The sequence below is a fragment of the Perissodus microlepis genome, chromosome 13, assembly GCF_051167445.1.
Source record: "Perissodus microlepis isolate ML-2025 ecotype Zambia chromosome 13, ASM5116744v1, whole genome shotgun sequence".
Lineage (NCBI taxonomy): Eukaryota > Metazoa > Chordata > Actinopteri > Cichliformes > Cichlidae > Perissodus > Perissodus microlepis.
The window spans coordinates 27,337,227-27,408,293 of record NC_140473.1 but is presented as its reverse complement, the minus strand read 5'-3'; the positions used below and the strand labels follow the sequence as shown (position 1 = coordinate 27,408,293).

At 40.5% G+C, this 71,067-nt stretch overlaps 4 protein-coding genes across 6 annotated transcripts; 2 read left to right on the top strand and 2 right to left on the bottom strand.

Moving 5' to 3' along the window:
* Positions 1-20,427: 20,427 nt before the first annotated feature.
* On the top strand, positions 20,428-28,007 carry zc3h15 (zinc finger CCCH-type containing 15). Its single transcript, XM_084948124.1, has 11 exons — positions 20,428-20,639; positions 22,340-22,441; positions 22,614-22,725; positions 22,825-22,977; positions 23,566-23,657; positions 24,009-24,191; positions 25,421-25,501; positions 25,672-25,737; positions 25,835-25,939; positions 26,781-26,916; positions 27,047-28,007. The coding sequence occupies exons 1-11, from the start codon at positions 20,565-20,567 to the stop codon at positions 27,232-27,234; spliced, it is 1,293 nt and encodes a 430-aa protein (XP_084804250.1). The 5' UTR covers positions 20,428-20,564; the 3' UTR covers positions 27,235-28,007.
* Positions 28,008-28,763: 756 nt separating this feature from the next.
* rbm45 (RNA binding motif protein 45) lies at positions 28,764-35,333 on the bottom strand. 2 transcript variants are annotated; one of them, XM_084948122.1, is made up of 11 exons: positions 34,853-35,332; positions 34,365-34,487; positions 33,822-33,948; positions 33,517-33,648; positions 33,236-33,406; positions 32,588-32,717; positions 31,566-31,656; positions 31,109-31,266; positions 30,727-30,802; positions 30,485-30,624; positions 28,764-29,288 (listed from the first exon to the last, which is right to left on the bottom strand). In XM_084948122.1, exons 1-10 carry the CDS (start codon positions 35,261-35,263, stop codon positions 30,508-30,510), a joined length of 1,536 nt encoding a protein of 511 aa, XP_084804248.1. In that variant the 5' UTR covers positions 35,264-35,332; the 3' UTR covers positions 28,764-29,288; positions 30,485-30,507. The 2 variants fall into 2 exon arrangements, with proteins under 2 accessions (XP_084804248.1, XP_084804249.1); XM_084948123.1 differs by having other exon boundaries at positions 28,764-30,624; positions 34,853-35,333.
* A 3,038-nt stretch (positions 35,334-38,371) lies between these two features.
* Positions 38,372-42,637, top strand: LOC146375271 (cytochrome c). Of its 2 annotated transcripts, none has more exons than XM_084948125.1 (3): positions 38,372-38,507; positions 39,831-40,005; positions 41,489-42,637. In XM_084948125.1, exons 2-3 carry the CDS (start codon positions 39,837-39,839, stop codon positions 41,632-41,634), a joined length of 315 nt encoding a protein of 104 aa, XP_084804251.1. In that variant the 5' UTR covers positions 38,372-38,507; positions 39,831-39,836; the 3' UTR covers positions 41,635-42,637. The 2 variants fall into 2 exon arrangements, with proteins under 2 accessions (XP_084804251.1, XP_084804252.1); XM_084948126.1 differs by lacking the exon at positions 38,372-38,507 and adding an exon at positions 38,594-38,671.
* Positions 42,638-59,169: 16,532 nt separating this feature from the next.
* LOC146375270 (uncharacterized) lies at positions 59,170-67,455 on the bottom strand. The gene is made up of 5 exons (XM_084949485.1): positions 67,394-67,455; positions 65,493-65,968; positions 65,242-65,335; positions 64,540-64,614; positions 59,170-62,541 (listed from the first exon to the last, which is right to left on the bottom strand). Exons 1-4 carry the CDS (start codon positions 67,401-67,403, stop codon positions 64,550-64,552), a joined length of 645 nt encoding a protein of 214 aa, XP_084805611.1. The 5' UTR covers positions 67,404-67,455; the 3' UTR covers positions 59,170-62,541; positions 64,540-64,549.
* Between the last annotated feature and the right edge of the window lie 3,612 nt (positions 67,456-71,067).

Sequence of the window (71,067 nt, the reverse complement as noted above, 5' to 3'; positions counted from 1 at the left end):
GAACCTTCACAGACAGATGTGACAGGACCATGACAGGTGTTTGGAGCTGTCTTAATAATCCAACCAAAATGAGGACCAAAAAAAATGTGTTTTTGTTCTTTTTAGCTAAAAAGTTTCAAGGACTTCCTCATTCATTTCAGTCTCTTTAAAGAGTGTTCTGAGTAACTACCACATACCTTTATAAACCATGAGAACTGTGTGACAATTCAAAATAGGGTTTCTGTCTGGCACAGAATTGGCTTCCAGGGTGGCAAATATTCAAGACAATAAGCATCACTGCATTATACTCTGAAGGGAAAACAAAAGAAAAGAAAAAAGATCAGGAATAGTATAGATTATTTGACAGGATATATCATTGTTTCTGTGAAAAATCAATAATGAAAAATGTATATTATGCTTGAATAGATGAATTCTTATATGATAAAACTGGTTACATTATTATAACTTTAGAAAGAGAAGGTCATTTTTCCTTTGGGCTCAGTAACAAAAAGTTAATAGCTTTCTGTAATAATACCAATTTTGAGCTACTGTGTTCTTCACACATTTTGATAGTGATTATTTTGTATGAATTTGCACACTTGTGTCATATAGAAAGCATACACTGCATCTATAAAGCTTTCTGGCTGTATGAGAGTAGCTGAACAAGCTACAGCCTGCACTCTAGGAGGTCTCTTCACTGTGCCGAGTGAGTGGTGAAAAAACATTTAGCCCCCATGGCCACTGAATGTGCGTACATAATAATGCACCGGCAGTACCGCAGCTACAGGAGGCACATGAAACATTCAATTTAACATGTCAGTATCAACTACATGTAAGATCAGAGCTCACAATTCATCTCCTGTTTTTGCTGAAATTAATGCTATGTGGTATCCAAATGAAAACATATCACAAATGAATATTTATTTATATCTGTTATATTGTATATATTTTTTCAATTGCCTTAAATAAAGCAAACAAACATTCCCTGTTCTGCCAATAAGTCATCGTTCTCATTGTAGTCAAGCTAATTTTTTAGCAGAAATAGTTTGAGGTGATTTTTTTAAAACAAACACAAGAAAAAGAAAGAACCCAAAACAAGAAACCAAAATAAATACTGAATAAAACTGTGTCCACAACTTAGCTAAAGACTCATTAAAGCGCATAAAAGTTAAAAACGTTTTCCCACCCAAACAATTAAAGGCCACACAGAAGTTTGCAGTGAAAAAGTTGCAACTGTTCAACTGTGAGAAAAGTGCATCAGGTCAAGATGCACACTTTCTATTTTCTTCAGCATTCATGCCTTTAGTGCACCTTTAATTTTTTACACAGCACATTAAAAATACCTTTTTTTTGTCCACACCAACACAATTGCCACCCACTACCTGCCTTACTCAACAGAGTTGGCTCCTTGCAAGTTAAATAGTTACTTGGTTTTATGACAGATTACTTTTCAATCCCTGCAAAAAACTGTTTCATGTTGCTCAAAAGGTCTGTGCACACACACTTACATCCAGATTGCTTTTTGTAGGTGGAGCACCAGAACTTGGTGGAGCTGCAGATTCACATAATGCAACAAAAATCTGCCGTGTCAGGAACACAAGGTGAGAACTTTTGCATTTTACTGAAGGAAAGCATGTCCAGTGTCTTCAAATATTAGAATCATATCTGATATCGCTTTTGAAACGGTGCATCTGATGTGGCAATGGAAATACAGAGGTACCCATTGACTGTGATCACTCAGCAGCTGCAGCTACAAAGACGTGGGCACAGCCGCTTCTCGCTCTGAGACTGTTCAATTAGCAGAATTTGCATTTTGTACCTACGTCTAAAAGGTTTAACATCAAAACATGCTCACCATGCATTAGAAAATTTCTCAATGCTTCGGTTTTTTGTGCCAATATGCCTTCTTCTTGTCACCAAAGTAATTATGCCACTTCTTACCGTGCTGAGAAACACATTATCAGGTTACATAAGCACCTTAGCTATCACAGCGAGTGTAAATCCTGCGCTTTAAGAGGGGGCTTTAATTATAAAGTGGCTCTTGCTAGTATTTCTATAATAACCATGTATCAAATGACAACGTGAAAACAAACGTGACGAGGTAAAAAGGTTCGCTCATACTGATAAACATACAGAAAATGATCAGCAGAGATACTGCTCCAACATCTTTATAGGGATCACATGACCTTATATGTTTCAGCAACATCTGCTGCTTGTGATCACATTGCAAGTATCACACTATTTTCTATAATAGGATTTGAAGACTTACAGAGCTTGTAGATTTTTTACAGCATCCTCACAAACACGGATCATTTTTTAGCAGCACTGATTGGATCAGCTCTCCTGCACAGTGCTTATTATCATAAAGCTGACTGGTCAAAATGTCTTGGTATTTGTCTGTTTGTACAATTATTATATTACATCAGATGCTGTTTGAATGTAGTCCTTTAAAAGGCACACCAGCACAATATTTCTCTCCAAACACAACAAACACAAGTCTCATGACAGGATTACTGTGCAAAAAAATTATATCACCATTTATGTTAGCTATAACCCATTCATTTTCTACCACTGATCTTGGTCTCTTTAGACTCCTGGGACGGTGGTCTAAGCAGCAAAGCCCAGACCTCCCTCTTCTCAGACAGCTGTTTCAGCTAAGAAACATTATCTCTCCAGCATGATCTGGGTCTGCCCTAGGGTCTCCTTGTGGTAGGGCATACATGAAACACAGCACCATGCTTTACTTTACCAATAGTATTAAAGGGTTTCATTATTAAATCTGTATCAGACCAACAAAGCAACTGCAAAGATCATTTGTGTCAATAAACCACCTTATGGGCAAGTTGCGATATTGGAGACATAATCACATCCACCTTTTGATCAGGAGACTGAAATGCTAAAATGGCTTTGTTACATGAGGATCAAATATAAACTTGAAGCACTTTTATAATGTTAAACACGTCAGTTTACTAACTTATCAGAGTGCTGAGCTCAGCTCCTGCTTAAAACTGATGACACCGGCACATATTTTACATATGCTTATACACCCTCAACACAATTTCACAATAAGTGATCAATGGGGTGGAGAAATCTCCTTTTTTTAAAGTTGTTAAAAAAATATCCAGCTGATAAGTTTACATCAGCGTGCAGCATGAAGTAATTAAACTATTTGCAATGAGCTGATGAGGTTATTTGTCTTTTTTAATATCTGTTAATTTTGGACTTACTTGCACCAGGTGTCTGGAAACATGACTCTAAATTAATAACTTGATGTTTTAATAAGCAACAGATATCAAAGAAGTTTGGTATAAAGGTGAAGAAAGGCTTATCTTGTGTTTTTATGGCCTCAAGTGGCAAAAGTATCTGTTGTGCAGCTTTAATTAATCTACTTTTCATAGTCACAGGAGATGTAAAAAAAAAAAAAGCCTTCTTAACTTGTAAACATAATCCAAGAAGCTCCACTGGCTCCCTGTAAAATCCCTCCCGGAATTTTTTTAAAGATGTTTCTTTTCACAAGTCCTGAATGATGCCATCTGAGCACTCAGAGTGGAGGTAACCTGTGGTTCTTAGTTTCCAGCTTCCAATTTTAAAATTAAATTTGGGAAACAAAGATTATCTCTTTACCTTTAAGATTAGACTTCAAACTTGCCTTTTTAATTTAGAGCTGGATCAAGTATTGCATGTCATTAACTCTTGTCTTCTCTCCACTTTGTGTTCGTCCTGTCTTTGATCCTTCTTGCAGTCTTCTATTCACCTCAAGTTTTTATAGTCAAGCAGAGTTAGTGCATCCGCTGTTCGCTCCACTAAAGGGATGGCCCGTCTGCCTGCAGTGAGCTCTGTCGTCAGATGGAGGCAGTGTACAAAGTATGTGGTACAACCCGTCTGTGAGCCACTCTTGCTTGTGCTGTTGTTGGTCCACACAATTTGTTAACTAATCAACATTCAGTCAGTCAAAGATGCGCAGTCAGGATTTTGGATGCACTGCACGGGGGGGTGTCTGGGGTGTGTGAAAACCCCTCTTTCCCCTCTGTCCAAATGAAATCGTTTGTGGGACCCATAAAATGCTTAAACCCTCACCTGTGTAGAGCAGTCTGTTACTGCCAGAGGTTTCTTCCTGTCAAAAGGCAGTTCTTCCTTCTCACCCTCGACATGTGCTTCCTCATAGGGGACTATATATGTATATATTATATTGTGGTTCTTTCACAAATATTGTTGGGACAAGATAATGAACTTTGAGCTTGGCGGTTATTCATCATTGAAATCTATTGACTAGAAGACCTACAAACATCCCCCTCATTGTGTTTGAGGGGATTCCATAAAAGACAGCCAAAACAGCCAGTATTCAATTTCCTTTTTAAAGAAAAATCTGGATAATACATTATACATGTCCACAGTGCCTAGAGGGATTCTCAAGTTTTACAGTTCAACAGGTGACTGAACAAAAACACTGATTGCATAATTAGGGAAATCTTGAATTGACTTAGGGCCTCAACAGCAGGCTCAACTGCTGTTTGCTTTGCAAGCACAAACATTCAAGCGTTTCAGAGAACACAGAAGAGAATTTAACCTCTATAAAACAAGCACTCAGCATGTAGTTAAATACACACATCCAGCTGAGGATGTTTAAATACCAATTAAGAAAGCTGCAAACACAGATAGGTAGACATTAGGTGTTTACTGACTTACGTTAACTGATGCTGAAGCCCATTCTCTTTTCTCTTCATAGGAGCAAAGTGGTGATCTACTGCCTTTGCAGATGAAATGGTGTGGTTGCTGTCAGAACCTGTTGTGTCCATTTAATCATACTGGCTAACTAAATTAGCTAACTGAAGTCCATTAACAACACCCCCCCCCCCCTTTTTTTTTTTTTTTAATTTAAATTTCTTGCTGTCTGCTTCGTTTGTTCACCCCACAGTGTTTTGTTCTGACTGTCCTGGTACAGTTTTAATTCATAGATCGTCAGCATCCTGGTTTCCCTTGAATAGACACAAAATTATCGACTACAACAGGTCAATACTTGATTTATTTTTGGAAATTCCCGTAAATTAAATCTAACAGTGGCCAAAAATGAAGAAACAAGTCTTTGGAGAGGCACTTGGATGCTTAACACAGACATGAGGTTTACTACAAACTGGAATGCCATATAGTGTCCTGTTACTAGAGACCTATCTGTTTATCGTTTTATTAATTTTGCTCTCCAGCTGAAGAAACCCTTGATTTCCTTAACTTTTTCTCTCCTTTTGGATTATAGTCATTTGCTCTTCATGAATGCACCTGGCACAGCAGGTAAAGACAGTAATACTGTTTACCATTGTGTTTTATGCTTTAATAGTCCATAGAAATGATCGAAATTGCCGTTTCCTGTATGCTGCTGATAAGTGTCGTCTCTCTGTGTCCACAGATTTTCTTATTGGTTATTTCTATATAAAAATATCTGCTTGGGCTTGCACACACTTATCTGTGTACGCATGTCTAAAACCCATAATCAATACGGCCTTTGCTTTCTCAATATTATACAAATGTTTGCCCTTGGAGCCAGAAGAGAACGGGTCAAAATAAGCTTTTAAATATGCTGCCCATTTTTCCTGGAAAAATCGAAAGAAGGTGCTAAATTCATGAGAACTGGTTATTATGGGGGAGTTTAAGTCAATTCCAAAGGATTAAGAAAAAAGTTGCTGTTGAAGCTGTGCTTCTTCTCAAAATGTTGTTGCATATCATCTGGATGTGATGTTCACTCCCTTGCATCGTGTGTCAGTTGTGTTTATTAATGCTGTTAAAGCCTCTACTGACTCCTTGTGCAGGTCTCTCTTGAACAACAGATTTTTAATGCTTGTGGTCTTAATATATACAAATGTATCCATCTATGGCCTTCATGGCAGTGAGCCACAGTCCCACTTTCCAGTATTTTATATTGCTGGTTTAGTATGAGGTCTCAAACTCAGTTACTCAGAGGCCAACTTTGAAAATGACAGTCACATCACGGTAGGCATGTATCTTTTTTTGGCATGTTTTCATTTAATATAAATGGATATCTCACATAGTCTGCTCATGTACAATTTTGCCCACATAAAACCCTCAACCAGTCAACAAAAACATGCTTGCATTATTATTGGATAAGCTGTCAATCTGTATTATACCTAATGAGATTTTGCTCTACTCTGACCTACCCAGAATCTTAAAAAGCTGCTTGTGATTTAATGCATTAGTGGTCCACTTTAGATCAATAAAATAAAAGTAAAACAACACAGACCACTTTTTTATAACACACAAGCACGTTTATGTATGAAAAACTGGAATGCATGACTGATGTGGGCATTTCTACATGTGAAATATCTGAGTAAACACTGACAGCATTGATCATCAGAATCAGAATCAGAATCGTGTTTATTGGCCAAGTATATGTGCAGACACATACAGGGAATTTGGTTCCGGTAGATGGTGGCTCTCAAGCATAGCAATGTAAAACACACACACACACGCGCACACACACACACACACGTGTCTATATATACACATTACACATACATACACAAAGCTGTGTAACCAACTATAAATAACGAATCTAAACTTATATACATAAAATACAGAAATGAATGAGGTGGAATGAATACTACAAAATGTACATAAGGTGCAGCTGCAGTCTGGCAGTGGGAGCAGTGTGACAGGTCAACTGTTAAGAAGGGAGATGGCGAGGGGAAAGAAACTGTTCCTGTGTCGGGTGGTCCTGGTCTGCAGGCTTCTGTACCGTCAGCCAGAGGGCAGCAGATCAAAAAGTCTGTGTCCAGGGTGTGAGGGGTCTGTGATGATTTTCCCTGCCCGATTCCTGGTTCTTGAGAGGTACAGATCCTGGATAGAGGGCAGGGGGGTGCCGATGATCCTTTCTGCTGCCCGTACAGTCCGCTGCAGTCTGCTCCTGTCCTGTTTAGTGGCTGCTCCATACCAGACTGTGATGGAGGAGCACAGAACAGACTCAATGACCGCAGTGTAGAACTGGATCAGCAGCTCCTGTGGAAGACTGTACTTCCCCAGTTGTCTCAGGAAGTACATCCTCTGCTGGGTCTTTTTGAGAATGGAGTTGATGTTGGTCTCCCACTTCAGGTCCTGGGAGATGGTGGTACCCAGGAACTTGAAGGTCTTCACAGTTGACACAGGGCTGTCTGATATGGTGAGGGGGAGCAGAGTTGAGGGATGTCTCATGAAGTCCACTGTCATCTCTACAGTCTTAAGAGTGTTCAGCTCCAGATTGTGCTGACTGCACCAGAGTACCAGCCGCTCAACTTCCTGCCGGTATGCAGACTCATCACCATCTTGAATGAGGCCAATGACAGTGGTGTCATCTGCAAACTTTAGGAGTTTGACAGCCGAGTTCTTGGAGGTGCAGTCGTTAGTGTAGAGGGAGAACAGTAGTGGTGAGAGGACACATCCTTGAGGGGCACCAATACTGAGGGACCGGGTTTCAGAGGTGATCTCCCCCAGCCTCACTTGTTGCTTTCTGTCTGTCAGGAAGCTGGTGATCCACTGACAGGTAGCTGGTGACACGCTGAGCTGGGAGAGTTTGGAGGAAAGAAGTTCAGGCACAATGGTGTTAAAAGCCGAACTAAAGTCCACAAACAGGACCCTGGCATAAGTTCCCGGGCGGTCAAGGTGTTGCAGGATGTAATGCAGCCCCATGTTCACTGCATCATCCACCGACCTGTTTGCCCGGTAGGCAAACTGCAGAGGGTCCAGCTGGTGGCCTGTAATGTCTTTCAGATGGGCTAACACCAGTCGTTCGAAGGATTTCATGACCACAGACGTCAAGGCGACAGGTCTGTAGTCATTCAGTCCTGTGATGGTGGGTTTCTTGGGAACAGGGATGATGGTGGAGCGTTTGAAGCAGGAGGGAACTTCACACAGCTCCAGGGATCTGTTGAAGATGGGAGCCAGCTGTTCAGCACAGGTTTTGAGGTAGGAGGGTGAGACGCCGTCTGGTCCGGGGGCTTTCCTGGGCTTCTGTTTCTGGAATAGTCGGCTCACATCCTGAGTGTGTATTCTGAGTTTCAGGGAGGAGGAAAGGGGGGTGAGAGGTGTGGTGGAGGTCGTTGAGTCTGGATTGGAGAGGGTGGTGGTGGTCGTTGAGTCTGGATTGGGGAGGGTGGTGGTGGTCGTTGAGTCTGGATTGGGGAGGGTGGTGGTGGTCGTTAGGTCTGGATTGGGGAGGGTGGGGGTGGTCGTTGAGAATGGATTGGGGAGGGGGAGGGTGAAGGGGGGAGAGGTGGAAGGTGTGTTGGGGGTCAATGTCTGAAGCAATGTCCCTGGGGAGGGGAGGGTGGGGCGTGAGAGTCTGTCCGTCTCAAACCTGCAATAGAAAGTGTTTAACTCGTTGGCCAGGTCTTTGTTTGCTTCAATAGTGGGTGGGGGGCGTCTGTAGCTGGTGATTTCCTGCAGGCCCCTCCACACTGACGCAGGGTCGTTGGCTGAGAGCCGTTCTTCCAGCTTCTGGGAGTAGATCCTTTTAGCTGCTTTGATCTCCTTGGTCAGTGTGTTCCTAGCTTGCTTGTACAGGGCCCTGTCACCACTTCTGTAGGCGTCCTCCTTGGCCTTACGAAGATGTTGGAGTTTAGGAGTGAACCATGGTTTATTGTTGTTGTATGTGCAAAAGGTCTTTGTTGGCACACACACGTCTTCACAGAAACTGATGTATGATGTCACAGTGTCCGTGAGCTCATCTAGGTTCTCAGATGCAGCTTCAAAAACAGTCCAATCAGTGGAGTCAAAACAGTCCTGCAGTTCCTGCTTTGCTGCGTTAGTCCACTTCTTCACAGTTTTGACTACAGGCTTGGCACGTTTGAGTTTTTGCCTATAAACTGGAATAAGATGGACCATGCAGTGATCAGAATGTCCCAAAGCTGCCCGGGGCACAGAGCGATAGGCATCTTTTAGAGTGGTGTAGCAGTGATCCAGTATGATGTTGTCCCTGGTGGGGCAGTCTATATGCTGTCTGTATTTAGGGAGTTCGTAGTTTAGGTTTGCTCTGTTAAAATCCCCAAGAATAATTGTAAAGGAATCCGGGAATTTCCTCTCTAGGGTAGTAATCTGGTCAGCCAGCTCGCACAGTGCGTTGTTCGCGTTGGCCTGTGGAGGGATGTAAACTCCGACCAGCATGAAGGAAGAAAACTCCCGCGGTGAATAAAAAGGTTTACAGTTGATGAAAAAACTTTCCAAGTGTGGGCTGCAGTGTTTCTGTAACACTGTGACATCAGTACACCAACCTTTATTAATGTAGAAGCAGACTCCACCACCCTTTGTTTTCCCTGAGAGCTCAGTTTCGCGGTCCGCCCGGTGAAGTTGGAAGCCCGGCAGATTTAAGACGGCGTCTGGGACTCGCTCACTGAGCCAGGTTTCAGTGAAGCAGAGGGCAGCAGAGCGTGCAAAGTCCTTGTTAGTCCGGTTTAAGAGCAGTAATTCGTCGACTTTGTTTGGAAGAGAGCGGAGATTCGCGAGGTGAATGGAGGGGATTGCCGTGCGGAATCCTCGCCAACGTAGTTTCACCAGCGCGACTCCCCCGTCTACGTCTTCTCCAGGAGCCACAGAGAGCTGCTGCGCCTCCAACTAAAATCTCCAAAAAACTTTCCGGGTTTGTGAAAAATGGATAAGAACTATAGTGAGACGACTGCCTGATGTTTAGCAGTTGATCTCTGGAGAAAGTGATGTGGTCTGAGTGACCAAAAGCGCAGAAAATAAACAGAGACAAGAAAAGTGCGAGAGAGCGCAGTACCGAGGCTGCCATTTATTTATTGCAAGTGAAGTTGTGGTGGGTTTTGTGTGTGTATGTGTGTGCATGTGTGTGTGTTCAAACATGGTGTGCACTTAAATTATGTGGAATTATGTGGATTGGTGCCCTTTTCACTTAATTACTGTATATCATGCTGCTTCTAGTGGAGGTGGTCTTGGTCATGAAGTCAAATCCCAAGATATTCTAAACCTTGTGTTTCAAATTATCATCAGGTACTTTTTAGAGATGATTTAAACTCCTGTTCATAACTCTTTTAGTTGTTTTTTGGGGGAGTAGCATAATAACAAGGCCTTCCAGGTTTAAAGGATATGGTTCTAATTGAAAATGAAATTGAATGAGATTATTAAAATTCAATTCAGTTCAATTTTGTTGATATCGTAACAATTTACAAGCATCTCGAGGTGCTTTATATTGTAAAGTAGAGACCCTATAATATTAGAATTTTTAAAAAATTCTGATTTTTATTCTTTTTTTCCAGGATAATCAATGCTTTTAATTCATAAAAATGTGAATTATATGGACGAGGTGGACTACGTACATTTTGTATGGCTGATTTGATCTTGATCCAATTCTAAATGTTTAATTTTTTTTTAATTTGCACTAAATGTTTTCTAAATAAGTCAGTGTATATACAAAACTAATCCCTGTGATCTAAAAGTTCAGGCTTCATACTGCTCAAAATGCTTTGTTTCAGGGAGGTTTTCCTCCTATTCCAGGGTCTGTATGATGTTAGTCAGAGGGAATATCCCTACTACGCTTCTCAGGCACACAACCTTGCCTGTGAGCAAAGAAGCCCCATGCAATCTATTGTCCAGCCAATCAGAAGAGCTGCCCTGAGGACCAGTAAAATATTAATAAGGATTATTTTGATGCAAAGACACTCTAAAAACTTCAAGAATAAAAATATTAAGGCTAATAATAAAACAGGACTACGCAGCGTGTCCACATTTAAAGAGGCAACATCTCAAATCACCTTCACTTTCACTGTGTGTGTTTGAATTCGCAAGTATTCAGACTAGATTAATTGTTTTTAATAAAACAGGAAGTGAGAACAGAAACACGTGAATAAACTTGAGGATAGACCAGTAAACAAATAAGTAAATAACATACTCAAATACTAAGGCTAAATTATAATAAAACTAAAGCTTCCAAACATGCTGAAGACAACACGAAGGTCAAAAAGCAAAACTATAACACCAAACAAAGAATTCACCATCAGAGGTTCAAAAGCCCACAGTTGAACCTGGGATCATAACACAAAGATTTTAAACTAATAAACAAGAGAAATAAAGAACAAAGATTGGACATATGAGGGACATTATGGTGCTTTGTAGCTGTAGCTGGTTACTAATGGACATTCCAGGCTATGATTTTGTTGGTACATGTACCTAAATATGTGAGTCAATTATGTTTTCTTTTCCAGTGGTACCCTATTAAATTGCTTGCTCTATTTATCATTCTTATTTCACCAGTCATCGCTACAGGTCTTTGAAGTTCACTGACATGTCACTGTGGTGTCCGGTCCCATGTAGCTGTTGGTGTCTTCCTGTTTGAATGCACCTTGATGCTGTGTTCAAACTGACTGCATTAAAAGGGCCCATCCTTTCAGAAAAAGAACACACACACAGGTCAAAGGGAACAAAAGTCAAACTTTATTATTACTGAAAACCCACAGTGTAAGAAAGCAACAGCAAACTAATCTTCCAGTTAAAACAGGAAATGACCAAAAGATAAATAACTGAAACTGTGGCAGAAAGACTAATATTAAAGATGATTAACAAAGGTCTGTGCCTGGAATAACACTAGAGGGAAGTAAGGAAAGCCATGATAATCGAGAAACCAACATCATGCAGCAATAGCCCTTCAACCACATATTACCAGAAAGTTGATTTTTTATCATTTAAATCATTATTTTAACATTTAAAGATAAAATAACTGCACAACTGATAACTGTCTAGAGCTGCTGTATTTTAGCGTCTGATAAGCCTTCGAATTCACTGATCCGTTAGTCATACTGGACTTTGGTTTTCATATCTCACCTATCTCTGAAATAACACGCTTCCTCAATCAATTTTGGGGTGTCTAACTTTCAAATTTCATTTGAAATCAAAAAATAGTTTGTGGTACTGCTTAGATAAGAGTGGTTTGGACATGTGAGGACCTCTAATCTATCCAACCTTACACTGTGGAAAATTCAGAGCTAGCTTTGATATATGTCCTGTGTGCTGCGGTTAGATGGCTGTTCAGCAGGTTTTTCCCTTTAATTTTCACCTCATCGGGGAGCTTGGACAGAAAACGTCTCTTATCGCCTGTTTTAATGCAACATGTGAAGTTAGACTAAAAGAGAAACTTGCCATCCAGCAGCATGAAAGTGGCACAGACGCACACACCTGAATGCTCACACAGGTACTAACATAACCTCACAAAGAAACAGATACATGCATTCCCACATCCATTACACAGAGAGTCAATAAAGAAGCACACACAGGCCAGGGGGGATGGCTGGGGAGACACAGAACTGAAACACATGCACTCATGCAGTGCACCACTGGGGGTTCGATTGCCTCTCTATGTCAAATCAGTGCATTCCTTATTAAAGGTCCTTTTCTTCTCTCCCCTCTTCTTTTCTCCATCCCCTTTTTTCCTCTCCTTTTCCCTCCTGTCTTTGCATCCTCTTCCTCCCCCCTTCCCTCTCCCTCTTTCCCTTTCCATTCCTCTCTTCCCTCCCTCCCACTCCTCTGTCAGAGAGCAGATCTGCCTGAATAATTTCTTCCCCCTGGACCAGCTCTGCTCTTTAATTCATGAGCCAGAGCGCAAGAGTGTGTGTGTGTATATGTGTGTGTGTGTGTGAGAGAGAGAGAGACCGAGAGCGAGTGAGAGCGACAGTGTTTCAGTGTATGTGCGATTGTGTCAGAGAATGTGTGTGTTTGTGTGTCAGCAAGTGAGAGAACAAAAAAGAGAGCTAGTGACAGAAAGTGTGACACCGGCTGTGTGTGTGAGCAAGTTTCTTTTTCTTTTTTTATTTGAAATTTCACAAAATGTAATTGTGGTGTTTTGTGGTTCCCATATCTTCATTTGTGTGCATTTGCATGGCGACAGCATGTGCACCAATAGCCATGCATATGTGCATGTGGGTGTGCGTTCGTATGTGTGCAGTGATCTTCTTCAACCGCTGAAAGTCTATTTTTAACTTCAGGATGAAGCTGGCTCAGAGTCATTTAGGACCGACTCCTTTGAATGAATCGCTTGCTTCCATTCAGCATTAAGCTCCTTCCACTTCTTCCCAGATAAATCATTTACTTCTTTGCCACTCTCAGAAATTAATCTTTTAGCTCTTTCCGAACACTTCCAAATTAATTATTTGGTTTATTTCAGTTGTTCTAAATTGAGCCATTTAGCTGATTGCAAATCTTAACTGAAACGCTCAGATCATTAACACGGAGTTCATTTCAACTCTAATCAAAATAGTTGGAGTTGAGCTGCATGCTTCTCACACAAGACGTGACTGGACTCCAGAAGAGCATCGCTCCCTTTATTTATTCCAAGTTTAAACAGTTTATGCTTGTAAATTATCCTCCATGTTGTTTTAATAAAAACAAAAGAATATTAAAACGCAGGCATGCCTGCAAGGCATGGACAAGCTGTGACTGGCAGCAGGTGAAATGTTCATCTGTATTCTTTTATTGGCAATAGCAAGAACTGAAAGTGATTTACAGGTTTCATTTCAAGCTGCAATAAATTTGTCCTTACTGTCTGAATTTCATCTGTTAATATTTCAGAAACACAGTTTATTAAGTCCTTAACTTGTAACAATTCGCCGAGCGAACGTGACACGACTCCTAACTATAATAGTGCTGAGCTTTACTGCCAGCAATCATCTGCTGGTAGGTGGAAAATATATATATATATATATATCTTTTTTTTGCCAAGTGGCAGATATCTAATTTTGGAATGAAAGTCTTCATTTTTTATTTGAAGTCTAATTATCTCTGGGAGTTTGTAATCTCTGAACATTCTGCTATAATAATCTGAGTTTTTATTGTGTGACTTCTTCTCTTGATTTTTCATATTCTTTACTAAACAGTTGCTGAGTTTTAAGCATTAACTTTATAGAAAGACATTTAGTTATCTGTTAAATAGGTTTAATCTTTGAGATGATGTACAGTATTGAGTGGTGACTGATTAAAATTAATTCCACATTATCCATTCACATGTGTGAAACATTTTGTAGTATCTTTACACCCCGTTCATTTTCAGTGCATATCAGTGTTTTTTTTATTATTTAATCCCCATAAGGTGAATTGCGTCCAACAGAGTTTGCCCTGTTGTGGGTGTTAAATTTCCATCTCTTCCAAGTCATATCTCACCCCCGTTTTGGCTAAACATTTGGTGGGAGATGAGAAAAAGGGCTAATATCTGCGCTTGTATTATTTTTAAAAATGACGACAAAATGAAATTATTTAAATTTCACATGAAACTGTCTTTTTTTAAGGGATTAACAAATTGCTTAACATAGATCTTTCCTGCAGTGATGGAACCAAATGCAGTCTTGAAAGCGAGTGCAAATAATTCTTGCAGGTGCCCTAAGTTTTGATGGTTATTTATGAACTTCCTGCACAGAGGCAGTGCTGAAACAAACCTTGTTACTACACCCTCTGAAGCATTATTATTATGTCATCATTCTAATAATGTGTGTAATGTGTGACCAGTAAGTGGTAATGTTATCCAGAAGGATTTAAACCTCAAATGCAGAACACTGAAAAAGGTCAGTAGTTTTAATGAGCAATTCTCTGAGCAACAACAGCGGGGAATACTTGCAGGTAAACAGTGAAACAGATTAGGTAAGTAATCTTTCTGGTAAGCTGATCATTCACAAGCTGCAGGGGACTTGGACAAGTTTCTAAATAAGCAGGTAAGTATACTTTAGGCAGCGGGCAAACACTGTTACTGCAGTTTTCCTCTCTTTCCTCAGGCTAAGGTTTCCAATATTTGAGTCCTCAGAGTAGAGATGTTACAGCAGCAAGGGCAGTGAGAGCGGGTGAGGCACACTCTCCAGGTGGGCAGGCAAGTACAAGGTCCATGAGGATACAAACAAGCAGGTAAGCGCCATGCTAATGTATGCATAGGTTAAAAATCTGGCAACAGGTGGTGGTGGAAGCCAGCTTTAAACACTGGTGCGCCTGCCCTGGGTTTCCTGACACCATGCTCAGCACTGAAACAGACTGGTTAACTCACAACATTGCCTCCAGTCACATGGATAGGAGAGAGAAAGAGAAACAGACAGGCGCCACACCTGGAAGACTGTGACAGCAAGACTGTATGTGTCCCTATTTTTTTATCATGTGTAATTGAAGCTAATGTAGCATTTACTTAAAGACTTACAAAGACATCAAATTAAGTTTGAGGATAAAGTTTAAACTTCTAAAGTTAAACGTTTTCTTGAGATATTTCTCAGGTGGTGGAGTTCAAGCTCAGCTCCAAAACCTAAACACTATCATTTTCATTTTGTGAGCACTTTAAAAGACTTCTTATCTGATTTTTTTCTGTGTTTTCCTGATAATGTGCTACGGTTTAAAGCCGTGAACACTACTCTGTCTAATCCTTTGACTTTCCCCAACAATGTTCTCACTCATTCATTCATGTTTCCAGTTATCAGGCAGTAAACCCCCACCTTCCAATCTTCCCTGAAACGACTCAGTGCGGTTCAATTCAATATTTATTGTCCCCTGAGATGAATATGGTTTGCAGATGGAGTTAACAATAAAATAATGAAATAGGAATACACAATAAAAAGGCACAGAAGGAATGCAATAAAATGTAGGAATGAGTAAAATCACAAAAACAACCAACAGTTTTATGCCACACAGGCAAGCATGAGATGATAAAACCCTGCAGGGAGTCAATAGCCGAAATGCTGAAAACCTAAAATCGGTTATCAGTGCTGCTGGTGCTTCTGCTAAAATGAATTGGTGGTAGCACTTATGACTGACAGTAATAGGTTTACAAACAACTTTATCCAATTGTGAGAAGAAGCCTGAGTATTTTTCCTGCAGTGAGTGAATAATGGGACAGCTAGTTAGAGAAAGATCCTGCTGAAAGTAGTTTAACATGTTTTAAAAATAGCTACTGGTAAATATCTCAAATGTTTCGAGCCCATCTTCTTGTTTGGTGTTCTGTTTTTCCATAAATCACTCCAGATATTTCCAGTGTAGCTACACTGATATTGAAACTCAAAAGCACTACAATTGCAGTCCCACATTCTTCAGTTATCTGAAACATCAACAGTAAGCTAAACATCCTGTTTTGGTGTCAGTCCCTTGGGATTAGCGAGCAAAGCGCTCCTTTCTAGACTCTTCATTTTGCACCGACTTTCAACTCTCACACGGCGAGACAGAAATCCACCACGAGAGCAGGAATACAGCAATCTCTCCACCGACAGTAGCCTCAAGGGACCTGAGTACAATGCATGCAGCAGACGAGTTGTGTTATCAGTAAAAGGATACGATTCTCCCCTTTTCCCAGATAAAAAAAAAGCACCGTCTCTCGCTATCACTCTTGCTACTGCTATTGGTTATTACCTGAACACAGAGCATAAAGCTAAATACAACAAGTTCACATCTGTTCTCTTGGGACTGTCAGAAGTGTAAGAAACCATCTTCTGAAGTAAATGTAGACAAGGCAGGTTGAGGGGAATGTGCATTACACCAAAAAGAAAAAAAAGAGAGGAACTTTAGCACTGAATAAGTCCTGGGTTGCGGGGAGCACCGCGGGATGATGGGATCTCAGCAGTGTGCAGAGAAAAAAAGCCCTGAGGTGATGGGTGGTCAAGGTCTTTATGCAGCAGAACACTTTTCCCCAATCTACAATGGAGTTACATGTTTTTGCTTTTGGAGCAGGAGGTTGCCTGGGTGGGCCTGGCTGGAGATTATCGTTCCTGCCCTTTTCTTCGCCCCTGGTGTCGTGCAGCACCTTGATGGGGAGCAGCTGACAGCCGATGACCTGCTCAGCAAGTTAGCGGTACAGACAAGGTGCTGCAGTTTGTCCTTGGAAGCAGGAGGAGGCCGAGGCAGACTGAATACCAGGATGCTTTTGATTATTGCCTCAGAAAAATGAGACGGTTACAGGTTGCGCAGTGTCAAGTTTTCTCGGCTACCATGGGAAGAAGATCGACTGTTGTGCTTTCTTAATTAGGCCGGAGATGTTTTCTTTCCATCTGCAGGCATCTCTGGATTCAAGTGCATTCGAGTGTGTGCTTCAGCGTGTGTGTGTGTGTGTGTGTGTGTGTGTGTGTGTGTGTGTGTGTGTGTGTGTGTGTGTGTGTGTGTGTGTGCGCGTGACATGATGCCCTCTGCAGAAAGGATCGATGTTTGTATGAATATGAAGAGGGAGGTTATAGGGAAAATGCTCTTCTAGCAGATATAGTGATTTATTATACTCCACTCAGAGAGACAAAGACGTTCAGAGAAAAAGAAAAAGGAGGAGCAAGAGAAAGAAACACACAGGGAAAGTTTGCTTGAGGCAATATTACCAGCCTCTGTTGTCTTAAAATCTAGCCTTCAGCCATGCAGTCAGCGGTAGTGTCAATATAGGTTATTGTATGCACACACTCGCGCACACATAGACGCACACATAGACGCACACATAGACGCACACATAGACGCACACATATTTGCAAGGTGGAAAAGCGTCATGCATGATAAGTGTGTTAGAAATAAAAAGTCTCTGCATTGGATAAAATAAAATAAAGTTGCAGCAGAGCATGCGAGCAGAGAGAAATGTCTGGTAACACATGGCTTGATAACACATTTTCAGCCAAGGATGCTGTTACTAGAGTTAATTCATTGTCTCACTCTGGGACTCATTAAAGTGCACAACTAGTACTGCCATTGTAAGAGCACCCAAACTGAGTAAATGTTGTCCCTTACCCTTGAAAACCAGGACTCATTAAAAGACATGAGCGCAAATGAGAGCCCAAAAGGAGCAGGCGTGTGTGACCCATTTTGGCTCTTGTCTGTGCCTCGGTTTCTTGTGCGACACATACACACATTTGCACACACACACGTTCTGAACAGTGAAGTGGCCGATGAACCGAGGCACGATGTGGATGAAGGCCACACATTTCAAATGTGCCAAACCAAATCACATTAGTAACTTAAGTGAAATCTAATTAAATCAAGTTAAATCAGCAGCTGAAGCGGTAAAACCCCTGCTGGTTAGTTCTCCACCTCGCAGCGATGACAAAGGGGTGCTTTTCTTACTTTTCTTCTTCAAACGCACCCAACTGTAGCTTTGTTCCTGCTCTTTCTCTTCTTTTTGTGCTTCCTATAATTTTCCTCACAGCAAACCACAGAGGGTTTGCAGATAGGGGCTGATCCATTACTCAGCCAGTAAAAGTCATACCAAAGTTGAAATTAATTGACTAGTGGTCTAATCAAACGGTGAAAAAAAAAAGAGTAAAATGCTAATAAAACAGTCTTATTTTCAGTGGCCAGATGGTGGCTCTCTAATAACCTTTTTTATCTACCGCCTATGATAGAAATACACATCTCCTTTCTGCTGATTTCTCAGTACCTGTGTAATCAAATACTCCAAAGTCATTCAACCAAACTCCAATTTAGGCATGTGGTCCTTCTCAAGTCTCATGAGTTGAGCCACTTCTTGATCTTTTGGTTGCTGTTTGAGGCTGCAACATTAATCTGTCAAAAGAAACTGTAAAGTAAGTATTCTCTCATAGTGGCCTCATTATATCACCTCACCTTGCAGGCAGCATTTCAAATAATTTTGAAGATGTTTTTGTAATAACTAAATACTTGTAACACTGCAGATCTGTTTTCCTCATTATTCAGTTAGTTTTCCAAAACACAGAAAGTCCATGCCCTCAAATAATTCTGGGCTCTCTAACAATATATGTCTGAATTTTGTTTACACTTGACCGTTAAATGAGTGAGGTCCTCTTTTCTTAATGTACAACTTCTTGAAGCGTCTTGCTTCAGCTGACATATATTGCAATACTGACACCAGATGGTTAAATCTTATAACTGCAATCAAATGACTTCAAACCCGGTATCACAGTCTGCAGTATATGCACACTGAAACTTGTGAGTAGGAGCCAGATGCAGACACTCAGGTCTTGAGCCTGTTCTTGTTTCTGATGGTGAGACACGGCTGAAATGAACTGCATAAGACGAGACACAGGAAGTGAAACCAAAGGTAAAGCATGAGTAACAGTAAACTCACAAAATAAAGCAGGAGGTGAAAAGAAAACATACTGGGAAAATAAAGACTTAATACAAATTGATACAAAAGAAATGACACAATAGCACTGAGGACCAGTGTTGGTCAAGTTACTTGAAAAAAGTAATCAGTAACTAATTACCGATTACTTCCCCAAAAAAGTAATCCCGTTACTTTACTGATTACATATTTTCAAAAGTAATTAATTACTTAGTTACTTAGTTACTTTTTAAAAACACGATTTACAACCTGAATAGGTGATAAAGCGATAGATCTTTCAGCCCAATTCTACTTTTTCTGCATAATCCATCATACAAAATGTAATCAAAAGGAAACGTCTCTTTTTAAAACTTGTTTTATTAGTTTTAATCTTTTAACTTTATGCATCAAGCAAAAATTTAATTATATGCAACATTCTCTGACTGGAAGAAATTTGTTTAATATTTAAACCTATTTTCTGCACATTCCAGCACATAAAATATTTTTTTTTGTGTGTTTACACTCACTCTTTCAAATAGATGCAAGTCAAACACAGCAGAAAATAAATAAAATCAAAGACTAGCGGTCCTGTTGCTCTATTTTCACCTGTAAAGCAGGAGTGCGGTAGGCGGAGGTTTGCCCTGGTGCAGGTGTGCCGCAGCGGTCAGTTGAAGAATCCGCGAGTTTCTCTGTGAGTTTCCCATTACGTCATAGCGCACTCGGTGCTTGCTTGGAAGTTTAGGGGGTTTTTTTTCGCTGTAAAAAGAAGTTTTCTTCCCACACACAACGGACGCTAATGTTTTTGTCACTTTTTATGGAATCAAACTCAAAATAAGGTCAGTACTTCCAAGCTTTAAACGCTGCACGCTCATACTCTCTCCCGCACTCGATATATGATCCACTGTTGATCTGCACACAGCTGTTGTCACGAACGTCGCACTCGCTTACGTCACTGTCATGAGACTTTCTCGCAAAAAAAATCACGGTTTTAGTAACGCAGTAACGCAGCGTTCCTACGGGAAAGTAACGGTAATCTAATTACCGTTTTTGCAATAGTAATTGTGTTGTCTGCAAACATTGCAGTCCATGGACACTCGTGCCTGACCGCAACTGTAAACCTGTCCATCATCACTGCAAACAAGAATGGGCTCAGAGCTGATCCCTAAATTAATCCTACCCGCACCTTAAATACATCTTACCATCTCACCATGTCTTCATACATGTCCTGCACCACCACCGTAATGATCTTAAGAAGAAGAAGAAGAGGAAGAAGAGCCTTATGTTTGACACCCCTGAACTAGACGTGTTTTGCAATTTCCTTAGGGATTACATAATTTCCTTAGGGATTACATAATTTCTTTAGGGATTAATAAAGTATTCTGAGTCTGATTTTTCTACAAACTACAGTACCCATCCTGCCTCTCGGGGTGCGTGTTGACGTCACAGAACATCAACAACTCACATGTGGCCTAGAAGGCGCTGTTGCGGTGCTAGCAACAACCGGGTAATGTGGAGCTGACTTCCCTGCAAAATCACCATATTAATAAAGATATTGAACAGCTTCACGCATTTTGTTCAGAGCTATACCTGAGCCGGCATGCCTCCGAAGAAACCCGCCCAGCCCGGGGGAAATAAAAAAACTCAGGAGAAGAAAAAGGAAAAGATTATTGAGGTAAAAGTTACACGAGTTAGCGTGTCGTTGATTAACCCCAGCTGATAAGCTAGCATACGGCTAACCGAGGCTATCGCAAGTGCTGACAGGTGAATCGTAAAGTTGTTCTGGCCTCTGGGCAGTTGTCAGTGCTTTCTAATTGTTCGGTCCATATTTCCAAGTAGTTAGTAGTATTCTACTAAAGGCCCCTTCGGGTATAGTTAAACCTAAAGCTAGCTGACTCTCGACGAAGGCATGCAGCTAACCGATAAAGCTAAGCTGCTATCAGGGCCGTCCCGCCGCATGAGCAAGTGTCCACAGTTATTGCTTTAGGGTTAATATCCCCTGTTGAAGACGCATGTAAGAACTACAAACATTATGTTAAAGCTTATGTAGTGTTTTATGAGGTTTTATTCATGGTTTTAAACACAAACGGGCACGAAGGCGCAGAGTGAAAGGCCTGTTTTGTGACCGGCCTCAGGACTGCTCAGGAAACACATTTCAGTCTGTTTCAGTGATGTAAACGGGCTAGAAATGAGTAATTTCAAGCTCAATTTGTGTGTATTTAGTTTTTCCTGAAACAACACTTAATGTTATCAGCGTCTTCCGGTCGCTTACATGTTTTCTGTTGTGGTTAAGTTTAGCAGCGGGGATTTCAAGTAAATTTTGAAAGGGGCGCAGATTGTGCTCGAAGTTTTTAACATGCAACTTCATAATTCAGTTTCCTTAACACCAGACAAGCAACTCTTGCTTTCAGTTGCAAAGTTTTTAATTTTACAACAGAAAATGGTGTTGAGCCAGGCTGTAGGTGTGACTTTTGTTGTTGGTAAAATAACTATTTAAACACATAGATGAGCCACATATTGCACTCTTGGTTCAATACCACCTGTTAAAATCAAAGCCTACTGTTATGGTGGATGGTAAATTGGGCCTGTGGGTTTTTAATAAAGAATGAACGTGAACTAAATAAAGATGAAACTTGGGATGAGTGCTGCAGGCAAGGTAGTGCCTAAATAAAACATTTAGACACAGAGCGATACAGTGCCGCAGAAGGCCAGTCATAGCCTTCAGTTCTAATCGCTGTGAAAATTACCCTGAATAATGATGTTTAGTGAGCTAATTTTTATCATAGCTGTATGTCAGATTTTGAACAAGTGTGTCAGTATTTGTTGAGTTAGACATGCATTTATGATCTGTTCCTTGTCGATAGTCTAACTTTTCACAGACTTGGTCTGCCTAGACAAATTTTGGTTTCTCTGAAATCACTAATCACTGGTCTCATGTTGCTGTTAGTCGAGCCAAAGAGAACAGATGCCTCACCATTATTTTAAAGGATCTATGCAATAAAAGCAAACTTGGAGGTTATGCTTTGCATAATGAGCCTAACAAGACTGAACCAAGACTACAATCTCGGTTTTGGTTGTGTAATAATTTTTGCTGTGATATGTACAAAAAAAAATCAATTCACTCATTCTTTAAACGATCTTAAAACTTTAGAGTTTTCACCTGACTAGCACACTTCAACTAGGTATGGTAGTTCTGCAGTGGATGGAAAAGGGAACCATGGCCTGATATTGCAGATGTGTCAAGTGGTTTTCACTGTACTCCTTGTTGTTGTGATGTAACACTCACTCAGGCTTTGTGTTTGGAATTGAATTATAATAGTGACAATTAATAAAGATGTGTTTGGGCTCTTGTGTTTGTTTGTTTGGTTTTTATAGGATAAGACGTTTGGTTTAAAGAACAAAAAAGGGGCCAAGCAGCAGAAGTACATCAAGAATGTTACTCAGCAAGTCAAATATGGACAACAAAGTGCCAGACAGGTTGGCGAACTGTTCTTGCCTTCTGTATTTCTTTCTGCCTTCATCCTTGTGTATCTTCTTAATCCTTAAGCCAAACATTCTTCTCTTACTTTTGCTCACTCTACTTGCTGTCTTCCTTAAATCTTTTGTAAGTAAGATAATCTTTAAATGTGGCTGAATTTGTCGTGTTTAGATTGCCCAGGCTGAGGCAGAAAAGACCACCAAGAAGAATGATAAGAAGAAAGAGCTGGATGAACTCAATGAGCTTTTTAAACCTGTAGTTGCTGCTCAGAAAGTCAGCAAAGGTAACACACAGCATGTGACACACAGGACATGAATCATTTGATGTGTTAAATTTGATAAGAAAAGATGATTGATCTTTTTTCTCTCTTTATTTCCTGCAGGTGTTGATCCAAAGTCAGTGCTGTGTGCGTTCTTTAAGCAGGGTCAGTGTACTAAAGGAGACAAGTGCAAGTTCAGCCATGATCTATCCATGGAGAGGAAATGTGAAAAGAGAAGCGTCTATGTGGACGAAAGAGATGAAGACCTGGAGAAAGGTTGGTAGACATCACAGTTAACTTGTACATATTGAAAGGGTGTTTATTGCTGTGTGATATCAACATCTGCATCATGATTTCTCTTAGGAAATCTTTGTTATCATTTTATATTATTCAGATAAATTAAGAAGACAACCATCTGCTAAAAATGTAAACAGCTTGATTTGATATTTAGTTATGATTACATGGGTCTTAAGCCTACTTTATGGCAGCTTTGTTTATTTTTCCTGAATAAAATAGTCAATATTTTCCCCTGTAATGCAAATAAACCTCATTCTGAGTTTATTTCAACTACTGATATCTGGACTTAAAATTCAGTGTGAACACTTAATTAAATTAACCAGGCCTTTGCCTTATCTCCTTTATTGACTTTACCTGGACGGGTGGTCCATCATGCCTACCATGTTTGTTTGTTTTTCCTTTGAAAATTAACTGAAAGTTCTGCTACGTCTTACTATCTTAGAGCCCCATCCTCGTACAAAAAAGGCCAATGTGAGCTATTTTTATGAGCTACAGGAGAGGGTGTTGGGCATTTTAGTGATTTGAATTCATACCCCATGCTGAAAGACTGTGATGTGCTGCTTTCAGACACTATGGAGAACTGGGATGAGAAGAAACTAGAGGAAGTCGTCAACAAAAAACACGGAGAAGCTGAGAAGAAGAAAGCCAAAACACAAATCGTAAGTCTGTTGTTATGAAAAACAATTAGTGAATGAAGACAAGGAGCTAGATATTTGCTGGTCGTCTGTGTTTTCATCAGGTGGTTTAATGAGAGTGTGGGAAACAGACTTGTTTATGTGGTAAGGTGAAATGCAGGGAGTTCAGGATGTTTGATGGATAAAGAAGAAGCAGAGAAAACCAAATCTAGGAAAAAAAAAGTGCTTTTTTCCTTTGTTTGTTTCCAAGAGTCTTTTGGCTCTAAACAAAATTCCTCAAAGACAGTCCAGCTAACAGTTCAGTCAACTAATACCAATAATAATACAAGATTTTGTCTGCTTTACTGTTGCTAACTCACACTTGTTTGTCTGCAGGTGTGTAAGTACTTCTTGGAGGCCATAGAAAACAATAAGTACGGCTGGTTCTGGGTGTGTCCCGCAGGGGGCGACAGTTGTATGTACCGGCATGCTCTGCCTCCCGGTTTTGTACTGAAAAAAGACAAGAAGAAGGAGGAGACAGAGGAAGAGATCTCGTTGGAGGAACTTATAGAGAGTGAGGTAAGGATAACTACAACAGCGTGCTTTAGGGAACCTTTGAGGTGAGTAACAGCAGCACAGAGTTCAACTATTGAAAGAGATGGACTGGAAGGTGTAAAAGTGAGGCTGCTGTCTTTGGTATTGCTGATATGCAAACCATTTTTACCATAGACAACTTTGCACTTTTCTCCTTTATCTTCAAAAGGCTGGCTCAGCCTGGTGTGGAGGTTCACGTACCAAACAGAAGCTGTGAAACCTTTACGTGGGTGCTGAATGATTAAATGCCTCAACTAATGCTCCAAGTAGGCAAGTCAATAGGAGAGCGGTAGTCCCAGGGTCCACTGGTCAGTTGTTGCTCGATATGGTCCCATTAGACCAAATTGTCATTGGTTATACAATTACTAGTGTTACTTACAATATAAGAAACAAATCATCTGGGATTGAGCCGTTGTATTTTTTGCAGCTAGAGGAACAGACTTGGTATGACCCCACCACTTTGATCCAGACTGACTGACACCATGTTGAAGAAGTCACTGCATTTTGTTAAAACTTTATAGCAGTTTCTGTTGAAATCATGTTGGACAGTTTAACTATTAAAAAAATGCCATCTGAAACAGAAAGCTAAGTTGTCTGTGTTTAGAGCTTCTGCCAACATTCACGTCTCCAGCTTAAAGCTTTAAGTGTGGATGTTATCACTACTGGTGTTTCTGTAATGGCACACACATCACAACCAATAGCAGCAGCCTCACCTAGTCCAAGCTGAGTGCAAACATGTATCTGAATCAGTTATGATTTCTTAAGAAAAGTACGTTTCAAATAGTTTAGTCCAGAGAGACGAGACTACGTATCATTGCAGACATCTAGACATCTTTAGTGACAGCAGTGCTAATAAATGTGAGCAAACTATGTGACCTCTGCAGGGTAGTGGAACGATGTTTAAACATGAATACAAAACCGCTTAATGTAAATTGGTGTCGCGGTCAGTGCTGCTGTTTTGGATTATTTTTGAATGTGTTACTTAGGATGTTTGCTAACAACTCAACATATGTAATTATGAAAGTAAACTATTTCTACTCAGTATTGAAAAACAGCAAAACTTGCTGTTAAGAGAAAACACAAGCTAAGACTGAGATATTATAATTGACTGCTAAGAAATGTCTCTGTCTTCAGATGTTGTGGCCTCATGCTGTTACCTCAAATTAATTAATTTAAGTGCGGAAACTGAGATTTCTTTCTTTGTCTCTCTCCAGCGTGCAGCTCTGGGTCCAAATGTCACTCGGATAACTCTGGAGACTTTCCTGGCTTGGAAGAAAAGGAAAAGGCAGGAGAAGGTTGGACACATTCAAACATTGTAGTAGCATCAGGTTGTCAGAGCCAAGTCTCCACTTTTTCCCTGATATTATTAAAGACTTGATGACTCGGGGGGTTTTCAATGACTGAAATCATTAAAGCTTTGTCAAATATTTTTGTCATGATATACTTGATGCTTTTGTTTTATCAGGTGGACAAAGCAAGGGAGGAAATGGAGAAGAAGAAGGCTGATTTTAAGGCTGGCAAATCTCTGGTGGTGAGTGCAGCTGTTGTGAAATTTCACCTTGGCAGCGGTGCCAAAGCAAAAATGTCTAAACGCAATTTGTATTATTATTTGTATTAATTATCTGCAGGTGAGCGGCCGTGAGGTGTTCGAATTCCGCCCAGAGCTGGTTGATGATGACGATGATGAAGCTGACGACACTAGATATGCCGACGAAGAAGAGGAGGAGGAAGAGGTAATTATGAAATTTCCAGCAATTGCATAATGCAATAAACTCACAGATTTGGTTGGAGGCAGTTTGAAAGAAGCTCTGTGTTTTAGAATAGACAAAAACCTCCCACAGTCTTGTTTCTCTGTAGTCTGTGTGTGAGTTTATATTGATTTCAGCTCTGTGGCTCTCACACTTGAAATGAGATGTCCCCGCACAATAACCTGTGTTTGGTGTCTAATATAGTTTGCGTTGTTGGTATGAAATATAAATGTTTTGATGTTGGCATGCAGTGTGTTGGTGTTCCCACTTCAAGCGATTTATTTTAGTTCCTCTGTGAGGTCGGTGTAGTCAGGCAGATATGTTAAGGTACTGATTTATACTGGAAAACAAGCATTCAAATATGAAGCCAGTATTTCAGTATTTTATAGCTGGTGAAAAAAGACTTATAGGGGAATAAATATTAATATTACTGATAGTATTAATGATAGTTGAACCTTCTTACCAGTGATTGGTTGAGCCATGCACATCTGTGCCACATATCAAGACAATGTCAGTGTTTTCTTTAATTAAATCAGCACATGCAATTCCCTTTTTGACAGTTGTCTTATTGTTGCCTTTCCAATGTAGTCACAATGGTTTATGCTTCCTAGCTAGACTAGTATTCAGATATTTTCTAATTTTATGGAAAAGGAAAAATGTATACATCAAAGATAAGAATTTTAATATAACTTTTTTTTCTTGCAATTTTATTTGGACACTAGAGTTTTTCAAAATTCACATTTCCAGCCCTTCCACGTTTTTTCTTTCTTTTCTAACTTAATGTTTCTCTTGTTTTCTTTTCTTTCTTTCTTCTTTTAAATTTCAGATTGATACTACAGGCGTCCAGGACATAGACTTATCTCGCTTTGTTCCACAAGAGGTCGACAACACAGGTATTACTGTAGCATCCACGGACCGGTTCACCTCTAGGAATAAGACAGAGACGACGGAATCAGACGACGGTGAGAAAAAAAACACACTGGTCAAAGTTTATCCCTTTTTTGTAAGAGAACAAACACAGTACTTCTGAGTACTTCTGATGAACAAACGTCAGCTGTGTGATTAGCATTTTTTTTCCCCTCCTGCTTGCAGAGGAACAGCTGAACGGAGCTTGTGGTGGCGCAGAGGCCAACGGGCTTTCAGAGGAAGAGGGCGGAGGGGAGGACGGAGGAGGGGAGGATGAAGAGGAAGAGGAAGTACCGGTAGATGAAAACCTGTTCACGGGAGAAGATCTGGAGGAGCTCGATGAAGAACTCAACACACTGGCGCTGGAAGACTGATGAGGAGGGAGCAGGAGGTAGAAGTCAGATGGACTAAGTGGCAAAGGGATGGACTGATGGATGCATGGAGCTAAACATCAAAGAGACCAGACGTTTGAATGATTTTAAGTTTCAGAGACTCCAGTAATAAAGCCTGATTATATCTTGACATCACTGCCTGTCTCTGCCCTCTCTGTTTTCACCGTACATCATTCTGTCCTCTGGGTGTCCAAATTTCCACAGCAGGGCCAACTCCACGCATCTCTGCTGAGGAGAACTTGGCTGTGGTTACGCACTTTTTGTTGCTTGACAAACTTGATGGCTTACACTGACATTTGGCAAATTAGGCTTCAAGTGTTTCTCTACTCTATCAGTAAAATATTGAATATATTGATTTAAGGGAAGTGTATCAGATTTAAAATTAAAGAGCTATACCTGTTAGACTGTATTATTAAACCAGACTTCAGTGGCGAAGAAGTTATACAAGTGGAAGGTGAACACAACTCACCTGCTCTCATGCCAAAAAGCTTTAGTTAGGAGATGCACTTTCGTCATTCAAGTAGACATCGTTTTCCCTTCAACAGATCCATTATTTCATTTAGCTGAGGTCACAGCTCTGCTGAAAAAATCAATCTTATTTTTAGTATTTTTTATTTTTTTTTTGAAGGAAAGGTCCAAACTGAGCTTCTTAAATGTCAGCTCCCTGATCTGAGACCAGATTTGTTCCCAGTGCCAGCCTGGTATTGTAAATAATGTTCTCATGAGTTGCCTAAAAATAAAATAAAATTACTATACATCCAGTGTCCGTCTCTTTTTGGATGCCATTGCTAAATAGCTTGATGCTGTTCCTTTTCTCTGTTTAACACCCACATTTCACTGATTATTGTCTGCTCGCCTCCTGTTGTGTACCATAAAATAAAAGCCGTGTATTTTCAGGGTCAGCTTTACCTTTTTAGACCCTCTCTCTGGGCTAGGACCGGGATAACACACAACCAGAGCCAATGCTGAGAAGAAAAAAAAAAGATTTGGAGGTCTGTAAACCAACTACCTCCACTCCCAAAGTCTGTGGCCCCAACCGGTGGTTTTAAAGTTGATTAGAAGAGTTATACTTTATGCCAAACCCACTCAGTTATTTATAATATCTATATGTTGAAATCCAAGATTATCTTGTCTCCTGTTATGGCTTAAGAGCAAAGTGCTAATTAAGAAAACATGTATTTCTGAAAATGCAACCTAAGTAAAAATCCACACAGGTTATTAGTGTCAGATATATGCACATGGGTGAATAGCCAAGTCAAACAGGGCTTCCCCCTTTAGAGCATCAGAGGGACACTGCAGGACAAAGACTAGTACAACAGAAGGAAATAAAGACCCAGTATCCAGATGGTCTCCGGGTCATCATCACATATTTTTTTTAAAAAGTACAAACTGAATGCATGACCTTTTAATTTAGCAAGCTTCTTAGCATAACAGGAGAAATGATGCTTTTATAATTTATTTTTTATTAGCTGTTCAGTTAATATGTTGTAAAAGAAGAGATGAGACAGACAATGTGTTCAACTATATTTTTATTGACAAAAAAAAAAAAGTTCACAGTCATTCAAATAACCACCTTTTAACCGAGCCCTGCACAGGCTACAGAGCATACCATCAGACAAATAAGGAGGACCAGATGTGAGCTACAAACTGTCCACATCCAGCTTTATAAAGCCTGTTTTTCACAGCTTATCAGTAAACTTGCAGTAAAATGCTGCACAGTGCCCGAACCATGAGACTTCTCACGTCAGCGTTTCTTAAATCTGTTTCTTAAATAATCTGTTAAATCAAAGAGCAGTGTCGAGGCTGACATTTTGCACTTAGAAAGCACGAAAGTATGACACTGACCACAAACTACACAATTGCTATTCACAGACTGTTTACGATTAAGACTTCAGTTTATTAGTGTTATAACACTGGAGCGTCCTATCAGTGAGTCGCTGCAAGGTCACTGACCGGGAGTAAGGTCAGACAGGTGTCAAAGGTCGTGTCAGAGGTCGGGAGAAGGTCAGGTGTCATTGTGTCATGGCAACAGTCGCCTGGGGAACAAGAAGCTGCAGTGTTATTCACAGGAAGAGAAACGACTGTCATCAGAAACTTCTTGACATCTTGTTAGAGTGTCGCTTTCGTGACTCATGAGGAGAGAGCTTCACAGGAGTGCACAGGTGGGTGACGTGAAGGAGCTCTCACACAGTTTATTTAAGTTGCAAATAAATCATAAAGGGCCTTCGCTGTGGGTAACATTGAGGTTAAATATTCTAAACTCTAATAACCTGCAATGGAAGCAGAGTAGGGTGCAAAGCTTTATGTATAATGATATAACTTTCTAATGATATGATTAATAAATACTCTTTTACTACTCTGAATTCTTTTAGCTTATAATCAGGCTTTGAAAGCCTTCAACACAATTTGAAGACTCTGATCTGTGTTTTTTTGCTTTACTGACCAGACTTAGTATTGCAAGGACACTTGTGTACAACACATGCTGTGACATTGCTAATATATCAGGAAAAATCCAGAAAGTTGGTGTTTCCTAGTGTTTTATTTCATAAATACTTTGTTGTCTGTGTAGTGCTTCCTAACGTTTTCTTTTTGCACGTCTACCTGCCTCCATGATACCACCTGTTGGATCAGACATCACAGCACTGCAGCACTTTCTTCCTTGTGAACTGATGAAGTAGCACTGGTCCTTTGTAGTTGGTTAGCCTGCCTATACACTGAGCCTTTCTTGTCCCTGAACAGACCCTGACAGGTGATGTGGAGAGCCAAGAGTTACACTTGTTTCCCACTATTACGCAGCTGAAATTTGAACTCCCAGATTTTTCAAGCCGTCACCTCACACTGTCCCTGATCCTTTCCCTTTTTGTACTTATTGTGTTTATATGCTTCATTTTTGCTCTTTTGTCGACGTTTGTTAAGAGCGTCTTTACTTTGTGGTCAGTCAACACATATACCCGAAGCATCTGACACTAGAGCACGCACACACACGCGCACACACACACACACACACACACACACACACACACACACACACACACACACACAGGTGTTGGATTAAATAAATCAGAATTCCTAATCAAGAATATAAGAAATTATTCTCGTTGGCAGTGTGTCTGATATTTTCTTAAACAAACATGTAAACAGACAAATTACGTGTACAGTGTATATATTTTGTTGCCAAAATACTTCCAATTGCACATACTGGTGAGCCTGCAGCAGAAGACTGCACACTTACCACTGGTTCGTGTCATGTAGGCTTCAGTAGGTACGAGGACGTTTATGAGATTCCTCTCTGGGAGGATCAGCCAGCATCACCTTCATCTTTACCCCGTTAACGACGCGTCCGTGGAGCGCTGCCATGGCCTCGTCCGCACACTGACAGAGATGAACACAGAGATGAAGAAGAGTTTGAAGTTTACTTACATTCTATTCCTTCATTAATAAAACCCACAAGTTTATCCTCAATCTGAGCTTTACCTGTTTATCTGCATACTTCATGTATCCAACTTTCCTCCCTGGAACCAAGTGGACTTCAATGAGGGAGCCAAAGCGACTAGACAGACAGACACAGGGAGGCACAGACGAACAAATAACATTTAATTGTAAAGCAGGAACATTTTCTAATTCTGTCTGTTTGGTTTAATAGCAGCTTTACTCTGTTATTTAAGAGCACTTAGCCTGATGTTATCATCCACAGCAGTTTGCACTGATTGAGCCAAGAGTCGTGATCAAGCAGACCTTTAACCGTCCCGGTAATGCACTGTTTTTTTTTTTTTTACTGTTTTGTGACAGCATGTGTATTTAACTCATCAGCATTTTCTGAAAACGTAGTGATTGAGTCAGACCACAGGGCACTTACCAAAAAACATCCTCCAACACATCGGGGGGCAGCGGGGAGGGGCTGAACACGACAAACAGCCGCTCCTTGGTTTTGCTCTCAGGCGGAGCAAGCTTCTTCAGCGACGGCAGGTTGGCGTCGGTCTGAATTCGAGAAACTGACGAGACAACAGAGAAGCCCTGGTACATACCAACACAGAGAACACAGGATCAGTAATTTTAATGTCACATACTGTTCACACACTGCATATCCCTCAGAAAAGGAGATTCTAGGTTTGATCTGTTGAACTACTTTTAATCTTTATGTGAGCACAGATTTTTAAAAGATAAGCTAATAAGAATTAAAATATAGCTTTTTTTTTAGAAATTTTCTTATTATCATTGCTAAAAAAACATCTGAAATGTAAATAAAATGTGCAGAGTAACAAGACGATGACCTGACACAATTTTGTAAATCAGATGTTGAATTAATGACTCACAGGTTTCATCACTTGGCTGCTGGATGGTCCGTTCCAGACCGCTGACATCATCTGTGCTGCAACAAACTGCATGGCCATCCGACCTACAGGACTACACACAACAGCAAACATACAGGCTGTTTCCAGCTGTGGACACGATGGGAAAATTAAGTCTGCCTCAAGCACCCAGCACAGAGGTGCACTGGTCGCTTGTAGGGCTTCGTCTACATGTTATAGCTAAATATAATCACAAGGGGGCAGTGTTAAAAATCTGTGCAGCAACTATAATGAGAGCTACTCTTTTTCATGTTTGTGATGTTAAAGACAGAAGGTGTTTAGAAGAAGAGTGTTTAAAACACTGTGTACTGTGTAGTAGTGCATGCTACTTTAATCTCTGATGGCTTTTTGTGCTTCTTCCTGTATTGCGCTGTATTCTACTGATGTGTAATTTTCATGTTCAAGCCAACTTGAACAGGAAAGGAAACACTGGTCCGTCCTACATCGCATAGTTAGAGACGCTGAGGCATAGCATATTGAGAAACAGCAGGGGGAATGACAGCTGTGCATCTCAGCCCCAGTTCACTGTCACTATATAGTCCACAAGCACCAAATTTAATATCCTGGCCAAGTTAACTAGATCCATATTGTTCAGGATCGTCTTCCGCCTGTTCTTCTGATGTCTTTTACTAGAGAGAGTGTGAAGTTCATGAATAATGTGAGTGTGTATCGCTAACAGCTTTGAGATCACGTAATATTTAAAAAGGCAGTCACGGCACTCTGAAAAAACACTGCCCGGTCACTACAACCCACAGGGGACAACATTCACCTGTGAATATTTAACAACAAATAAAATGTGGCCAAGAAGGCATGCAGACAAGGTCACAGTTAATTATCAGTGGCATTTTCATTCCTATCTTTTAATTTATGGATATATAAACTTTAAAGGGTTTTTCTTCTCTGAGGCTCCAGTAATTTGTGACCCTTCTGCAGGCTCAAAGTTCAACATATACTGTTGTGTAGTTATGTGTGCATTGTGTGTATACCTGCCGCGGTCCTCGCCGTCATCAACAAAATTTACAGCCAGTCTGTTTCCAGGTGGATATTCAAAGCCATTTAGCTTTTCTCTGGCATAAAGTGCTGACCCAAGATTGCTGTAGCGAATCAAAGCATGGCCTGGAGGCAGGTGACACGCAGCAAAGAAAAGGTCAGAGTGGAATATTTTACAGTCATCAAAATAGAATGGACCACATCAACATCCACAGAGAACCGATACTGCAAACTAGAGTAAAGCTGATGTAGTGTGTAAAATAACCATCAGCTCCATCCAGTTTTTCAAATGTGAGGGTTTGCTCCTTTTAGCCATCTCATATAATCACAAATACAATATTTTTAGTCACTCTGTCACACTAAGAAAACATTCATGATTAAAATCTTGTCACATCTGTAGAGGATTAAATTGATAACATTGGTGGCTCTATGTTCTGTAAGAGTTTACTTTGAGGTTACTGTTCCCAACAATCTGCTCAGTGTTTAGTGATTCCTTGGCCCAACAGGTGAAGTTGGACAGTTACCGTCCCTGAGCCTCATTCTGCAGATGGTTCGTGTTAAAAGGGGTTTTTTTTCTCCTCAATGCAACAGATTCTGACTGCTGTAACATGTTGGAGGTATATAAATAACATTGAACTGTTAACCTTTGTTCATTCCGTAGGCATCCCTCTGCAGCTCGCAGTACTCCATGCCAGGTATAATGTCAAAAAGAGAAAAAATCTGCTCTTGATTGAGTGCAATGCGCGTGGACACAATGAGACAGCGTGTGAAATCACCGTGGCGGTAATCTATGACTGTGTAGTTCCCAGGGTCGCCTATACAGAGAAGAAGGACACCAGGGTCAGTACCAAGACAGAGGATAATACTAAGACCTTTACCCTTTCCTTCCTGTGGTAGTAAATTCTGATGACAAAGAAACTCGTACCCAATGAGAACGTGTACTGGTTCATGGATTCAGAGCCGCCAGCATAATCATTTCTGGCTGCTGCTCCTCCAGAGCTGTAATCTTCTGTTGCTGTCGATTTGCTTCGAGGCTCAGCCAGAATGGCCCTGTAGGCTAATAACATCATTTCCACAGCTTTAAATCATAAACATGCCCTTTACTAAGTGTTAACAGAAGTGAGAAGTCACCACAGCTGTAACCGTTCACCAACCATTCTGTATATTTGATGTTCATACTGCTGCTTCTACCAGGATTAATGAACAAGTAAATGAGTTTGGCAGACCTACCTTTGTCGCAGTTCTCTATGGCGAGGGCAGCTTGGGAGGGTTTGTAGTATCTTACGTAGCCGAGGCCTTTACTTTCTCCTGTAAACTTGTTTTTGATGATCACACAATACTCAATATCCCCATACTCCTGCAAAACAAAAAACAGAAAGAATCTAAATGAGCATTTAGGGGTGTCAGCGAGTTCTAGAGAGCCTCAATTAAGATGGCCTAAAAGAACACACTATATACGCTAAGCATAAGTGGTCTGTATATAGTTAAAGCATGTTTTTTGTTCTTACTTAACAGAAGTTTATGCATGTTCCTGTTATTTTTAGGCCATTTGATAGACAAATATAAATATATTTAGCTTATAGCAAAATACTTTAATCACAGTCCTGGTGTAGGTTCTTTGGTAGATGGCCAAAACCTCTTTGGGTGAGCACAAAAATATTTTTCATAAAGGAAACACAATACTGACATTAAACAATCAACGCAATTTCCGTTAGACACATACAAAACACAGGCAAACATAGAGCTGCAAAACCACAAAAGAAGAAGTATTACTTTGAATGTTTCTTTGAGGTCCTCTTCTGAGAAGGATTTGGGGATCATGACAAAAATCCTGGTCAGCTCCTCATCCTCAACATCTCTGTGTCTCGTTGATGACCGTGACTGGGCTATAAACACCTGAAGAGCCAACATTTGCAAACAAAGAGACACAAATGATGCATTAAAATAGCGGACGATACACGTTAATTGTATATTTTCGAAGAAGAATCGCAACTATGATATTTTCTTATGTAAAGTTAAGAATAAGATTTATCCCTAGCCAATAAATATTCCATGTTTTGTCTTCTCAGTTCCAAATATTTAAAATTTAAACAGCATTTTGCACAGAAGAGTGAGATTGTAGATAACTGAGGTTACGTGAACTGAAAGCAGCTAACGATCACGCCCCTTTAGCTTGCTAGCTATACGCATATTATAAATCGACAGTCTGAACTGAAGCAGACAAAATATAATCTTTTTGGAGACCTAACCATTGACATTACCTTCACAGGTTTAGTCCCTTCCACCAGGACTTTGCCGTGCATTTCTTCCATGGCCAAGCAGGCCTGAGAAGACTTGGCAAACTTTATGTAGGCAATGCCTTTGGACTCCTTTGTCTGCTTGTCTTTGACAACCCAGACCCCCTGAATGTCCCCAAACACGTAGAAGCTTTCCCGCAGCTCATCTTCAGTGATGGACCGACTCGTCACCACGAACAGTCGGCTGTTGGGAGGATCGTCGAGGTTTTCGGGCACCTGTTTGGAGGGATACTCCTCCATCTTCGCTTCCCTGTAAACACTAGCGATGTGTCGGTCGCGAACGAAATGGCTCTTAGAGCCGAATCTTTGAACGACGTGAATGACGCGAGCCGGCTCCTTATCGCAAGCCATGGGTTTTTTTTTTCTTTCTCTCATCCTCTCTGGCACTTTTTTTCCGCTTCACTCAGCAGCCAGCCTTGTGTTTTGCGCTGGGAAGAGGGGGGAGGGGCGGTAGTTACACAGTAGCACAGGAACAGAGCTTGAGGGAGAGACAGAGAAAGAAAGCCAGGGACAACAACTCACATTAGAAAGGTATAGTAGTCATCCACAACTATTTTCAGTTGCGGATGATAAAGGATTCAGAAGGTTTATTCATGCAGGCCTATATGACAGAGAGTGTGCATCTTCTTTTTGTTTTCATATTTTAATTTATATTTAATTGTGTTGTGGTTTGCAGTGTTTTGTGTTGTTTCATTTTAAATTGGTTTGAAAGGAAAGGGCTGAAAATTTAAATAGTTAAAAGTTGAACTGTGACTAGTTGGTTTTTGTATTATATGATTTATTTATTACATTTTATGTGGAGTGAATAAATAAAAGTATATTTACGGTGGCCCCTAGAGACAAAGCATGTACAAACTTCAAAACACGTACAAACCCTGAAGCGCGTACAAACTCCAAAACACGTAAAAACTCAGAAGCACGTAAAAACTCCAAAACACATAAAAACTCAGAAGCACGTAAAAACTCCAAAACACGTACAAAACACAACAGAAGTGCTCCAGAATGCTAGGCGCAGTTTTGAGCTTTTGTTACCTAGAGGCTACACAAGCCAGCAAGTACCAACGATCGGATTTGGTGTGTGGTAGTAACAGGTTAATGAACTTTTTTTTTAAATTATTTGAATATATATGAGTGCTTGTGTATAAATACACAAACAATACACATATGCTTTCAATTGTGTAATTTAAGTGATCTAGGTAGCTCTGTTTTGGAAGTTCAGTTAACGCTAGAAATGTGTTTTGGAGTTTGTACGTGTTTTGTCTCTAGGGGCCACTGTATATATTTATATATAAACATATATAAATAAAACCATTTTTTTTTACATTAGTAATTCCTTTTGTGCATAATTTTATTTTATTGTTAATAATAAATTAATTAAAGCAACAAAACAACCTGAAGAGCCGGTTCGGAGCCGAAAGAGCCGGCTCTTTTTAGTGAGGTGAGCCGAAAGAGCCGATTCTCTAAAATGATCCGGAAATCCCATCACTAGTAAACACAGCAGCGTTGCTTGCAGTTGTTAGTGCTGCCTTTATGTGCTCCGCGGCAATTTTTAAGTAAATTATAACGCTCTTGTTATCTACGTGTTTTGAAAAAAAAACTTTTGGAAAAGTAAATTCCTTCATTAACATTATTTAGATTGAGACTTAAAAATTCACGACTTAGCGCTTGTAGTAGCCATTTGCAAGCATTTGAAAACGTTATGAATCAGAGAAGCAATGAAATTGAATCGTGCATAGAGAATGCTTATAAGGCATGAGATTAAATCTTGTTTTAGTACTTTTGTTTTAACTCTTTAAATATTTAGAAAGTGAATTTCTTTGTTCGCTGTCAAATGAGAACGTTAGAGAATTAATTGTAGAAATTCCGACAGTTTTAAATGCATCCGCGGCGCTCATGACACGTATTTGCGTTTACTGCCCTCTGCAGCACGGGAAGGAGAAATGCAGGTGTTACAAAATACCCTGGTCTTACGAAAAGATGCTGCAGAGAGGTTTTGTAACTAACACATTAATTAACATGAGTAATGGGACTTATCACCAAACGAGAACCCCTGATGGTTTATTAATCCTATTAATCGTGTTCTATAAATACCTGACACAGGATTACACTCATCAGGGATCAGCTGTGAAATAGTTACCTGAGCTCTTTCTGTCTGCCTCTGTGTGTGTTTGTTTAAAGAAATAAGAGGGAGCTAGCCCTTCGTTACAGATGATAGAGTTAGTCACATTCGTGCTGGGGACAGGCGACCAGAAAAGTTGTGGGACTATATCTATAATGTCAGACCATGATTTTTAAATAAAACACGTGCTGTTAAAATATGATGTGCTGCACAGGTATTATTTTTGAAAGCATCCTAGTTTGCATGTGTGTGCGCGCGCGCGCGATCGCTGGTGTCTAGGTGTATTTTTAGGCGCTTACAGGTCACGTGCTGAATGACCCTTCTAAGCACAAACGTTTAGATTTTATAGCCGCTTTCTGTCATAATAGTGTTCCAGTTTCACATGTTGTGAATGTTGATCGCTATATTTCTTTGTGTTTAATAAAACAAGTCTTTTTTACTATCCTGGGGACACATAGGGTCACCTTGAGAAAACACTCAAGGGTTACCACTTAACCTTTTTATTTATTTATTTTTTCCATTTTCTTTTGTCTTTCATGTTTAATATAAATATCATTTAGGCACATAAATTTCACTTCGCGAGTGAGGGTTCATTTTGGGATAAGGATGTAGAGTACAAAAGGCAATGTAAGAAACTACAGATAAGTAGAAGACATAAAAAGAAGAAAATATAATTTATTTAATAATTTGTAAACATTATGCGCACATTTGGTTTGTGGGGAGTACATGTACCTAAGTGTGTACGATCATTGAGTGACTTATTAAATTACGTGTCAGTTTTGTTAAATTAAAAGGCTATCTTTGGTTACCAAGTTAAACGTGGAGTACTTTCGGTTGCCAAAATCCTTCACGAAACTTCTCCAGAAAAGCAGGTTCAGTTTGCCCCGTAAAGGCTCTGGAGGAAATGCGACAAGATTCTTGGGACCTGTGCTAAAACTCCCTTTCGTTTTCTTGCTCTCAGCCTCGTCGCCTTGCGTGTACACACATAACAAGACTTGCTGCGTTCTTGGTAAAACCTTACATTTAGACACGACATTAGTGTTTTCTGTGTTTAAATTGTATTTTTTTCATAAAAAGTAAACGACTTCTTTATATAAAAGTAAAGCTGTGACATGGATGAGGATGCATATTGATATTTTGTTCTTTACTATTTTTCTATTTATTTATTATTTATTTATTTATTTTTCTTCTACTGTACCTTTCTGCTGAGTGACTGTCTTCTGCTCGTCAAATACATTTCATTGCGATGTTGACCTTGTGCTAACTTGTATAGGACAAATAAAACTGAAAACAAAAAAACATAGAAATTATACTACACCGACACGTAATGGTTAAGCGGTAATCTCGCGGCACGTGATTGGCTGTGATGACGTCGAAAGCCGGTGCCTCTAAAGTGAAGTGACCTTCTTTGCGACCGTCACAAACCGCTTGTCGGCCGAGGCTGAGACGGTTACTTACCTACAGTAGAGTATTTTTAACCCGACATCTTCTCATAAAAAGGTAAAATTTCATACTTTATAAATGTATTTACAGGGGAATGGAGATTATATTATAAGTAACAGGATATGAGTCGCAACAGTAGCATGTAGCGGGAGTTAGCGCCCACGTTGGTGAATAGCCCGGTTGTGTTCTCATTGCGTTGCCCGCTATGGGGGAATAATAAGGTAATTTAAACGTTATAGCCATTTTACTTGGACTCTTGTGTGATTTGGGAAAACATTTGGGCAACACAGCAGCTTTGAAGTGCAATTTCCGTACGCCGACATTGAAGCATCCTTGACAGCCCCGGTGGGCGACCCATACCCGGCTTATCGTACTACTAGCATGATGGTCGGCCCAAGCTGAGTTCAGGCTGAGCTTGAGTCAGCGATTCGAAGCGTCAAAATCAGGCGAAAATGCCACGTAGACCGCGAATACACGTTGATACTTGTTGTAAAGGGTGTATGCCCTTGATATTACGTGAGGGGGATGCCATTCAGCCGGCTGCCGCCATGTTGGAGGCTACGCGGCAAACGATGTGGTGCGGTTCGTCTCTTAAGAACTAGAATGAGAAAATTAGCCGTTATGTTATGTAATTACTAAAATACTAGCCGTTTAATGATAGCTGATAACTAAAATGTTGATTTGTAGGTGGTTTTAATGAAAAGGGGGCGGTAGAAGGATTTTGGGGGACCGGGGGTCATGTTAGTGGTGTTGCACTAAAATGTTTCCCCCAGTGATGATAGACCATCATTTTTAACCTCGAAACTCAAAGTAGAAGCGACTTTATGGCAGAAACACCGGTCGGATCTCTGCCACTGGTGCTCTAGTAATTACAGCACGTTTTCCGCTAAGCACATTAACCTTGGCTCCCCCTCGGTAAACCTTTTGCCTCATGGCGCAAGATCATTAAAAAGGTCCTCCTTTACTCGCCAAACCTGGCAAGCTGTCCCCCCTGGAGTAACTCGAGCTGAGGCCCTTCGTGGCTTGCCCAACGTGTTTTAAGGGCGGTGTAGTTTCGGCTTCCTGCGCTGCTTCTCTGTCAGCTTTCCGGGTAATCTCGGCGTCGTGCCAGCGCACAGGGCAATGCGATCACTTACCTGAATGCATTGTAAAGTTAGAGCCAATGATAAAGAAATGGTAAAAGTTATGGAGTTGTGTCCTTAAGTGACCTTCACAAAATGGCGCTGGGGTCAAATTAGAGCTTTAAGCTTCCTAACTGGGCTATGGATAGAAGACAGTCTGATGTATTTAAAGAGCCCTTCATAATTCTGTATACTTTTACTTTTTAAACTGCATTTTCATCTCATTCTGTTCTTTTTCCTGTTGGCTTTGTTTCTCCAGTCAACTATGGGAGACGCTGAAAAGGGAAAGAAGGTTTTTGTCCAGAAGTGTGCTCAGTGCCACACAGTAGAGCAGGGTGGCAAGCATAAGGTGGGCCCCAACCTCTGGGGTCTGTTCGGAAGGAAGACCGGACAGGCAGAAGGCTTCACTTACACAGACGCCAACAAGAGCAAAGGTCAGTTCACTGGGTCTCTGAGTAGATTATAAATACATTTGTATGCTAGATATAGATCACCAAAGAAGGGAGATTGGCATTGTCTGAAATCTAAGTTATTTTAAAGGATTTTAAATTGATTTTCGGGGACTTTCTCTGGAAACTGCCTCGCTTGACTAAGTGTGTAGACAAAGGACAATGACTTGCATCTAAACCTCTATGTTCACAAATGTTTTTTTTTTTATTTTATTCAGAAGTCTTTAAAGGGCTATTTCGTGTTTATATGTTGTCTCAGTAGCTTACAAGCTAAAGATTTTTTCTGTTTTTTTTAAAACCATTTTATTAATTTTAATAAGGCAAAGGATTCCCATTTAAGCATCTATATTAAAAGTAGTCAAGCTTTTTTTTTTCTTTTCTTTAGGGCTTTAAAAGTCTCATATCCTCCTCCGTTTTCACATTTTGAGGCTTGCAGGTGTATCTCTGGTCTTTCTCACTCTTGAAGTGAAGTTAATAAAATGATCTCCTGTGGCCCTTTTTGGAAGAGTGCCACATCTTTCTTGCCACTGCCTTGGATGCTCTGATGGAAAAAAAACCCAAAACAACATAACAACCTGCTGAGGTCGTTATGTTATGCAGTGCACATTGACTATAATGGTGTTGGATTACTTGAACATTTCTTTCACATTTTGCAAATGACAAAGCCATTTTAGGTTTCATAAAAGGTCTCATGACACTCTTTCACTGTGCACACAGGCCTAAAGATCCCTGCGATTTTTAGCACCCTCGCCATTTGTTTTCTCTATAAATCCTGCTGAAGCTGGGGCCAACACGCTCAGTCCTTTGTGTAAAACTGCCCCTCTGTGGTGCTTTTCCTTCCTTCTGTAACTTTCCCCTCCCAACTTCAAACTCAAGAAGGGGCAGGTGTGTGATATCAGTCAAGATAATGGTAGATGCGATAAAGACGTGTTCTCGTAGCTTAGCAACAGTAAGCGCTTGAGAGAAGTACTCTTAAAGGTTATGGGTGTTTTCAAGGACAGATCTTTAAAATTTCCGCTATTGTCTCAGTGTGACTGTTTTGGCATCGCAGGCTGCTGACACTAACAGATATCCTGTATTTGTGGTGAAGCAGTATGTCATCTGACAAGCCATCAGATACTTAAATATTTGGAGTACACAAACAGTTTGTACAATAAACTATTCAATTGCTACAAGACTGTTTAGAGTTGTAACAAGTCTCTAGTGTGATTCATTCAGAAGAAGCAGGCAAATGAGTGGGACGTGTTAGGTGACATTTATTTTCACCTCAGTTAATTCGTTTTGAGTCTAAACTAGACTTATATAAATGGCAGCTTTAATTCCTTAATTCCTTTTTTTTCTTAAAGATTGTATACAAGCTAAATGCTTTTTATTAATGTGGCCTCTTTAAAGCCACACATTAAACTGGTCACTGATACTTGGCGTCACCTGCTTGCTACTTGACTCATTGATGACCATTTTCCCTCAGGTATCACTTGGGGTGAGGACACTTTGATGGAGTACCTGGAGAACCCCAAGAAGTACATTCCTGGAACCAAAATGATCTTTGCTGGCATCAAAAAGAAGGGAGAGCGCCAAGACCTCATTGCATACCTCAAGTCAGCAACATCATGAAAAGATCACTGAGATCACAATATTTAATGTAATTTTAATGTTTTTCTCTGCCAATACACATTAAATATGATTTTATGTTTAGCCATTTGGACAGACGGTTAATGTATATTCTCAGACTGGTGTTTGCTGTAAGTTTCACTTCCTGTTAAGGTCAGATGAGTTTTTAGCAGCTGTTCAAGTGACCAAACATAAAACCAGAGTCCTGTTTTCGTTGAGTCTGTACGAGTACATACTAATCACATTATTTAAAAAATCTCTTGGGAGGATGGGTCGTCTCTCATTCTTTTCCATGACAACATGTGTCTGGTATTTTTGACTAACAGAGTTACCATATACTTTATTTTCAAAACGATGAATAATAAAATTCATCTAATATCAGCTACATGAAAGTGAAACGGCAATGAAGCCTGTGTGGAGTTTTGGTGGAAACTGGTGCTGATTTTGAATCTGCCCTCAGCATTCATATTCAAGTTGTGAGTGTCTGACCTTTGCACAAATGTGATTAAAGACTTCTACCTGCTGTGAATGCTCTTAGTTTGTTGTGGACTGAATTTGGGAAATACTGCTTTTGTTAACACTCCTGAAACTGCCCCTCTGAGCTCCTGTTTTTACCCCCTGCCTGTCATCAGGCTCCTTTGAAGTTTTTAAAGATTTCTTGCTAAAGGTGATGTATTTATCTGCCTCCTTACAGCCAAGAATTGTGGGGTTGTATAAATATTACATTGATGCCTTGAAACCCACCACTATGCGGAGGTACAGTGAAATCAGCTGGCATACAAGCATCACGAGCTAATATTGTGGAGTGACTTTATAATGTAGGGAAACTATTGTGGGCACCATCTGGACTGAAGGAAGATGTTATTTACCTGGTTTCACAGGCAGGACAGAGTTGGTTTAATTTCTTTTACTGTAATCGGTGTTTGACTGTAATGTGGTAGCTGAATGTTGTTACAGACAAGATGGTTAAGGATCAATTAAAAGAAAACGTACAGACATGTAAAAACGACTCTTCATTTCATGGTGTCTGTCAGGAGCTGACAGCTTGTCCCTGCAGCCGGGTGATGTTCTGCTCTTTCAAAAATCCCTCCAGAGTAAAGGCAATAAACATCACTGGTCTTATCAAACCAGTAATTTTTATTAAAGATAAGACCAGACTAATTTTACCGTCGCCTCAGCCGATTTGTTAAACAAATATGAAGCCAAGCATGACCCTAAATGTGGATTTGACATTTTCGTGTTCAGTTAATCTTAAAGCGAATTAAAGACGCTGTGGTGAGCAAATATGTGTAAATTTTGTATTATCAGTGTAGTAAGGTACATCTGCTACTGTAATAACACTATTTGGAGTCTTGTTTCCTGTATATATAAAAAAAAAGAGCAGATTAGACATTGAATATATCCACTTAAAGTAACATTTTGTGGTGCACTCCCTGTCTCTTTAAAGAGAGTTGAACTCTCAGTCATACCCAGAGGGCCGCTCTTGCCAGTAAGGTGTCAGTTTACTGCTCATGAAGTCATTCTAGAAAGACAGTCAGCTGATGGCAGCCCAGGCCTTGCTTTACCTCTGGATCAAAGATCAAGTAAGAGCAGAGACGTGACTGGATTTGTCTTCAAACAATGTCTCTGTATGCTGCCTGGAGACAGAAGGCTGAGTAAATTTAGTGTTTGAACTCTTAGGCTGTAAACTCATTACATTATTTAAGGATCTAGTTTATGGAAAATCTAATTAGAAGAGCATTTTCTTTGCCCGTATTACACCTCTCCATAAACTATGTTGGTTTTGAAAGAGAAGCTGGGACACCCAGAACAAGTTGATGAGGATTTGGAGAGACCTGCTGGCCCATGAAGATAATACACAACAAAATGCCTTTTATGATACTTCATTGTTGAAAGATAGAGGGGCATAATGTTCTGAACCTCAGATGGAAATAAGGTAAGGCAGAAAATACCAAGCCTCTGAGAGGCTGATAGGTTCAATTTAATGTCACAATAAACCTACACATACAAATACATCTTTAAAAAACAAATAAATGAAAAGCACAAAAGTGATAAAAAATACACTAATTCATCATCAATTCAGGACAGTCATGCTGATAAAAGACAGCATCATTGTAAGGAAGCAGTGATGTGTGAGGGGCAGAGTAGGCAAAGGGCTAACAGGGACGTGTACTGTTCAAAACGTGGTTTTTATTTTATCTACAAATATGAAAACAATCATATCAAAAACACAGCAAAGAAAATAAGTTGTTCTAAGAAATAAGTATAAAGGAGTTAGCAAAAAAACCACAAAGCATAACAGACTGTAAAAGAAACAGCCATAATAATAGAATTGTATGTAGCTCAATAAAATAGAATTCTTCATCAATATACTTTGAGGTTGTATTATATTTTACAGTGCCCACCAGGGGAGGGTCCAACACTCAATTAAATTCTGTTTCCATGGCACCAACATAACGCCACAACAGCCACCTCAAGTTTCTTTGTGTTGTAATGCAAAGATCCTGCAATATTAGATAATGAGACAATCCTTTATGAGCAGCAGTCGCCATGATGGGAAGGAAAAACAATTCTTTACTAGGAAGAAACCTCTGGCAGAACCAGGCTCAGGGAGGGAGCAGCCATCTTCACAACTAGTTGGGGGCCGAGGGGGAAGAAAATACAAAAAACAAGACACAGAGAGACAAGAACACAATGCAAACTGTGAGGCAGAGTGAATAACATGCAGTACTAGCACATAAATCTGTCCCTTGCGCTGCTGTTTTCACTCAGTTTGAGCTTGTGACCCTCTCCACTTTAGAGGATGTGGTTCGCCATATTAACCCCACAGGTTCCCCACGGGATCCTGTCCCTCCACAATTCTTTAAAGAAATTTTTTCTTGTATACAACAGTATGTCCTCGACATTATTAACAGCAGTCTGTCTTCTGGCATGGTTCCTGCAAATTTCAAACATGCAGTAGTACAGCCACTGCTTAAGAAACCTGGCCTTGATCACACAGTTTTAGCGAACTATAGGCCTATTTCCAAGCTGCCTTTAGTCTCCAAGGTTTTAGAGAAAATTGTTTTTAGTCAACTGAAAGATTTTCTAGATGAAAATGGAATCTTTGAGGTTTTTCAATCAGGTTTTAAAACCCTTCACAGCACAGAATCTGCATTATTAAGGGTTTTTAATGACATCCTTCTGGCATGTGATTCTGGTAACCATGTTGTTCTTGTCTTGCTTGACCTAACTGCTGCCTTTGACACCGTAGACCACAATATTCTAATTTCTCGATTACATGATGTAGTGGGTATTGGTGGCACTGCACTTAATTGGTTTAGGTCTTATTTGTCAGATAGAACTTTCTCTGTCAGCCTTCTCGGTTACGAATCGTCTTCTGCTCCTCTGTCATGCGGCGTCCCACAGGGCTCAATTTTAGGGCCACTGCTCTTTTCACTGTATCTACTGCCTCTGGGTTCTATCCTTAGAAGGCATGGGATCTCATTTCATTGTTATGCCGATGACTGCCAAATTTATTTGCCACTAAAACACAAGGATGGCATCTCCATAAAACCTCTCTTGACATGTCTAGATGACATTAAAGCTTGGTTGGCTCTAAACTTTTTAAATTTTAATGAAAAGAAAACAGAAGTGTTGGTGTTTGGACCCAGTGGTCCCTGTGAGTCCTCCTCTGTTGTTTTAGGATCCCTGGAAGTCTATTTTAAATCTGTTGTTACTGACCTTGGTTTTAAGTTGGACAGTGATTTTAAATTGGACAACCAAATCAGAGCAGTGGTGAAGTCCAGTTTTTATCATTTAAGGCGACTGGCAAGAGTAAAATCTTTTCTTTCGAGGCAGCACTTTGAAACAGTGATCCATGCTTTTATTTCTTCCCGCCTGGACTACTGTAACTCACTTTATGTGGGGGTCAGTCAGTCATTGCTCTCACGTCTGCAGCTGGTTCAAAATGCGGCTGCACGACTCCTAACAGGAACTCGAAAAAGAGAGCATATACCCCCCGTGCTAGCCTCCCTGCACTGGCTGCCTGTGTCTTTTAGAGTTAATTTTAAAATTCTTATGTTTGTTTTTAAATGCCTTCACGTCTTGCTCCGCCTTACCTCTCTGAGCTTCTTCATCCCCACATACCCTGTCGGTCTCTCAGGTCAGCTGACCAGCTGCTCCTGGAGGTACCGAGATCCAGGAGGAAGCTCAGAGGGGACAGGGCCTTCTCTATTGTGGCTCCAAAATTATGGAATAATTTGCCCATGCACGTTAGAGAGGCCCCTTCACTGTCCAGTTTTAAATCACGTCTTAAAACCCACTTTTATTCCTTGGCTTTTAACCTCAGTGAGACTTAGTTTTCTCTTTTAATTGAAGTAGTTATTTAATTAATGATTTCACTCTTCTTTTATTTGTTTTTTATTTATATCTCATGTAATTTTATTTTACAGTTCCAATGTACAGCACTTTGTGTCAGCTGTGGTTGTTTTAAAGTGCTTTATAAATAAAGTTGATGATGATGATGATGATGATAAAGACATGGGGAGTAGAGAAGAAGTGCATAGTACGTGATGGAAAGTCCTCCAGCAGCCTATCTAATCGGTGGTCGGAGTCACTTAATTCAGCTGTAACTATAAATTTTATCAAAAGGAAACCTAAGGAATCTGGTTCCACAGAAGAAATGAAGATTATTGCTCTTGGAAACTCTAGGAAGCACAAAGTAAGCCCACAGTCTGAGAGCAATGTGCTCCATTGGAATAATGTAGTACAGTGAGATAGTAAAGATAGATGAAATACAGTAATGGGGTCTAATACTGAGGTCAGTAGAAAAGAAGCAGTCTTAAGTATTTTTTTTTCTCTAGTTGTTATAATTTTATTAGCAAGAAATTCAACAACGGTTTTTAAACTGGTCAATGAAAATACACCAACCTTTTGGCCTTTGAGCCATTCCAGATATACTCCACTGCTCTTTAGATGCTCTCCACTTTGAAATGATTGGCTGGATTTTCTTCTAAACCAAATTGAGACACGCCCCTCTTCTTCTCTTTGTAGTTTCACTTCATATTTAATGTTGAGAAATATTCTTTTACAAGATATGTGTTGTTGTGCCTCTGCAAATATTTCTGTGCAACTTTTAGAGTAATTGAGACACCTTTCTATTCAGGTTAGCTGACAGTGTGACAGTTTAGTACTACATCAGTGCATTTTGCCAATAGACTATTTATAGAATATGGGCACAACTTAAAAGTGAAGCCAGTTTGCAGTGCTGGCTATTAGACCAATCCTGGCGTTCACCAGTGCTGCCCCTGAGCCTTTTCAAAGTCCCGTGTCACATCACAAAACTTGCATATCTATGCTGCCAGACAATACCCCATCAGCCTTTCCAGGCTGAGGGATAAAAATGACGGTTCACTATTCTTCTTATGACCAGCAGGGGGGGACTCATGATTGCAAAATTAAGTCCTCTTGTGGTGAAGTCTATACAACCATGGTCTCCTTGGCTCTATGACCTCAGTAAACATTTTTCTCATGAGTTGATCTGCTCTGTTGCCAGTTCATATCTCATTTGCACACACTCATCCCCCCTCCCTTTCCAAACGCCTTCGACGCTTATTCCCTTCCGATGTTGCACCCTTTACCCACCCCTGTTGCTTGTCATCAATGTTCCCTATAAGCTGTGCACGTGCGCAATTGCGCACTGCTGGCACGGTCTCTGCGCACAGAAAATCTTATCCCTAACCATTAACTTATCCAAACGGTTCTCATGTTTCTTCATTTTTCCGTTCTCATCATTTAGGGATGTGTTGGGTGCCTGGAAGCGTAATATGTTGACGATTTGTCACCTAGCCTCAAATATTATGCTTTGGGAGTGAAAACATGTTGTTATCCCAGGTGTGGCTGGTTCAAAGTTGGGAGACTCTCTAGGCCTGGTTTTGCCACCACACTACAGTACACACACACACACACACACACACACACACACACACACACACACACACACACACACACACACACACACACACACACACACACACACACACAGGGAAACGAGGGACCAGGAGCAGATTACACTATAGACACAACCATAAACGATCAAGAAAGACGAATAGAACTCATAATATTCATTAAACTAAAAAAATAACACCCAGGGATCATGACAAAAAGCCCAAAGTTATGGGAATCATTAAAATTAATAACTAGGGTAAATCCAGGTTGTTCTAAGTTGAGCACGCCCCTGTACGGAGATCTCTTCATTGGCTACCTTGTCAGGTTCGAGCAGATTTTAAGGTCCTGCTGCTCACCTACAAAGCTTTAAATGGATTGGCACCTTCATACCTTGCCGACCTTCTACACCTTTATGTTCCATCCCCCCTTAAAGGTTCCTAGAATCAGAAAAAAGACAAAAGGAGAGCGTGCTTTTTCTTTTTGCGCCCCATTTTTGTGGAACAACCTCCTTCAAGATATTAGGCAGGCATGCTCTGTGGAGGTTTTTAAAACTAAGTTGAAGACACATTTGTTCACCCTGTCCTACATGTCTTAATTCTATGCCTTCTAGTTTTTAAATTCTTACTGTTTTTAACTTGTATTGTGTTTTTTTTTACTTGTATTGCTATGTATGGCTTTTATTTATTTATCTTATTAGTTTCAAATAGCTATACATCACTTTGTTTGAAAGCGCTTCATAAATAAAGTTATTATTATTATTATTATATCTGTCATTCATGCACAGTTGTAGTTAGTTGTAATTTCTTAAGACTTTCTGTAACTTGTATTTTTCTTACTTTTTATTTTCTCCTTGTATTTACCTTCTACTTGTGTATATATGCCTGTTTCTATATTTCCTTTTTAAAATTGCCTATTTAAAACGTTTATTTTTGTATGCAGAGAGCAAAGTGAGCTGGAGTCAAACTCCTTGTTTGTTTGCACAAACCATCATAGCAGGTAAGATGAACAGGCACATAGTTCAATGCATGATTGGGGCACAGAAAGGAATGCCATCATGTACCATCATGACAAGACCCAGCACGGTTTGTATCACCAGCAGATAAAGAAAGTGGCTGACATCCAGAAATCCTTTTTTTTTTTTCCCTTCCTTCCCTCCCCATCTCCAGCTGCCTCCCTCTTCCCGCTCCACCACAATCACCCACACATGCAGGGCCTTGGGGTAAAGGTGTATCACCAGGGTGCAGGGGAGGCATCCCCCCCCTCTGTCCCCTTCTGGCTGCCTGTGCCTCAATTTTATCTCACAACTTAGACATTCACATTACTCACACTCTCATAACACATACATATAGGATCTTGGGGGTGGGCACGCTACACGGACTCCGAATTACCATCAGGGTGTACACCTCACCCCTGGCGTCGTTGCCCACCTCTCAATTTTAAATACACGTAGACATTGAGGGCTATCAGGAGGGGCTATGCGCTTACCTGCTGCTCTCTGGCAGGTAGCTCCATGTCCTCCTGGGTTTTAAATGCACCTTAGAACACATGCATCAACACTACATATGAGCGGGCGGAGGGAGGTTTGGAGTCTTCTCACACTCCCGTTCTCTGCGGCCTGCTGGAGCGGGGGGGCTAGGAGGAGGAGTTGGCCGTCCGACTGGGGTCTGGAATGTGGGGCCTCCCTGCTGCTGCGGAGTCAGGGCGGTCTGCATCTCCCCACCACAGGGAAAAGGGTAACACCACCTGGGTCTGGGTGCAGTTTCCCCCTCCAGGGGCAAGGGTACCTAGAACCGGGGCTTAGAGTACGCTTGGGGAGTGTGATTGTGTGTACAGTGTCTCTTTATGTCTGTCTCCACGTTGGGTGAGTGTTGAGTAATTGCATATGAGAGCATGAGGGTGGGGATGTTTGTATCTGTGTGTGCCTGTATGTCTGTGTCCATATGTCAGGTCGGGTATCAGACGCCACCTCTCTGGGGACATCTCAGGCCCTCCAAGGTATGGAGGCCTATCTCCCCCCACCACTTCCCCTGCCAGTGGCAGACGCCCTCAGACATCGGTGCGTTGGTGGGTCTTTGTGTCCGGGGATGGGCGTCCAGGTACACACCGGCTCACTCCTTGGTGGCTGCTTATCGGGGCCTGCTACCTGGGGCTCGCTCGGGCCACTTCGGGGGTGGGGTGCCCTCGGCCTCTCGGCCTCTCGGCCTGGGGCTCGGTCACTCTGGCGCAGCTGGCTGCCGGCGGAGCTCCCAGGCACGTCACTGCAACCCCCCCTGGCTTATGCTCTGCGGCTGCTGAGTGACCCCTCATCTGGGACTCTCCTCAGCTCTTTCTGGGATAGTGGCGCAGCTGCCCCTCTGTTGGTCTTCCTTGGTCTCTTGTGTTCTGAGGGCCTCTGGATGTCTGGAGTTTTGATCTCCTCCACACCTGCTTCATGCCCTGGTGGACGGGGCTGTGGCTCCCCACACCCTCTAACAGATCATTACATGTAGGAACCTTTTAAAAACAAGCGCGTTCATGCTCACAGGTCTACACTTTCTTGGCTGCTACCTCAAAGCACATAGTGCGCTGTTGATCTTGTGTACTGCACAATAACATTTAATATTTAGTATCTACTGTTATCTACTGATAGCTAGTTTATTGTAATGGTGTTGCATTTATTATGTTGCTCTTTTTTGTTTGTTTTCTCTTCTGTTTTGTTTTTTTCTCCATACAGGTGATCCAGGTGTTTTGTTTGTTTTTCTTTCTTTCTTCCCGCCTTTCTCACCATCTCTTCTCCCCTCTATTTTTCTTTCTCTCCCCCTCTTTCTTTTATTCTTTCTCCCTTTCTCCATAAAAAAAACAAAAAAACCCCCCAAAAAAACCATGATCCAGGTTTGTACTTGTTATTGGTTGATCAGCTGGTTCTTCTATATAATCAAACTTCCTATCAAGGTTAAGTTTTTGCACAACATACGCTCTGTATTTATTACCAAATGGATTTTTTTTAAAAAGCCATTCAAGCTCATGTAGCATGGGGAGCATCTGCACATCCATCACACAGATGTTCTATGAAAGTACAGGAAGAGTCTTAAAGCCACTCCAGGATTGTCTTGGTGAAGAAAGAGGAAGCACTGTTTCAATGCTGTACTCTGTAAAAAAAAGTATTTTTAAGAAAAAAACAAACAAACAAACAAACAAACAAAAGACATCCAGAAATCCTACCATTGGCTGGACAAAGCTGGACTGAAGGACAGCACAGAGGCACTAATCATAGCAGCACATGAACAAGCTCTGAGCACAAGATCCATAGAGGCTGAGGTCTATCACAGCAGGCAAGACCCCGGGTGCAGTCTCTTTAAAGATGCCCATGAGACAATCCAGAACATAAGAGCAGATTAACCTACGGTGGTCCACGACCAAGCTAACACCCCCTATGAACTTCCAGATACTCACAGACAAACTGCTGATGTTTAACCAACCGGACATAGGAGTGGTAGACAAGCAGAGGAAAATGGCTGTTTTGATAGATGTAGTGATATCGAATGATGGTGAGATCAGGGAGAAAGAACACGAGAAGCTGGAGAAATACCAAGGGCTGAGAAAAGAACTCGAAGAGATGTGGAGGGTTAAGGTAGCAGTAGTCCCAGTGGTAATCGGAGCACTAGGTGCGGGGACTCCCAAGCTAGGCGAGTGGCGCCAACAGATCCCAAGAAAAACACCTGAGGTCTCTGTCCAGAATAGTGCAGTCCTAGGAACAGCTAAGATACTGTGCAGGACCCTCAAGCTTCCAGGCCTCTGGTAGAGGGCTTGAAGGATAGACGCCTAACAGGGGTGAGAGGGGAATTTATATATATACATATACTTCATGCTGAGGCTAATGAAAAAGTTCGTATTCCTAACATATACTATGAAATATATATCGCAAATATATAGGTTTTTCATTTTTGTCTTCATGGTTATGCAGCCACTATCCACCAGGTGGCATTACCTGTCGTTGCTTCTCATTATGTTCAAATATAGTTTAAATGAAAATGAACCTCTCTAGCAGTTAATTTGTTTATTGGGATTCTCTTTCAGTCATGTTGGCTTTGGTTGAATGGATCACACCCTGAAAACCACCTCTGTAAGTCTGTCAGTAATCCAAACTTTTTCTGTAAGTGTTTGCTTCATTTTGAGTCTTTTCACCTCACTGTCTCCACTCGCTGTCTTATTGTTGAGTTTTTACCTTGCAATATAAATTGCCCAGACTCTTGTGAATTTCTGTATAAATAGTCACCTTTTCAAATCTCTTATTTTTATTTAATTAATTGATTAAAAACAATAGAGAATAAAATATAACAAGTGGGAACTGTCTTTCAGTTTTGATGTATTTGTGTTTAAGTTATAATTGCAAGTGAAATCAGCTCCAAACGTAAAGCACAGCCACAGCATCTGCTGATGTGTGTGATGTGCGAGTAACATTTTTACAGTGTACATCCTTGCTTTATATCAGTGATTTACTTCATTCGGATACCTTACACAAATGTGGTGTGACAGCTTGTTGGCTACAGCTGACTGTGGCAGTAAAATGCCTATCAGTCAAAGTTGCTATGCTCTTAACTCTAGTATTCAAAATAAATAAGATATTGGGCAAAGATGTAAGCATATCTTTGCTTCCATATAGACAATGTTTCACAATTTAACCCTGGAGAATGGGGTCAGAGCCGACCCCATTGGTTTACTAGGGAAACCACGGGGTCAAATTTGGCCACAAGGCCAGGAATAGCTTTTCTGAATCTTCCCAAACGGTTAATTCTGTTCAACTGGACTGGACAGTTGGAGAAACGTCAGTCAACGAAATGACTTCTTCAGCCTTAGTCCCTTCAGTCTCATCATTATTGGGAGCAGTTTCATTTCCAGTGCCATTTTCTCCAGAAGATGTATTTTTATTTGGGCAACATTTCCGTATACGTATGCAGCATCCCAGACAGGCCACCAACAGTGTAAAAACAAGTCCAGCGCACTAAACCATGGAACAGAGTTTAAGAATAGACAAAAACTTTTTTTTTTGTATTAAAATGAAACTGGCCATTAACGCTGTTGTATGATAAAAACATTGATCAAAGAGTCTAATGATCTTATTTAACATAAGTTATGTACAATGAGAAGAACAAATAAAAATTTCTTTACCTGAGAATGAAAGTACCAATCCTGAGAATTCATCAGTTGTTTCTCATTTAAGGTGCTGTTATCTGTTTCACACCATTTGACTAGAGCAGCTTTATCAGCTGTTACATATGTCCCTGGCCATTCTGTCATTCCACAAGCAACGTAGCGGCCATCAAAGAGCAGAATGATTATCCATGCAACTGCAGGGATTATGCAGTTTTTGTCAATTTCTTTTGTTTGTCTTTTCGCCTCCTCACAGAATTTACATAAATCTTCCTTTGTCTTTCTGCACTTGCTTTTTTTTTCTTCATTGCTTTCATTCTGTGTTTTGTTGGACTCAGCAGATGTGACTGTCCCAATTTGGAGACTGATCATCAGAAGAAAGGCCAAAACTGCAGGAAGAATGAAGAATGCAGATACAAAAGAAGCATTCTCACGCCGCCCTTTACATGGACATACAAATTCCATATCCAGTAACTTTTCTAAAACAACCAGAAGGACGGAAATCACAACATTTGATGCATGTGGGCGATTTTTAACTATTTCTCTCAAGGTGGAATACCAGCGTTTTGGCATCTCTTTACTTGTATCTGCAGAAGAACAAAAAAGATCAAATTTATCTTTTAACAAATGATTTAACAAATGATTTGATGTCTTTGCTCTGACTGTACTGCTCATAATTTACAAATGAACTGAGGTGAAAAAGCCTACAACTACTAAAAAAACTGCAGTACCTCAGTCTTTTTATTTTGAGAAAGTTAGTGTGAAAGAAGGTTGTTTTTTTTATAATAATAACCAACAGTGGAAATCTAAGTTGCATTTTTATTATGCTGGGCAGACACTGTGCGATTTTTCAGTCGTGCGATTCAGCTCCTGCTCAAACTGTACGATTGACTCGCAGGGGTTAGAAGTTCGTAGGTCACGATGCAGGGTCTCACACTATACGGCCCGATGCTCTGATGCGACCTGAGTGCTCACACTGTGCGTCCATAAAATGAAGGTTATAACAGAAATTCTGTCGCTCGCTCTCCCTCTCTGTCTTTCACTCACATAGACACGCACACCACCACCATCACCACCATCAACTTTGCTAAATTGCTAATGAAAAACATTGATCAGGCAGCTGTGATTGAGCAGCAATGTAGATCCAACTATTTTCACGGTTGTTGTGGTCGTGATAATTTTGTGAGGCCACATCGAAAAGGCTCAGATGAGCTTGCCAAAGTTCTACAAGTTGTGCCTCCATGGGTTGTGTCCAGATCACACGCTGCACTGCCGTGCTGCGCCGTCTTTTTCGCTGACATTTGTGTTTGCGCGTGCGCAGTGTGAGAAACTGCGGTGACACACCCTCACGACGGTCGCGAGGATTTCAAACAGGTTGATTTCAGAGCTGGTCGTGAGGTGTTACTCAAAAATCAAAAATGGGCCAAAAATCGCATAGTGTAAGCCCAGCATTACACTGTGCGATTTTTGGCCCATTTTGAGCCGATTTTTGAGTCGTGCGACCGTTTTGGCGATCGGCCCGATTTTGGCCTTCATCGTGCATCGTGTAGTATACGTGGGGTAACGAGAAGCGATTAACACCTCACGACCAGCTCCCGATTGTTGTGTTGGGCTCTTGAATAAAACTCCCCGCTCAAGCGATATCATGGAGCAACAACCATCTTTTATTTTAGCTTACTCTCGTACTGATTACATGCCACCATTCCCTGACTAAAGGGTAAGTACTGCCGCCTAGTGGCGCATGATGTACATCAATATAGATTACACCACATCCCCCTTACTGAAGTTAGGCTGGTACATTCTTTTGCTCTTCAAACAAACATAACTGCATAATATTTTTTTCAATACAGACATACCCCAGCATTTCAGGAAACATAAACTCGGTATTTTCATAAACACTTTCTTTTCTCGTGTAACAGATGTCCAACCATTTTCCCTTTTAAACATGCTACTCTCAAAACCACAACTTAGCATTTGAAATACAACTTTACCCTTTCCAAACAATTAGCTTCACAGATCAAGTCTTTTCGGTTTAATCACTTCCCTACCAGACCGGGTTCTAACCACACCTGGTGTATGGGGTGCGCTAGGCTCAGAAACAGTCTCTGTAGGAGTGGACTGGATCAGTTTTGCTTCGGTTTGAGTCTCTGTTTGTGGGATCGGCACAAGATGACTGCGGTTCCTTCTGATTGTCCCTTGGGGGCCACTGATGATGTACGATCGTGGAGTTGGGTGGACTGATGTCACTGTGCCCTGTGCTTTTGCATCCGTGATCCAGACTGGTTGCCCTGGCAACAATTTATCCAGTTCTCTTGTTCTATGCCTTTTGTTAAAACATTCGGTTTGTCTCAGCCGTTTCTCTCTCTCTGAACAACAAACCTGCTGAAAATCAGGCAGACGGGGCTGTAAGGTTTCAGGAAGCATTGGCAAGGTAGTACGAAGCCTGCGCCCCATGAGAAGTTGAGCCGGGCTGTAGCCATTCGCCAGTGCTGTTGTTCTGTATGCCAGCAATGCCTTGTATGGATCGCTAGCTTTTTTGAGGAGATTCTTGATGGTCTGGACGCCCCTCTCCGCCTCACCGTTGCTCTGCGGGTACCTGGGACTACTGGTGACATGCTCAAAACAGTAGTCCTTTGCAAAGTCTCTCATTTCTTGACATGCAAATTGTGGGCCATTATCGGTAATCAATGCTTCAGGTATTCCATGGCGTGCAAATATTGACTTTAAATGCACAATCACATTGGCTGAACGAGTTGGGCTGAGTTGAGCAATCTCGACATATCTCAAGAAATAATCTACTACCAACAGATAGTTTTTGTCTTTTAGTGTGAACAAATCAGCTCCTAAATTCTGCCATGGCCTCTCAGGTAAACGTGTGGGCATAAGAGGTTCCCTCACATTAACCCTCTCCTGTATGCACAGCCTGCACTTAAGGACAAGTTCACTGATCTGATTACTCAAGCCTGGCCACCACACTGCTTGTCGCGCACGTTCTCTACACTTAACTACCCCTTGGTGTCCCTCGTGTATTTTGTCCAAAACTGCATTTCGCATGTTTGCAGGTATGACCAACCTCGTGCCTCACAGTAGTAGTCCATTGTGTACACTCAAAACTGCTCTTTCAGACCAGTAGTGTTTCACCACTCCCTGCAGCTGGTTCCTGTCCGGCCAGCCCTCTGCACAGAACTTCATGACTAGGGAACAGACGCTGTCAGACTGTAGCTGCTCACGGAGATCTGTAAGGTATTTGCTGCTAGTAGGAAGGCCCTCCAGCACTGCGTCAACGTAAATATCGGTGTCCTCCATAAGATCATTGTCTCTGGGCATCGCGCTGCCTGCCAGCGGTAACCGTGACAGCGTGTCGGCTGTGGTGAGGCTTTTGCCTGGAATGTGCCTTATAGTGTAAGAATACCTCATTAGGCGCATGCGGAATTTCTGTATCCGCGGTGGAAGCAAATCCAGGGCTTGTCCTCCAAGTAGGCTCACAAGTGGCTTATGGTCGGTCTCAAGCTCAAAGTGTAGCCCTAGAATAAAGTCACTGAATCTTTCACAGGCCCAGGTGAGCGCCAGCGCTTCTTTTTCCAGTTGAGCATAGCGCTGCTCTGTGGCTGTCAATGATCGCGAGGCATACACGACTGGTGACCACACGTCATTGTCTTTCTGTAGCAAAACTGCCCCCAACCCGTATGAAGAGGCATCTGCTGAGATCTTTTGGGGTTTGTTTGGGTTGTAAAGCTGTAGTACTGGTGCAGATGACAGTTCTTGTTTTAAACTGTTAAACGCGTTTTGTTGCTCATGCCCCCAGTACCACATGTTTTTAGTTGAAAGCAAGTCTCTCAGTGGTTTGTCTTTTTCGGAGAGGTTTGGGATGAATTTCCCCAGCTGATTCACCATTCCTAAGAAGCTCCTAAGCTCACTCACGGTGCTTGGCTCTTTCATATTCTGCACCGCGCTAGTTTTGTCAGGGTCAGGACTCATGCCTTCAGATGACACAATGAATCCTAAGAATTTCACTGCTCTTTTGCCAAACTCACATTTTGACATGTTCAGGGTGACGCCCGCCTTCTCTGCACGGTCGAGGACAGCGTGGAGTCTCATGTCGTGCTCCTCTCTCGTGGATCCCCAGACCAGGATGTCGTCCATGTGGCACACGACTCCTGCGAGGCCGGCTGTCACTTCCGTCACCATCATGTTTTGGAAATGCTCCGGTGCACTGGAAATACCAAATGGCAAACGATTGAAATGGTACCTACCAAATGGCGTAATAAATGTGGTGAGGAGAGCAGATTCTTTGGACAGCGGTATTTGCCAAAAGCCCATGTTAGCATCGAGCTTGGAGAAATACTGCGCACCTGTGAGCATGCCTAGCGTTTGGTCTACAGAGGGAAGGATATATCTTTCACGACACACTGACCCATTTAACGGTGTCATGTCCACACAGATGCGGACTTTCTCTTTGTCCTTTTTGGGGGCTACGACCATGCCGCAACACCAGTCTGTGGGCTCTTCCACACGACTGATTACTCCCAACTGTTCCATCCTCTCCAGCTCTGTTTTGACTTTGCCCAGTAGTGGCAGCGGAACACGCCTTGGCACTTTCAGTGAATAAGGTCTAGCATCGGGCTTCAGCTTAATCGTGTATGGTTTTTGAACAAGCCCGAGCCCATCACATAGTTTCGGGTACGCTTTCTTCACTGTCTCAAGGTCAACATTGTCCATTCGGGCAATTAGTTTCAGTCTCACAGAAGCTGTCCTGCTTAAGAGAGCTACACGCAGATTTCTGACTACATAGATTGTCTCTGTAGTGCTCCTGTCACTGTAGGAAATGTCCTCCTTCGTGGACCCAAGTACGGTCAGTGCTGCCCCTCCTGGTCCATACAGTGGCTTTTCAGCTTTTTGCAAATGCTCATCTGGCTGCTTAATGTCTTTGAATGTCTCCTCTGAGATAGCTGTGACATCTGCCCCCGAGTCTAATTTAAATGTCATGCTTTTGCCTCTCACGCAGATGTTAGCAAGCCACGGGTCTTCTCCTGAATCCAGTTCACCTAGGAAAAGTCCATCTGCACTGTCTGCCACCTCATGCACAGTTGTAGACCTACAAACTCTCCCGTAGTGTCCACGTTTCCCACAGTTGTGGCATTCTGCATTTTTAGCTGGGCACTGTGCTGCTGGGTGCATCTGTGCTTTTCCACATTTAGAACATGTTTTATTCTCTTGTTTTGTTATTTGTGGTTTTTGTGGCTTGAACTGCTTTTGCTCTCTGCTTCTGAATTTATTTGGCTGTGATTTTCTGACATGCACGGCATCCACGGCTGTTTTGCCAGTGCTGCTTTCACCTCTTAGGTCAGTTTGCTGTCTTTTTATTTCCTCAGATTGTCTCGCCATTGTGATAGCTTTGGTTAGGGTCAAATCTTTGTTGAGCTGCATTCTCTCCGACAGTGATGAATCTTTAAGACCCACAACGAGCCTATCCCTCAAAAGTTCATCGTGAAGTTCACCATATTCACAGTTTTCAGCGAGAGCATATAGAGCTGTTATGAAGGAGTCAACTGTTTCTGCTGGCTGTTGTACTCGCTTATTAAACTTTGCTCTTTCATAAATCACATTCTTTCTGGGGACAAAATGTCTATCAAAAGCATTTCTGACCGCATCGTACTGCTGGCGCTGCCCGTCTGTTAGGTCAAGTCCCCTTAGCACGTCGTCAGCCTCGTCTCCCATGCAGTAAACTAATGTGTTCACTTGGTTAGCATCTGTTGAACCGTTCAGATTACTTGCCATTCTAAAACGCTCGAAACGTCTGATCCACTTCTCCCATTCTTGGGGCTTTGCGAAGTCGAACGGTTCCGGTGGCTTGATGGTGAAAGTAGCCGCTGGTGGAGCTGCCATAACCGGGCCAGTTGCCGCCGGTAGAGCTGCTGCTTGCTCCGTCATGTTTGTCGCTAGCCGTTCGCCAAGCTGACTCTCTTTTCAATTTTCTCAGTTCACCGCTTAGAGCGAGTGCACTTCTGACACCATGTTGTGTTGGGCTCTTGAATAAAACTCCCCGCTCAAGCGATATCATGGAGCAACAACCATCTTTTATTTTAGCTTACTCTCGTACTGATTACATGCCACCATTCCCTGACTAAAGGGTAAGTACTGCCGCCTAGTGGCGCATGATGTACATCAATATAGATTACACCACACCGATCATCAATCGCTTGGTCGTGAATCGTGACCATCGTGAGGGTGTCACCGCAGTTTCTCACACTGCGCACGCACAAACACAAATGTCAGCGAAAAAGACGGCGCAGCACGGCAGTGCAGCGTGTGATCTGGACACAAGCCATGGAGGCACAACTTGTAGAACTTTGGCAAGCTCATCTGAGCCTTTTCGATGTGGCCTCACAAAATTATCACGACCACAACAACCGTGAAAATAGTTGGATCTACATTGCTGCTCAGTCACAGCTGCCTGATCAATGTTTTTCATTAGCAATTTAGCAAAGTTGATGGTGGTGATGGTGGTGGTGTGCGTGTCTATGTGAGTGAAAGACAGAGAGGGAGAGCGAGCGACAGAATTTCTGTTATAACCTTCATTTTATGGACGCACAGTGTGAGCACTCAGGTCGCATCAGAGCATCGGGCCGTATAGTGTGAGACCCTGCATCGTGACCTACGAACTTCTAACCCCTGCGAGTCAATCGTACAGTTTGAGCAGGAGCTGAATCGCGCGACTGAAAAAATCGCACAGTGTCTGCCCAGCATAAGCCCAGCATTAGCCCAGCATTAGAACCATTTCTCTGCTTCTGTTTAGCATTTAATCAGAACTGCAAATAATGTTGTTAATTAACCAACATGGACTAAAAGTATTAACACAGACTTACATCTTTGTAATAAAGATATGAACTATTACTTGTTCCTTTTTAAATCATTTTGTTAACTTTGAACTTTAGTCTATATTTGGAATGTTGACACAAATTAATATGCATGTTCTTATGCTGTGCTACTGATGTACAAACCACAACAGCAATATATATTTAAAGATGAAACTAGATCACACCAACCTGTCATTGCTTTAATCCAAGGCTCTTTTTAAATGCGTTGCACTCTGAACATTTTTATAACTGACTGGTTTAGTTTTATTTTCTTTTTAAGACCTCAATAATATCCCACCCCTTTTTCTCCTGCCCCTTCTTGCTGTTAAATTTGATAATCAGTCATTTTATTTTACAATTATGTAAGAGCCTCCAAGAGCAGTGCCTGTAAACATTTTTGTGCAATCCTTAGAAAAATGAAGATAGTTTTGCTTCTTTTAGCATGACTGGTTTTACAAGTGGTCCGGAGATGGTCTGAGAAAACATATCTTTGAAGGGTTGAACAGACCTCAGTGTGTCAGCCAACAGTACCTTGACTTCTGGTAAATCCTCAGACCCATTATGAGACCTTATGCTGGTCATAATTTTGTTGTACATGTAAAATGCAATAAAGGGCTATTCTATTCTATTCTATTCCATATCCCTGAGTTCCTCCTGGTACATGTCTCATGTAGCCAGAGTGTGTAGGTAGTTGGTGATGGTGAAAGCATTGATCTCAGGCCCTCACTTTCACCAGACCTGAATCCATTTCACAGCTTCTGGGACATTTTGTTTTATGCATTTGATGCTGCCAAATTGTGCCACAGATTGTCCAAAGGATCCCTTCATCCAGTATAGGATCCCCCAGGATCTAGTGTCACATAGGGAGCCACATTAATGAGCCACATTATGACATAAATAGGATCAGCATGTGATTCAATTTAATTATTTTTGTTGTGATTTTGGTTTTCACTGGTTTCATGTTATGTCATTTTGGTCTATCAAGATCGAAGTGCCATTTACAGTTAGGTTGATATATGGTTAATATATATTTGGACACAATTTGTTTTTGTTTTTGTTTTTTACCTGTTAACCAAAAAATATTCCAATTATAGTTATATAACAGATGTGGACATAATGTGTAGACTCTCAGCTATCATTTGAAGGTATCAACATTCAAATTGGATGAATGGTTTAGGGGTTTCAGCTTCTTTTCAAAGGGCCTATGTCTTTTTAAAGGGACGTTATATCATTATCAGTTAAGCAGATAAAAAGCCTGGAGTGCATTTCAGGTGTGGTGCTTGCATTTGGAAGATTTTGCTGTTAATAGACAACATGCGGTCAAAGCACCTCTCCATGTGTGAAACAAACCATCCTTAAGCTGTGAAAGAAAAAAAAACAATCTGAGAAATTGCTACAATAGTAAGAGTGGCAAAATCTACAGTTTGGTCCATCCTGAGAAAGAAAGAAAGCACTGATGAACTCAGCGCTGCAAAAAGACCTGGTCATCCATGGAAGACAACAGGATGATGATGATGTGAGACGGGGCAGAAGCAGTCGAATGAATTCTGAGGTGTTCAGAGACATCCTGTCTGCTCACATCCAGCTAAATGCAGTCAAACTGATTGGATGGCGTTTCATAATACAGATGGAAAATGAGTAACAACAACCAAAAAAAAGGCTAAAGCAACCCAGTGTCACGGTTCTAGGTCATTGTGACCCATTTTGAGTCTCTTGTGTTTTGATATTTTATATTATGGTTTATGTTCTGAGTCCTTTGTTGTGCTGTTTTGATTATTGTAGTTTTCATTGTTACACTAGGTTCGATTATGGCTGTTACAGTTTTAGTTCTTAGGTTTTGTTATGTGGCTTCCCTCTGTTCCATGTTCTGTCTACTCTGTGCCTTTCTGTCCCACTGTTCAGGTCTCTATGTTCTGAGACTTAACCGTCTCTGTTAAGTTTACGTGTCAAGAGTTCAGTCAGTATGTTTCCTGTTTTACTTTGAAGGTCTGTGTCTCATGTCAGTGTTTCTAGTTTTGCTTCCCTTGTTTCGTCCTACCTAATTACTCCCAGCTGTGCTCTCCTTCTGTCTCATTCTCCTCCTTATCCCTCAATGTATTAAAGCCCTGTGTTTCTCTTTATTAGTGTTGTGCTCTCCCTCATACTTGTGTCATAAGGGTATCATTGCCAGCAAAATATTTTCAACCAAGTGTTAGAAATCAACAGTTTATTTTCAGTTATTTAATTTGTCCAATTACTTTTGAGCCTCTGAAATGAAGAGAATGTGTTAAGAAATCCTTTAGTTTCTTTTATCAAATCTTTTTGTTCAACCCACTGAATTAAAGCTGAAAGTCTGCACTTCAACAGCATCTCAGTTGTTTCATTTGGTCTGTGTTTCCCAATGTCCAAGGAGCACTACCCACTCTTCAGTTAGATAAATAAAACTAAATTTAAAAAAAAAATCTCCTCATATTTCTGTATTCTCTAAATAATCCTTGTTGCAATTAACTATTTCACACTCATATGATGCGTTTTAAATATTTGATTTGATATTTGATTTGATATACCTTTATTAGTCCCACAAGGGGAAATTTCATAAGCTGTTTAAAAATCTTTTACCAGTCCCCCAAGAAGAGTCAACAGCCTGTCTATTTTCTTGCTTTTCCTCTCTCCATTTCTAAGCTACCTAAATCTAAAGATTTATCAAAAGTTTGTTAACTTGTAGGATGAAAAGATAACACACATACAGACTTTGCATGTTTTTAATCAAACTGGAAAAAATGAGAAAAGAGGGAAGCAAGGCGGTGCCAATGCAAAATCCTGCAGAAAAAGTAAGTAAAAGTTCATCAGAGTCCCAAACACAACCCTCCTAAGGAGACGAAAATTATAATTTCCTAGCTGATATACGTCTGACCATTTCCACCTCCACATCTCAAAACGTGGACTTTTATCTCTCGGCCTGCAATATTCTCTTGGCCACTGAATGAAGGATGATACACCCAAGGAAACTGGGGCCCTGTGGAAACAAAAATATATCACTTTGGGCCCACCACTTTAATATTGCAAAATTAATATTTTGCTTTGATAAATAGATTTATGTTTATTTTTTGCAAGCTTGATGAGATATATGCAAGCCATTTGTTACATATCTTTTTTGAACATTGATTAGTACTATACACCAACTACAAATATTTTTAACTTTTAAATGGCGTAAAACACCAATTTAAGCACTTACTTATAATAATAAAGTAATGGCAAATATAACTTCTTTGAATATCAGTTTTAAATGAGGTATAGCCAACTGAAATATACCACTGTAAAAAGACTTAGTGAAACTCAGGTTTTAATATGATTTATCTTACTGAATTGTGCTAAATATATGCAGAACAATACAGTTGTGGCCAAAAGTTTTGAGAATGACACAAATACTGGTTTTCACAAAGTTTGCTGCTTCAGTTTTTATGATAGCAATTTCCATATGCTCTAGAATGTTATGAAGAGTGATCAGATGAATTGCAAAATCCTTCTTTGCCATGAAAATGAACTTAATCTCAAAAATTCAATTTCCACTGCATTTCAGCATTCAGCATTTCATGCCATAAAAGGACCTGCTGAGATCATTTCAATAATGTTCTCATCAACTCAGGTGAGAATGTTGACGAGCACAAGGCTGGAGATCATTATGTTATGCTGACTGAGTTAGAATAGCAGACTGGATGCATTAAAAGGAGGGTGATGCTTGAAGTCGTTGTTCTTCCTATTAAACATGGTTACCTACAAGGAAACACATGTAGCCATCATTGTGTTGCATAAAAAGGGCTTCACAGGCAAGGATGCTATTGCTACTAAGACTGCACCTAAATCAACCGTTTATCAGATCATCAAGAACTTCAAGGAAAGAGGTTCAATTATTGTTAAGAAGGCTTCAGGGCGCCCAAGAAAGTCCAGCAAGCGCCAGCGCCATCTCCTAAAGATGATTCAGCTGCGGTATCAAAGTGCCACCAGTGCAGAGCTTGCTCAGGAATGGCAGCAGGCAAGTGTGAGTCTATCTGCACGCACAGTGAGGCGAAGACTTTTGGAAGATGGCCAGATGTCAAGAAGGGAAGCAAAGAAGCCACTTCTCTCCAAAAAAAACATGAGGGACGAACTGATATTCTGCAAAAAGTACAGCGAGTGGACTGCTGAGGAGTGGGGTAAAGTCATTTTCTCTGATGAAGCCCCTTTCCGATTGTTTGGGGCATCTGGAAAAAGGACTGTCCAGAGAAGAAAAGGTGAGCGCTACCATCAGTCCTGTCTCATGCCAACAGTAAAGCATCCTGAGACCATTCATGTGTGGGGCTGCTTCTCATCCAAGGGAGTGGGCTCACTCACAATTTTGCCAAAAAACAGCCATGAATAAAGAATGGTACCAAAACATCCTTTGAAAGCAACTTCTTCCAACCATCTAAGAACAGTTTGATGAAGAACAATGCCTTTTCCAGCATGATGGATCACCATGCCATAACGCCAAAGTGATACCTAAGTAGCTCGGGGAACAAATCATTTTGGGTCCATGGCCAGGGAACTCCCCAGACCTCAGTCCAATTGAGAACTTGTGGTCAATCCTCAAGAGGCAGGTGGACAAACAAAAACCCACTAATTCTGACAAACTCCAAGCATTGATTATGAAAGAATGGGTTGCCATCAGTTAGGATTTGGCCCAGAAGTTGATTGACAACATGCCAGGGCGAATTGCAGAGGTCTTGAAAAAGAAGGGCCAACACTGCAAATATTGACTCTTTGCATAAACGTGATGTAATTCTCAATAAAAGCATTTAAAACTTATGAAGTGCTTGTAATTATACTTCAATACATCACAGAAACAACTGACACAAAGATCTAAAAACACTGAAGCAGCAAACTTTGTGAAAACTAATATTTGTGTCATTCTCAAAACTTTTGGCCATGACTGTACACACTCATCCAAGGGGCTTCCTGCCAGTTAGAAAACATTGTTTGACATAAAAGAACTCACCTATGCTTCTTCAGTTATTAGTGGGGTTAGTGCTAGGAGTGTTGGTAGGGAGAGTTTGGAGTTTAACAGCTGAGCCTGAGCAAGAGGCAGATGCAGGAAAAAGTATTTTAGTAGACATATGTACAAAGAGTCTGTCTGCACTGATTACATGTTGGCTAAAATAACACCAAAACATTATTTTCTGTTAAAAAAATGAATTAAGCTAATGAACAATAGGAGAATCTTTCATGGACACTTTCTATGAGTGTAATTTCCACCTGTCTCACTTTTGTTTTTTGAAACACAGACTTTACTTTGAGTATAGCTATTCTATTGTCTCTTTCTCCTGTAGAGGTACAGTTCTAGTGCTCACGGTCAGCTGAGTAATCATAATTATTCATAATGATAACGACTAATTGACTCTTAGTCATTGGCCCTTAGAATCATCATCACCTTTCTCTCCTGCACCCCTGCCAGCACATGTGCGCACACCAAAGCATAAAACACAATAATTTCTCATTATCACTTAAAAAAATAATATACAATCAGAATACTGGTAACAATGTCACTTAATTAATGTCAATTAATATAATATCATAACATTCCAATAATACTTTTTGTGTGTGAAATACATGACATTTAAAGACAAAAACAAGTTGTAAATTGTAATTTATTTATCATTGTTATCATTTCTACTGAATATATGTTAAAGTGAACAGGTACCTGTAGAAGCACTTCGTTGATTCATGGTGCATTTTATGATCAGGACTGAGGCCAAGGCCAAGACCAAGACCAAGACCAAGCAAAGTCCAGCCCACTAAAACAAAGAACAGAGATAAAGAATGGAAAAAAAAAACCCATTTAGAATCAAACCTGTCATAAATGCTGTATTACCACATTTTGCAGGGAGCATATTATTTCATTTTACATATCAATTTTCCTTAACATTTTTAAAAAAAGCAATTTTTATTTACCTGAGAGTGAAAGTACCAGTCCTGAGATTTCTTCAGACTTTCCTGATATAAGGCACCATTTTCTGGTTCACACCATTTCAGTGGGGCAGCTTTGTCAGCAGTTACATACCTGCCTAACCAACCAGTCATTGCACAAGCAATGTAGCGGCCATCAAAGACCAACAGGATCGTCCAGACAAATGTGGGGATGCAGCAGTGAAAGAATCTCATTGCATCGTCTTTGTCGTCACGTGAGCACTTCAGTCCTTGAACTGAAGCCATCAGCACAAAGGCCAAAATCCCTGGAAAGATGAAGAATGCAGCCACAAACCCACCATTCCAGCATTTCCCTTTACAGGGACACTCAAACTCTGTCTCCACCAACCTTTCCAGGACCATCAAAATAAAGCCAAACACAGCATTTGATGCAAGTGGGCCATTTTGAAATTCTCTTTTCACTCTTTTGATCCATTCTTGTTTTCCTTCTTTACTTCCTTCTGCAGGCATAGACAAAACCAAAGATTAAAAGTCAGAGAGATAATAATTTGATAATTCTAAAGATACTTTTTTGTGATATATTAGTACTAGTCATTTGACTGTAATGCTCATTAGATATGAATCACAAGTTAATTTCCCTAACTTGGCGTACCACAGGCCCAGGAGAGCGCAAGTACAGACAAGTACGCATATTGAGAAACGGCCAGTACTCCCCTTATGATCCCCTTGCTCGCTCACGCTGGGCAGGGAGAGCAGATCCCAGTTGACCTGATTCCATTTCAGCCAGAGCGACATGGAAGTAGTGACGTTTTATTTTTGTGAAAAAGTGAAAGATGAGTGTCTTTATATTATTGCCCAGTTCGTGGGTTTAAACAGAAAATTATACTTTTAGTACTTTCTTATGACGTATTGAGGGGGGTTTATTCAACAAACCAAAGACTTTTTGCCAATAAGAGGATAATCATGTCTGTGTAAAGCCTATTCATAAAACTTTGATGCTCAGCATACCACATTCTCAACAAGTAAATGGCTTCGTGTTAATTTCCAGACGTCCTACAAAAATACTATTTGCTCTGATTGTTGCACATCGCCAAAAGTTATGCCTGCTGGAAAGAAAAATACACCTTTCTGAGTACATTACCGAAAACTATTGTCTTTTTTATTATTATAAAACACATTTCTGTGGCTGAAAGACAAGAATGTGGGATACTGTTTGTCCATGATTTTGACAGGGGGAACAGATTGTGGCAGGGTCAGCCTGATATATTCTGTAGGGAATAACTACCTTGGCATGACACCGGCACAACCGCAGCATATGGACATCTAAAAAAAACAAAAGAAAAAAAACACCAACCCACTTTAAACCCTGAGTATGGTACACGTTTTGCGCCTTTCTTCTATTTTTATGCGACATTTCCTGGTGATTAATACACGATTAGAATTGCCTTTCATGCGTTACTGTCCAGGCTCAAATCGGTTTGAAGTTTGAAGGTTGGCCGTGGCTTGAAATAACTAAACTAAAAGTAGCAAGCATGTTCTGAAAATGTAAGGAGTAGAAAGTAGATATTTGTTTTAAAATATAGGGAGGAAAAGTCAGAAGTTGTCAGTAAAATAAATACTCAAGTAAAGTACAGATAGCCTAAGTGAAAATTCTGATTTATTACTTCCCACGTCTGTACTTTTAGTCCATGTCAGTTCATGAGCAGCAAACAGACATGGGGCTTTGTAAAAAATATCAGATGAGATAAATACATTACAAATTCTTCTTTTTCACCAATTTTGTTTAATACTAATTACGATTTCGATTTCTGAATAAAATTATATACATTACAAATTTCTGATGCTTTGTTAATTATTTGATCTACAAACCAACAGTATTTATAAATGTTTCAGTATTTACAAAGATTCAAATAAGCTGCACCAACCTTCAGTCATTTGATCCACCCCAAATATACTCTCCTACGTTTTAGATGCTCTACCCAGTGAACACTGAAACAACTGCTTGGTTGAGTTTCAGTTTTTCATCTCAACCATCATAAGACACGCCTCTCTAACTTTGTTTGTACTTTCTGTTTCTTTGTAGTTTTCTCTTTCTTTAGCTTTAAGAAAACTTCTCTATGCATTATTAAAGTGGACATGAAACTAGATGTATAAAGGCCCTGCACAAAAAAAAATTAGACTGTCTGTGAAGCTGGATTTTTTAAAAAAGCGCTTAAAGCTTTTAGTACATGTTTAGCCCTTTCTTGTGCCAACACAGAACATGACATCACCTGGTTGGTTGGGTAGTTGGTTTGTTTCATCAATAGACACTAAACAGTTTTAAATGTTAACAAACTAGTGATAGAACCAATAATTCAGAGGAAAATAACTGCACACATCAGTTTAAAAGTGTCACTTGTACTGTTCCTGGGTGCAACAACTATTAAGAAACCAAGGGTATACTGTCCACTTTCCCTCTTTCTTTCTCTTTTATTGTTATGTTACTCATCAGCTTGTTTGTTCACTGTAAATTTTACTAGAATCATTCATCTCTGTACTTTTTTATACATATCTCTGTACAATTTTTCTATACATATTTCTGTATATTGTTACCTGTATATACGAACTTCAGTTCCTTATGTATATAGGACCACTTTGTGTCTTCCTTCTATATTTTATATTCCCCTTGCTATAAGAACTGTGTAACACCCAAATTTCTCATTCGTGGGATAATAAAGGTTTATTCTATTCTATTCTATTCTATTCTATTCTAAGCAGTAAGTGGTTCTTTGTTGTTTGGCTAGCTGCAAAGGGCCGCAATAAACTAAAGGAAAAAAATTCACGAAAGATGTGAAGTTTTTCTGGAGAAATAAAAACGTACTAGAACAGAAGCACAGGTGACAAGCTAATAGTGAAAAGTTAACATATATATAAACATGTATGTATGGTATTATATGAATGTGTCTCCAAAAACCCGGTTTCAAAACACATGAAAAGCTGAAAAGTGTGTTGTCTTGTGTTAACTAATTATTGTGGAAAGTAACAGTCACAGTGATACAGTGGTGATTAAAATGTGTTCATAATTTGTAAATTGAGAATTCATCTTGTAAGTCATGGCACACTACTCTCCCCCAATAAGGTATCTGAATAACTTTGGTAATACTGGCCCTGTATTTACTTACTATTGGATCGATACCAAAATTTGTAGTGTGGCACAGCACTACTGTGAATGAGGGAAAGTGTAAATGTTGAATGTTATTGTTGAAACTTCCAGGCAAGTGTATACATTTTAAATGAAAAGATATACATGTTCAAATAGTGTCAATGAACAACTTCAGGTTGTCCTGTAATCATCATGAAGCTATAATTTGAAATACAATAATACATTATGTTTTTGTACAAAGTATCGGTATCGGATCAGTATCGTTGATACATCCCCGAATTTTACTTGGTATTGGATGGGAAAGGAAATCAGTGGTATTGCACATCACTAGCCTGCACCTGTGGTCTTGTCTGGTGTGGTATACCCCAGCCTCTACGGATCTTGTACTTAGAGCTTGTTCCTGTGCTGCCATGATTAGTGCCTCTGTTTTGTCTTTCAGTCCAGCTTTGTCCAGACACTGGTAGGATTTCTGGATGTCAGCCACTTCCTCTATCTGCCGGTGGTACATACCGTGCAGGGGCCTGTCCTTCCATAATGGCTCCTCCTCTTGCTCCTACCATATTCTATCTACTGCTGTAGGAGTGCACGATAAGTAAAACACTTTTTATTATATTATTATTATTATTATTATTATATTATTATTATTATTATTATTATATTTAGGACCGTGTCACTTGTAGTTATGAACTTACGCCACATATTATAAACTTACACCACTGACAGAGTAGCTAACAATAGGTTAGTAGCTAACATTAGCTTAGCTAAAAATACTAACTGTAGATATAAAAACTAAGGTTGTCTTGAAATAAGCTGACCATTATTATGTAAATATAAATAGATAACTAGAAGTGGTTATTTATACTGTGAAATAAGACATGTTGTTAATATTATTTAGAGTATTCACCCAAAAATTAAGCACTCCAGGTTGGGCGAGGGGGTTGGAGGTGTGATATACTCAGAATTTTGTAGTGGTTCTTTTCTAATGATAGACATTATGTTATTTTGGGCAGAAAAGAAAAAAAAAAGATGAATTCATTATTTTAATTCATACACAAATTATAATGGTGCATTTGTTTTTAAATAGGACAGTCTGTGTCTGTGAAGTTGTTGCTCAAAGAACGGCCAATTACGTCACTCTTGCTTTATAGTTTTTCTTTCAAAACTTCAAATTTTTCGGTACATAAATGGGCACCTTGGTACTACTTGCTGAAGGAGAGACTGGATCTTTGGATGGTGTGACATCAATCAATGATTATTGATTGCTGCCCCTGTTACCCCCTCACAACCCTGAACTGGACAAGCAGGAGAACATCGATGGCATCTTATTTTTTTCTACTGGATATTTTAAACATGTGTTCCACTTTTTTCCTACCTCAAACATTTTTACCATATTGTGTATTGTCATCCAGGTATAAACTATGCTGTGAAAGAGGGCCCTTTACACTAATATGCAAATCTAATGTATTCATATGTATTATTCTTTTAAACTTCATTATTAGCATTTTCCATAAGTGTTCCTGATGCTTATTTTAATCAGTTATCATTACCATGGTATAAAATTGCTGCTTATTACACAGAAACACCAGGAGGTGTTTCCTGGCAGTCATCACTATTCTTTACAATTTTTTTAAAGGTTCTTGTTGGAGTGATTTTATTAAATGTTGTCATTGTTGTGCTTCAAGTTGTGAACCTTGTCCTAAACAGCATGATCAAAGACATTTCTTTGTTTCTGTTCCCCTCCCCAGCCTGTTGGATGGTGTATGTTTAACTTCCTGCCCTTTATGACCTCAACTGTGTTTGTGTATAGCAGACCGTTACAGGAATTAACCCTTGTGTGGTGTTCATATTTTTGTTACTCAGCCAGTGTTCATGGGTCTGGTGGACCCACTAGAGTTTTGGCTTTCCAAATTAACACTATCAAAAATTTTATGTTAAATTACTCAACAGATGTTTACTTCATCCCAATTACAAGCCATATGAACAGCAAACATGGTTAATTTTTTCCCTTTACCTTTGTTAGATCACATTTATGAATTAATGTGCTTCTCAGTTTTTTTTTGGTTTTTGTTTTTATAAAATGTTATAAAAAAATAAATCAGTTATAATCAAGTGGAGTGAGTGGAAAGACACAACACATTTACACGTGAAGCAATATGTTTCACAACTAAATGGGATCAGCTGCTCATCAATGGTGACATTAGGCCCAGGGTTGTAAAACAGGGGGAGGTGGTGCACACACTTATCCCACACTGTCCTGATGGCAGCTAGCTTGTCTCTCTGCCGTCGAGCTGGTCTGTCGTCTCGGTTATCAAAACGGATAATCCTGGAAATTTTGTGGAAGTTTTCCAGAGACATTGATGCACGGAAAGGTTCTTGCCGGTTTCTGCATCCCACAGGGATTCTGTGGATTCCCCTTTGGACCTGAAAACTCCTGCAAGGATAAGAACCCCAAAGTAG

Coding starts and splice junctions, on each gene's coding strand:
- zc3h15 (XM_084948124.1), top strand. CDS start 20,565: ATGCCTCCGAAGAAACCCGCCCAGCCCGGGGGAAATAAAAAAACTCAG. Junction 22,442..22,613: donor GACAACAAAGTGCCAGACAG/GTTGGCGAACTG, acceptor TGTCGTGTTTAG/ATTGCCCAGGCTGAGGCAGA. Junction 22,978..23,565: donor AGATGAAGACCTGGAGAAAG/GTTGGTAGACAT, acceptor TGCTGCTTTCAG/ACACTATGGAGAACTGGGAT.
- rbm45 (XM_084948123.1), bottom strand. CDS start 35,263: ATGAGAGAAAGAAAAAAAAAACCCATGGCTTGCGATAAGGAGCCGGCT. Junction 31,267..31,565: donor GCAGCCAAGTGATGAAACCT/GTGAGTCATTAA, acceptor GGTATGTACCAG/GGCTTCTCTGTTGTCTCGTC. Junction 30,803..31,108: donor GTGTTGGAGGATGTTTTTTG/GTAAGTGCCCTG, acceptor CTGTCTGTCTAG/TCGCTTTGGCTCCCTCATTG.
- LOC146375271 (XM_084948125.1), top strand. CDS start 39,837: ATGGGAGACGCTGAAAAGGGAAAGAAGGTTTTTGTCCAGAAGTGTGCT. Junction 40,006..41,488: donor AGACGCCAACAAGAGCAAAG/GTCAGTTCACTG, acceptor ATTTTCCCTCAG/GTATCACTTGGGGTGAGGAC.
- LOC146375270 (XM_084949485.1), bottom strand. Junction 65,336..65,492: donor ACTGGTACTTTCACTCTCAG/GTAAATAAAAAT, acceptor TCTTTGTTTTAG/TGGGCTGGACTTTGCTTGGT. Junction 64,615..65,241: donor TCAACGAAGTGCTTCTACAG/GTACCTGTTCAC, acceptor CCTCTTGCTCAG/GCTCAGCTGTTAAACTCCAA.